Genomic DNA, 71,359 nt, shown 5'->3' on the forward strand with positions numbered 1-71,359 from the left:
TCAACTAATCCACATGGACTTAATTGGACCTACTTGAACAATAAGCTTAAATGGGAACCGTTTCACCTTAGTGCTAAGGGGGTAAGTGAGAGTCAAATAAAGGATGGTAGGAGAAAGGTTGCCAAAAAATAAAAGAATAATATGGGTAATGAGGAAGATAAGATGCAGAAGTTGGGGTCATCATGTGCTTTATTTTTTCAAGTAACTCAAATTCATCATCATACAAACCAATGCCAACAATAGTTAGCAAATAATGAATCCAAGGCAAGCAACTAAGGATTTCTTCTTCAATAATAATGTCCCAATAAAAAAGACACAATAGCAGTTGCGGTAATGAGCCAATGCCCAAATAACACATACCAAATATGCAGTTATATAGTAACGGATAACTGGTGAGTAATGAAAGTTCTTAATAAGGACACATGAAATAAACTACCATGAGTCCATCCTTGAATAAGAAAGTTGTACACCAAGTAATAAGTTGATGATAATCCAAGGTAAGAATCCAAGTAAAAATAAAATGAGTCACGCCGAGTCAAGGGCCCAAGCCAAGATTCTGGGTGAAGCTGAATCAAGAGACCAATCTGGCTCTACCAAAAATTAAGACTCAAAATAATGGGCTCAAACTCCGAATAATGGACTCATGAGTCTGAGTTAACCTGGTCCGAGTCAGGCTGAGTGAAGAGACCCAAGCTTGGAACTTGATTCGGTATTATCAAGCAAATGTTAGGGGCTCTGAAGTGTCACTTGTGCCTTGAACTGCACAATCCTGGCACGCCCCAACCTTGGTTTCAGAAATCAGATGGAAGCCAAATAAACATTTTGAGATTCATGGCTCAGAATAAAACTACCGGTTGGGATTCATGGCTTGGAATAAACTTCCAGCTCAGATTGAAATCACTTTTGAATGAATATACCAGCCAATGAAGCTGCCAATCAGGAAAGTTTTTGAATGAAGACACCAACCAGCAAGATACATCGCCAACTTGATGAAGCATGAATAATAAGGATCAATCCAATTACAGAGACGTCCAAAACTGTAATAGAGATCTTTAGTTCCAACTGGGATGCAAGTAAGAAAAGATATAGAATAAAGATACTTCGGACATCAAACTATCAATCAGAAAAAAAAAACACTCGATTGCAAAACCAGCCACGACTTCCTCCATAAGCTCAACACTTTTCTAAATGAAGAAACACATACCGGGATTTTTTTATCTAAAGGAATGTTCCATCTGCCAGTGTTGGACCAGATAAAAAACCGGCAGAAAATCAAAAGATTAAGTGGGCCTTCTGGTAAAAAAAACAACTTTCCAAACAATGATTAAATCTTCAAGGTGGCTCATGAGATAATGGCAAGGTCAGCGAATGAAACAAGCCAGAAACAATGAAGGTTTCAACCGAAAACTGCAATGCAAAACAAAGAAGGATATGAAAACAACAACTTTCTAGTTTAAAATATCCAAGCCAAGCAACACCGTGACGTAATGTCGTCAATCCAACAATTTGCCAAGATAGCTTAAAGTAGAGCTTTCCAAGATAAGGAACAATGTTGTTCAATCCTTAATTCAGATAAATCACTAACTTTTCAATAATAATGATGCCAACAGAATGCTAGATTGTCTAGAGAACAATCAGCGAAGTCCAACAGGAATGCTAGCTCATCCAGAGATCAATCAGTGAGGTCTAGTAGAATACCAACCAACAGGCTGATTAGCATGCTACGTGATACTAAAATCTGCCAACAACAGAATCACTGATGACCAAACATAGTAAGTAATGACTATCGACGGCCAAAATAGAGCAAGTTACTAAAGCAGTAATCTTTTTTTCTTGGATTATTAGAAAATTAATCAACAACAACCAGAGAGATTATTTAGCAACCAATCGATTATTAGCATACGTGGAACCAAGATTAGTAGATGGATGCTCCAGCTTTGCAATTGAATCTTTCATTCGAGTAGTTTTCCAGAATTTTTCAAGCCACACAAGAATTCAGATAATGATCATTAGTAGTTTTCAACAAAATAATCCAACATCTTACAACAACAAACACACTAGCTTTCCAGGATCTCATACTGCTTCTCTTACAGCAGTAGCAAACTGATCATTCTGAATTTCAGAGCGGATGAAACAACAAAATTTTTGGAATAAAAAAAAACTTTACCAGTAGAGTAAATTAGCGTTCAACCAGTAGCGGATAATCAACCGGAGATCACCACATTTGTCTTCCTGCTTTGGTCTTGTTTTCCAAAAATAAGAAACACCAATCTTACTGAAGCAAATACCAAGAAACAAATACTTCTTGCATGAAATAGGTGCCAAGGACCAGCATGATATATCTATTGTTTCATAGAGAAGTCAATAGAGGGAGCATATCTTCTTCAGATCAGCATGGGCAGTCTTCTTCAAACAGAACGCCCATGAAGTCTTCAACACCGAACAACGCCTTAATACCTCATAATTCGAGCAGTAAAGAAGTCCATAGCAATGAGTTCTGAAAATCAATCACTGCTCTGATACCATCTTGGGTAAAGAAGAGAACACACGTTGAGGAGAAAAAATGAGGAAGAATGGGGTTATGGAGTAACAATATTACAATTATCCTAGTAAAAGTGAAAAAGAGACAAAAAAAATATATTACATCAATGACACTCTAATTATATCATATCTTCCAACAACCTCAAACACCATTGAAAGACATCTCTTGAAGAATCACTATCAAGGAAGAAGACAACGAGAAGACTAGAGTTCAAATATAAAGTCAAATGTCCAAACTTAGTCACAATGTAAGAGAGTATTCCTAATCTCCCTTCTTTAAGTACAATTGTGAAATTTGAGCTTTAGGTCATCAATTGCATGTAGACATGTTTAGGAACATCATAAACATCACAGAGCACTTAGAGAAAAATATTTTGATGCTTAAAAAGTCAACTTAGTTGAACTGACACTGGAATGATTGAACAACCTCTACCAATGATCGATCATCTAGAAGTATGCAGGCCAGAAATATAAAGCATGATTAATCAACCTAAGTCGATTGATCCATCATCCAGAATATGGCCATTCCATGCTATAAAGCATGATCGATCATCCTATTTGGATTGATCAGTCAATTCTGCCTTGGCAAGCAAATGTTACATGGAAGAATCGAACATCCCACCTAATTGATCTATCAAACAGAATCTTGCCAGTCAGGGACATAAAGCATGATCGATCATGAGAAATGCACTGATTGATTGTATTTTTTTTGCACAACCCGAGCGAATTCTAATTGATCGATCATCTCCTAGTCAATGATCGGTAAACTTAACTTTTTTACTCCAACGGTAACATATTGATCACTTAGTCCATCGATCAATAAGTCACTGTCTAACAAAAAAACAGTTGTTATGATCGATTGATCGATCAATCGCTTAACAACGATCGATCAATCAAAGTACCAATTTTTGCATATAGGCAAAACATAACTATTTTGAGTTGTAGAATTTATAAATACCCCCACCAAACCATGTATTGAGAAATTAATGAACATTTAGTGGCAAATATATTAAGCCTTTACTCTCAATCTTGTAAAATCTCTCAAAAGTGTTTTAGAGTGAAAGAGTGAGCCATATTTTTTGAAATTTCACATCTCTTTCCATCCCATCTTCGCATTCATATATAGTCAAGCTCCTTCAATCACTTACATAGTGTTGCCAAGGAAGAGGAAGTTTGTATCTCTCAAGGAGAAGGATCTCTCCTACTAAGGATGTACATTTTTCTTTTTATTTTTTCTTAAATTTGTGAAATGTTCATCTAGAACCTATACAATCTATATAGAAAGGGCTAGCTAAAGCTAGAATCTAGCAGCAATCTCTTGAGGAGATCGGTGTTGTAAAAGCGTGTATTGAACTTCACATGGCTTAAAGAGAGACAAAAATCACTTTATATAATTCTGGCTATTAGAGATTTTGAATGATGGAATATCCCAAGCAAGGGTTCTTGGGCGGTGAATACTGATAGGGGAACATCGATAACAAAAATTCTTTTATCTCCTATGGCGTGTGCATGTTTGATTTACATTGAATTTCTTTTATGCATGAATTTTTATTACATGCAAAACTTAATTTTAATTTGATATTCTCAATTCACCCCCTCTTGAGAAGCCACTTGGGCCAACACTAAGATGCTTTTTAAAGCTAGAGAGAAGGCTTGTGCATTTATAGAATTGAAATTCTATTAAAAAAAAAAGTAGTTGTTACTTGTTTACTGTCTTGTTTCTAGATCTTGCCAAAAACTTAGTAAATAAAATTTTAAAAATATGAAAAAATAATTAAAATAAAATATTTGTGCTAAATGTCATTTTGGTATAACACTTACAAATTTTTTAGGTCTACAACCAAAGATATTGCCTGTTGATATGCTTGAAATTCCATTTCTAGAACATGGGGTCGAGTCCTTTGCTTTGGGATCGAACCCATTAGATCCAATGACCCTTTTCAGGTTTAGTTATCTTATGTTTTCCTATAGGAGGTAGACTCCTTGGAGTGGAGATAAAATCCTATACCTTGGTTCCTCCTATAGCGGTCAACTCCTTAATTAAATCAAAACCTTTTGTAAGTTAGATTTTGATTGATTTTAGCTAATTGTTGAGTGCATGGGTTTGACTCCCTAATTATGCAGTCGGCTCCATATTTCTAAATTTATATTTTTTGGATTTTGAATTTTTTGAGTTTGTGTTTGGTTGTTTGTGCATGTGCTCGACTCTTCTTTTCAACCATTGTTTGTAACGACTTTTGAACTCCTTTCTTAACAATTGCTGATTATATTCAGCTCCAGAGACATGTGCTCGACTCCATCTATCATGTGCTCAAATCCATCAACTTTTAAATCATTGCTTGTAACGAATGTTTAAACTTTTTTGTTGACAGTAGTCAGCTCCATGGATATGTGCTCGACTTCATCATCTTACAATTGAGTTAGGCAATGCAACTTTGAATATTATAACCTTCTACTCATTCATGTTCTTGAGTCCTTTCTTGTGGAGTTGACTCTTTTTGATAAATTCATACTTTGTGCACACTTAAAATAAAAACATCAATAGCCATATTTTTTATCATCAAAACATGGATTTATGGAAAAGGCTTTGAGCTTACTCTTCCTCAAACTTCTAAGTTGATGATTGGTTCAATATAAAATTACAACCTTATTAGGAACCTTTGTTTTCATCTAAGACAATCAAAATCTCTTATCAAGTGTATTAGAACTCGAATAGGTATGATGAAGAACAAACCTAAAGTGGGTGGGTTGGAGGGTTGGTTCAATTTAAAGTACAACACCAATATTCAAGCAAAGTGATCAAGGTACATGTGGAAGCAATACAAACAAAGTACACATGACTTTTAGAGGGTTCATAGTCCTTCTGTAGAATGCTAGTCCACAATCCAAAATGATTTCCACCTTAAGGCTCTGCTGACCTTGGGTTGTCCTATGACATCTATAGCAAATCACCTCTAAGGCTAATTGAAATATTGCCCGCATAGGGACACAACTTAATCGACCTCAACAACTAACTTACATACAACTCTCTCACTTAGATTTGCAACAATTAATTAGGTACATTGGCCTAGACCCACAAAAGGATTCTTCAGTAGCTAACTTAGGCTACACAAGCCTAGATTTAAGGGATTTTCAGCACCACTTACTTACACAAAGTCTTATGCTCACACAACAGAAAATACAACTTCTTACCTTCTACTCAACCATAATAGGTTCTCCCAAACACTTTGGGGTGAACAAGGTCTTGCTACATAAGGCTTGACCCAAATTGCTGTGATTGCTTATAATATAGTTCATTGTGAATTACCTCTCAATAAGTAGATTTTAATAATCAAAACACAAACAAACAGGTACTCTAATCCTATATACCTACTCAATGTAATCAACAATTCAAAATAGTATATGACTTGATTTGACAATATACTTAATAATGATGATTTAAAAATATAAGTTCAATATAAATTTGGGATTGGCTTTCAAATTGGGGAACACACACAAAGCCAATCCCACTGTGTACTATTACTAGTTCACTGTAGTTGACCAATTATCATTGATATATCTCAAAGTACATACATATAAATACTTAGATTTGAAATCTTATCCTCACATTTCAATACTTTGCAAGTCCTTTCAAATGCTCCATAAATAAACATACTAGCTTGTAAGATACGATTTGAGAGTAAAAGAGTCCACTAATATTGATTTCAAGTGGAACTCAATCATACAACTAGTTAAAAATGTAATGGCTTTAACGAGGAAATAAAAGAAATCGTTCAAAAACCAGAATGAATTCAAGTAGGCCCATTTCCCACTTCAGATTAACAATTTTGGGCAAAATTAGCTGGCGTAATGAAGAATGGTAACGTCAGATTGGTGCGATAAGTAGTGAGGACTGGAAGCGGAGTTCCCGAGGGATGAGAAGGACGAGGCCGACCAGAAATTTGGTGGAGGTAACCACCTAATAAGGAAGAATATTACCCTTATATCCTCACCCGTCTGCTCTCCTTCCCATTTTTAAAGGTTTCTGTATATTGCAGGCTACTATGGAGACTTCTCGTGGAGTTTGGGAAGGAAGGAAGTAGGTCCTTTCTATCGGTTTAGGCAGGTAATGTTTTATTTTGTTTAAGCAAGCACTTTCTGCATTTATCAAAATGTTAGAGGATCTCAACGAGTTGTAGAGACAAGCAGAGATGGTAAAGCATCAACTAGAGCAGGTTAAGATTGGCTGGCGGAGTTACATTTTTGAAAGCTTTGACGAGCTTAACAGTTGTGAACCCCTTTTACTTTTTCCAGGTCACAGGTTCTTCCGCTGAGACGCTACAACCTGTATAATCACAGAAGCAGTCGCCCCACTTTCCTCTCCATTTTTGCATGGCTTCCGGCTCCAGTCCAGGTTAGTCTCTCTTCACCAGGTTCTCCAAGTTAGTCTCATTCTCAACCATGCTGTACATTGTTCATGTTCAATAGTCTTCTCCTTCCTTTGGTTATTTATCATCCTATTGTCTGATTAAACCTCTTCTTATCATGCTAATGGTCATGGACATAAAGCTACGCCATGCCCTCATGATGAGACCTTCAACAACTATTAGGTATAAGTACATATATCTAATTATGGGATTTTCAATAGTTACCGATTAGTTTATTCAAGTCTTGATTAATGATTTACAAATGCAAGGGTTGTTTGTCTAAGTTAAAGCACAATTGAGCCTCTTGATAAACAAATATTATAATGAAACTCAAAACAAGATTACACTCAACCATAAGGTGAATCTACCAAAAATTTAGGAGCTCTAATGAATAACTAATAAACTAAAAGACATTAAAAAAACACTGCAAAACTGGTAATGCTAGGAAGTCTACTAATCAATCACTCAATATAAAGATGTTGAGCCTTCTATGATATGAAAATCAAATGAAAAACTTCCATAAATCAAGTAATGAAGTATTTGAATCATATTTTAAAATCCAATCACGAAAATATTTAGCTCTAACTGAAAAACTTTATAAAATGTTAAAAGACACCCATGTGTGTAAGGGTGGCATGGCTAGTAAATAATTATGCAAGTTGGTGTATGTCCTCTTGTGTCCTTTTCCTTTCGAAGCATGTAGCCCTAAGGGCATTTTAGTTATTATAAACACCCCACAACTATAAATATAACCTCAAGGTATAGATTAGAGCAGTCAAGCATTTTCCTCTTGGCTCAAATTCATTCATACACATCTATCTTTTTTCCTCTTCTTTCTCTTCCTTGGTTTCTTCTCTCCTCTTTTTTCTTCTCTCCTTTGTTCTTTGGTTTCTTCTCTCCTTTCTTCTCTCCTCTCTTCCTTGGTTTCTTCTCTCCTCTCTTCTCTCCTTCCCTTGAGATCTCTTGTGTTAGTGTGTTGTCCCTTGAAATCAACATGGTATTAAAGTAGGCAAAGATTTGACATGGAAAAGGAGAAGAAGATGAAGAGTAAAAGTAGGAAGAAGAAGAAAAAGAAAAAGGAAAGGAAAAAAAGAGTAATTTCTCATTTTTTCCTTTAGTGTTCTTTCCCAAAAAAAAATTCATTGGATTTCTCACTCTCTTACGATGATTTTCATATAGAAAATTATATACTTTTGGAAATATCTTTGAGTCTAAATTCCAATTCAAAAAGAATTATTGCAATTAGCTTTTTATAGAAAGAGACATTGGCATCTGAAGTAGAAACGGTCAAGTAGCAGCAAAAAGCATCAACTTTCTTAACGGTTTATACCAACTTGACTGAAAAATTTATGTTGAGAATTATATTTAAAACCGACATAGTGTTGAGACCAAGTTTTCATTGATCTTGCCATGGCAGCCCAATGACATTATTTGTAAAATAGTTTGGGTGGAGGAATTCTCCTCCTTTCTCCAATCCAAGTAGTTCAATTATATCAACACCGGTAAGGGAGATGGTCCTATGGGGTAGGAAAGAGAAAATTGTGTAAAAAGACAGCCACATGTGTAGGGGTGGCATGACTAGTAAATAAGGAGAACTTCCATAAAGATGAGAGAAAATTGTAAATATACAAACTGGTGTATGACCTCTTATGTTTCTTTCCTTTTTAAACATGTAGCTCTAAGGGGCTTATAGTCATTGTAAACACATTCTCACAACTATAAATATAGCCTCAAGGTAGGTAGAGCATTCAAGCCACTTCCTCTTTGCTCAAATTCGCCATACCTCTCTCTCTTTTTGTCTTATGTCTCCCTTAGTTTCTTCTCTCCTCTCTTTCTGGAGCTAGAGTCTCTTCTCTCCTCTCCTTGAAATCTCTCGTGTTAATGTATTGGCACTAGAAATCAACCTGGTATCATCGCGGGCAAAGATGTGAGATGGAAAAGGAGAAGAAGATGGAGAGGGAAGGGAGGAGGAAGAAGAAAAAAAAATGAAAATAAAGGGAATTTCTCGCTTTTCCCTTTAGTCTTCTTTCCCAATTGTACTTTCTGATTGGTGGAATTGTAATTTCTATGGCGTGAGTGTCAGACATAAGCAAGTGGTATTGACAATCCCTTTGGTCTATTCTTGTATAGCCTATTTAGTTGCTGGAAAATCTTTTTGTGGGTCTAGGCTAGTGTGCTTAATTAAAAATTTTAAATCTTAGTGAGAGTGTGGTATGCGAGTTGGTTGGCGAGTCACTGTGGATAACATTATAATTGGTCTTAGAGATTATTTGTTGTAGATGTTGTAGGACTACCCAAGCTTAAAAGTGTTAAATTATGGAGCCTAATCAATGCCCTACATTGAGTCGGTACACAAATCCATGATATATTAACTGTTATTTCATTAAGGAAAGTTTGGGAATTTTACTCTTGTATCGTGGTTGCCCTAATTTTCTCTTTATAATTGAGAGACATTGTTGTTAGGGTTTTATCATCACCAAGAATGAGCTGGAGTTGTAGCTTGAGAGAGGTTAGAGAGAACACTTGTAAGTGTGTGTGATTTCTCTTGTAAACTACTTCATCTTGCTAGTGGATTACTGCAGCAGTGGAAGGTAGGACGTAGTTTCACCTTGAGGCGAACCTATATAAATCTTGTTATTTTTCGTGTTTTCTTTTCCTTTATTCTACATTTATTATTATTGCTCTCATTGGTTTGGAATTATGGTGTCTAATTCCTAACAAGAATAGCTTCAAGGTGTAAAAACATTTATGGGGTCGACAAGCAATCCACATAAGTGGATTATGAACCCTCTAAAAATCCATTGTGTATGTTTTTTTATAATTGCTTCCATGTGTACCTTCATTACTTTGCATGAATGCAAACTATACAATTGGCATTATAATATACCCCCCCCCCCCCCCCCCATGCATATATGTGAAGGTTCTAATACACTTGTAAGAGAGATTTTAGTTGTCATGGATCAAATCAAAGCTCCCTAATAAGGTTGTAATTTGATATTGAACCAGTCATCAACCTAGATCTCTTCACAAGAGTCTTACACATGCCTGCATCATTTGGACACTTCACAATCACCTTCATTATCTATCCTATATGCGACATTTAATGGGATGTCTTTGTAATCTCTCCCCTCAAATACTTATAACATCATTTGGAATTTCATTTCTTTAGTTCTCTTACCAAGGGATACCATTGTCACTTATATCGTGTGAGTAATATGTGTTGGACTTTAGGGATGTTGATATTAGCTTTGAGAGATGAAACATACCCAATCGAATCCAACACATGGTGCATATTAGAAGTAACCATACGGGCATTACCTGTTATGGTGATTCTTGAGGTTGATATGTGCCACATTGCTCTAACTCACCTTGTCAACTTTTAAGTGGTTCCAAATTGTAGAAAATTAAACTAAAAAACCACCTTTCCCATAATAAAGCTATCCTTTAACATTAATTAGAAGTGACAATTATTATCTGTAGGTGTTTTTCCAATTTTATCAAAATTACACCTTTGGTAAAAAAAATTTAGTCTAAAGGCAATAGAAGTGAAAATGATTCATAAAGCTGAATACAAGTATCTTATACAATGTTTCTAGGTTATTTATTTCAATTTTTAATATTTTTAGATATTCTAAATCATAAGAGTTCCCAATGTAGAAATTCTTTATATTCCTTTACATTTCTTTTGGTTTTAAACTTGGGTAAGTTTGAAATCTTAAGAAAGTCACATAGAGATGTTTTCATCTTGAAAATCATCTCTTTTAAATTACAAACGATATAGTAGAAATGTCAGCCCTTGCTTCTCCTGCCATAAGTGTCACCTAATAGTGATTTTATCTCTTCAATGAAACTCATTTAAGGGACAAAAGACAGCCTTCGATTTAATCTCCTCAATCCCATTATATTTCATGTAGTAAACAGAAATTGAACGTGCCTCTATAAAAAATTAGGCATAATTGAATAAGATATACCTTTTTTATATTTTCTTGGTTATTTCTTGCATTTTTTTTTCATTCGATCTTTTAGAGTGGACGGAGTTTGTATGCCTCGATAAAAGAAATCAAGGAGGTTGATCTTAATCTGAATGGAAGCATAAGGCACTCCAAATTGATCGGTTATGATATTCGTTGGATGGAAAATTTTTGAATGTCAGATTGTTTGTTTTCTTGTCATTGATATCTTCTTTGAACTTGACTTGTTGAAAAATGGAGTTTCCTTCAATTTTCAAGGGTCTCGATGTCGGCCTAAGATAACCTTTGAGATAATTTTGATGATCAATGTACACCAACATTACTAATGATATGCATTAAGTATCTTGTGTTGTTAAAAAAAAACCCGAAAAGAAATTTCTGGCAATATATCCATTCGATTTGCCATGGTCCATCTAATGGTCCTTACAAAAAGAAAAGTAAGTAGCTCATTCTAGAAAGTACATCATCTAGACAACTCAACAACAATGTCTAACCAAGCAAGAAAAATGGAGATTTATTTTGCGCAAACAGTGAACCCAAAAGAGACAAGAAGAGTAAAATGGGCAAGAAGAGTCGATCACATAGCAAGACATCAGCTACTTCTGCTAGAAAATTGAAGAAATTGAAGTGCCAAGAGTTGAAAGAGTCAAGCTCATGCATAGAAGTCAAGCACATTAGTAAGAAATATGAAGCCCTCAACTGAAAGAGAAAAAAATGAATTAAGCATTTGGTGAAAATGAGCAAAAAGAGTTTACCCCTGTGGAAGGATCCGACCCATATCATGGCAAACATATAAAGAGAGTCGAGTGCAAAGAAATAGAGAATTTTGAAGGTGAAACAGAGTGGACCCCATCAAAGGAATCAACCCCTCAACAAAGGAGTTGACTCCATCAATTATGAAAAATAGAATGTTTTGAAAGAAAAAAGAGTCGACCTTCATTATCCAAAGTCAGCCCTTTAGCATAGGAGTTGACCCCTATAGAAACAAAATGAAGGAAAAGACAGAAAAGAGTCGGCCACAAGGAGAGACACTCTAAAACAAAATAGATTCCAAACTAGAGATGCTCTACATGGAAAGACTCACTCTCAATTGAGGTCTACATGCTAGTGAGGAGCGATCTTGCTTGTTATTAATAGTCTTTGGTGCATCACCCTCAATAATGCAGTATTGTGTTTGTCATACCAGTAAGGTATTTAAACAAAATTTTGAATAAAGTGATCAATTGTTCATTGTCACTCTAAATGGCAGGGCCACTTAGACTATAGCATTATCTTCACTATCTCAAATACCATTCCCACCAAAGACTCCATGGAGGTGACCTAGAATCAATCTATAGACATTTTAGTTTAAATGCCCAATAAAATTTTGGCTCTATTTGGCAACACAAAGTTGATTCAAAGGCAGATTCATCGCCACAAGCCTCAATTCTAAAAAGTTAGAGCTCATGTAAAGAATAGTAGTTGAACTGAAAATGGAAGGATGAAATTTCAATAAGTCATCTCGAGAAACAAGGAAATAAGGTGATATGTGTTGTTTTAAATCTTTGTCGTTCCTCTATTTCCATATGGATCACATCTTTGTGTGAAGACACAAAAGTTACTTAAACATCTCTCTCCATGCAAAGAAGAACGTCTGAATTCATGAAAAATAATAATCAACCTCCTCTATCTCCCATGAAAGATAAAGTACAAGATATGCCACCTACAAGAGCTCACTCAAGGGACCCATGTTCTCTCTGTTCCATGCAAGACAAATTACAAAACATGCCAGCTACAAGATCTCACTCAAGTGACCCATGTCCAGCTGTATCAAAAATACATGTGGTTCAGAAAAATTCTTTCATGCACGTTCCTCGTATCAAGAAGAAGAGATATTCACCAACTAGGCACTTACCTAAAAATACTCAATCAAGATCACACAATCTAGATCACATAAACAAGGGTCAAGAATAATTAAAATTTAAATTCTTACATAAATTATCTAGACTCTGATGGAAAGAAACTTAGACCTTATCCAAAGATTTTGAAATGCTTCCTTATTTCATTGTAGAACGTAGGAAAGAAATTTGTGTGTATCTTGCATGTTTCTCTCATTAATAAATCATGTTTGATAGTTACAAGTTTAATTTGAGGTGTTTTAAATTTGAAAGGTTTTCACATGGTATCAAAGTCGCCAGTCTGATCCAAGGAAAAGTCATTCAATTCTGAAAAAGAAGGAAGCCTCACATCCCTCTTGCATACATACGTCCTCTCCTTCTTCCTCTCATTCATCATCATTCTCCTTGTTCACTATTTTCTCGTCTCGAACACCATAAACACCTCCATCTTTTCTTCTAATTCATCTGGACCTCCCATTTCTGTAAATCCATTACAACACTCATTTTTTTTAAACTATCTTCCAAAACTTATTATTGTGGAGGAGTCAATGAATTCATGTCTTATGGTCACTACCAGACACTTACCTAAAAACTCTCACTCGAGATCACACAATTTAGATTCTATAAGCAAGTGTCAAGAATAATTCAAATTCAATGTCCTACCTATCTTGCCTAGACTCAAGAGGAAAGACATCTAGACCTTATAAAAAACTTTTTAAAAGCTTCCTTATTTCACTATAGAACATTGGAATGAGAGTTGTATATATCTTGTATGTTTATCTCAATCAATCAAACTTGATAATTACATTTTTAATTTGAGAAGGTGTTTTCATTTTGAAAAAAAATTCATACTTTGCCAAAAGAATGGTGTATCAAAGATGCCACATTCCATTATTAGAAAAGGATTGATAAAACATTCAAAATCTAGTTTTCAAAAAAACATAGTACAAACCTACTATCCCTGACACGTAAAAATCTTGTCGCATGCTAACAAAGAAAAATCCAAGCAATTCAAGAGAGCTCAAATATGCTTTGTGGACTCTATAGCTTAATGTCATCACACACAAGCTTCTGATAACTTTAAGCTACATCCATTTGTGATATGGTACATGAGGCAATTTATCCTTCAAAGTTACCCATAAAAGCTACTAAATCCCAGAGTAACATTTATTTTTTTAAGTCACTCACAAATAGTCCAAGGTGCCTCACAACTCTGTGCATGAGTAAATCATATTTTTTTTATCAAATTAATAAAAAACGGCCTATCAATTCAAATCTACAAATTTGTCTATCAGGGTAGGGATATTTAGTCATCTCCACATTCTAAATTATTTCAACAACACATGAAGGCCAAAACACCCGAATGCGAATTTTATAAACCGTGTAGACAGATCAAGAAGAAAACTAATGTATTAAGTATATGGTGGTTGACACTCATTTGGTGGGTGATAGAAAATAACAATACTAGTTCCATTTTCAATCTTATGAAAGATTCCTAAAAGCAAGTAAATGACAATATTGGTTACTTTTCTATAGATGATGTTGAAAGCATTAGTGGAGCAAACAAGCAAAGTTCATGCCTAGAGGCAGATACATGTTTCTCATAGCAACTGGCAAGAGCTCTTCCAACTGAGTTAGTATGTACTCTCCATTCAAATTTGAAATCAAACAAATTGTGCTACCTCCACACATTTTCCCCAATGATCTAAATGAATGCCTAGCTGATCCTTTTACCAAAAAATCTATTGTGTGGAAAATAAAAATATACTAAGCAACCTAAAATATTCCCCTTTAGATCTAATAAACTTGGTATATGCTAAAGCTAGTTGTGATCACATTCATATCATAAGAACAACTAAGAAGAGGATTTAATGGCTTAAGCTTCATGTTATCATTAAAAGGAAACAGAAAATAGATCATAATGTGATTATCAAAACAATAATTCACTTAAAATTGAAGTTTGTCATGATCATGTAGGCCAATTTCAAGCTAAACCTCTTCTTAGCTTATAATTGGCTATGAACATAAAGTTTCTTTCATGTCTCAATGACAAGATTTATTCCAAATTTTATCGTCAAATTATGATATCAATCATGTTCCACCCATCTTGCCCCAAGTGAGGTATAATGCCAAATTTTGGGCATTGTAATTTTGAACCAATTTAGCATTTTTATTTTTATTTTTGCATAATAAAATTTACAATTGCAATAGCCTGTTAGAGCCTATACTAGATCTTATCTGCCACAAATTGGTTTACTTCCTCTTGCCAATAGACTATGGTGACCTTTTTTATCTCTTAAAAATTTCTTTTATGACAACTTTATCTTCTCTCTCGTCAAAAATTTGAGGCATGTTTATGGGATTGATTTGGTCCCTTTGCCTAGAGGTGGTGCCTATTAAGGGAGACATATCATGTATCATGTCATACATGTCTGGTTTCAAGGGTGTTGCTCCAACCTTGAGAAATGATATATGTTGAATACAATTCAAAACATGGTCATCAAATGTAATGACAGTGGATATTATCGTATATGATACTAGGAGATTGTACATGTCACAGTGATCTTACAAACTGAGTCAACTTTTTGTTTTATTTCTACTTTTAGCATCACAACTGTGCTAAAAGGGCATTTTTTGCATAATGATGATGTTCATATATGGTATTACTTTTACGAAAGGTTTACTCATAAATTAGAAATGGCAAGCTACTTTAGATTATATACAAAATTTTAAATTTGCAAAGGGGATATAAATGAAAACTAGGCAAATAAGTGAAAAAAAATACCAATCTACATTTTTTTATTTTAGAACCTCTAGCCTGAATATGATTCTATTGATGTAAATAGAAAATGAACGTGTTTTTAAAATTCTTCTCTAAGGAAAATGATTATGACTAGCATAATGTTAAGACCAAATAAAAATAGTAGTGTGTAGAAAAAACATAAAAAGGTTAGGAATAAAAATACTATAAAATGTCACTCAATGCAGTTTCAACAAATGAAAATCTTATTCATCATGTTTCTCTATTATTCCATTGATAATTTCAATGTGAACATCATTTTTTATCAACAAATGTGTAAAACCTTATAGATTTATGACACCAATGTGGACTTTGAAGATCGGTTTACTATTGGATTAAGAATAACAAATGTGTGCAAGTTGTACACTAGCTTCATTATAGCTCTATTGAGAACAACAAATGTGTGTATGTTGTACACCAGCTTCATTATAGCTCTATGTTCTCGAGAAAGGAGACAATATATAGCTCCATGTTGAGAACTAGACAATATTTTCATGTTCCCCATATCTCCTACTATCTACAAAACGTAGTGGAATCAATTCTAGTATTTTTCATAAGTATGATAGTGCTAATAGGAAGTAAACAATCACTCTCAATAGTTGTGCCAATAAGAATTTTATTTTCAAGTGAATTTTTTTGTGAATGTTCTATGGCCAATTTTGAGTTACAAGTCTTTGTACCTTGTTTCAATATGAAGATTTTTCAAAATCTATTATTACATTAACACACAAAAGTCACAATTTTCCTCATCTTTTCAAACTTATGCATTAGCTTGCATTATTTTGCATTGATTTGTCTGACTAATGATTTTTAAACCTATCCTTTTCTTTTTTTCACTAAGAGATGGTTTCACTTAAATATATGTTTTACAAAACTTTCCCTTATCTGTTGGCATGAGGAGCTTTTCTTGTAGAACATTTACTAGATTTGAACTATTAAATATGTCAGATTAGATTTCATTTTAAAGGAATCTTCATTTCATATTGACCTCTTTCACATAATAGAATAGTAATTTGTAAGCTTCTCGTTCATTTTAATAATCTAAAATGTGAAAATACTTTTATTAACAATCTTTCTCAAATTGTTTCTAATTCTTATATATGAAATGTTACTAGGAAAAGATCATTGAATACCATTTCTTTATTTTTAAAGGGCCTTAAAGTTTCATTAAAGTGTCATTATTGCATAAATATGTTTATCTTACCTTTTAAAAATAAAATAAAAATACAACTAAAATCTAAATTTTTAATTAATGTCAATCTAAGATTTTACGAACATGTTTCCTTCTCTCTTTATAAATATGAGGAATTCATGCAAACCATATATAAAGGTGATGGCATATGTCACTCTTCTAGCCCACATGGATTTATCTTAGTTCATATCTATTAACTAGACATAAGTTTAAGGAACAATTCAGCTATATTAATAGTTATAACCTCCCTTTTATCAAGTTGAAATCCAAGTATTGTCATAAACACCATAGATAGTTAAGAACATCTATTTCGAATGCTTTGGTTTCTATGCTTTTAGGCATGTAACAAAGATAATGTTAGACTTGCTCACATTGTAAGAGAAGTTATAAAGTTATTTATGGGTTATGTATTACCTTGGTTCCACAAATAAATAATAATTCATCATGATGATTATGCTATTTATAAGACACAAATTTTCTGCCAAAGTTCTCCTTGAATATCTTTTAGCTAAATTTTGTGATACCTCTTTCCTACAACTTTTATAATTTTCAGAAAATGTAATCGTGATCATGATTTCCTCAAATCATGGCATGTTATGATATGAGATATAATTCATACCCCCATCTTTGGCTTATTATTTTTTTGTAACAAAAATTATTATTTTGTTTGCATTCACCTAACTAGTCATATATTTATAAATTTGTCATGTCCTCCTCTTTGACAATTAATGGCTTCATCATATTAGGTGACACTTTCACTCCAAGAACAACACCAATGGGCTTGCAAGATGATGGTTTCCAGGTACAAATGACAGACTAAAAACAATTACCATCATTTCGTCATATACTGAGCCATTTTTTTTATGTGAATGAGTTACCTAAGTTTGTTACTCTATTTTGCAGGCAAGAACATCCAAATGAAGAAGACCTCATGAGCCAACTTACCAAAGCTGCAGTATTTCAACGAGAAAAGATAAAACTTATAGAAAAACACTTTCAAAGAATGAAGGAACTAAAAAGGAAGCAATATGAAGAAAAATTGGGATCCGAGATTCAACATAATGCACATCTAGATGAACTCATGGCCAAGTTCAAGCGAAATGTTCTTCAATCAGTTGCACCTTCTAGTAGTTCTTAAAGGTGAGTCATGCAACTTGCAACTTTTGCTATGGTTGTAATGAAGTGCTTGCACCTTCTAGTAGTTCTAAAAGTTGACTCATGCTTTCAACTTTTGACAAGGTTATAAGAAAGTACCTGCCCTAGGGTCATGTTATGTTTAATATGATTGTTGTTAAGATCATTTAACAATCTAAATAGAGTTTCAAGAATTTAGCATAAGTGAATGGTTTATGATATAAAGAGTTTTTTCTCATTTTGAGTCTTTTTAACCATGAAATTGCTATGAAATAAAAGAAAAACTCTTAGAGAAGGATAAAATGTATGTAAAAATAATTTCCTATGAGTTGTATCGTCTACATATGCAATTTTTATAAAGAATTCACCATACTACCTAATACTTTTACTTAAAAAATATGAAGTATTAACTTAACCTCTATTTCTTCATTATGGATATCCAACATATCATAAGTACTCTCTATATCATACACCTAAAAAGAATCTCAATATTGCTCACACATTTGTTGGTGGTTGATTTTGAAAAAAAGTCTAATTGTTAAGCCTTTGTTTTCTCCCATGTCTTGGCAGGTGAGGTCTTATCTAATGTAGCATGTTAATAATGAGTATACTAATGAATTTTTATTATCTTAAGTATAATTTTCATAATATCAAGGGAGTGGTTTGCTTAATGGCCTAGGCTCCTCAAGGCAAAGGCGTCTCTAGCAACTTAATTTAACATAGGTCGTGATGAAGATGTTCATGGATTAGGTAGAAGAGAATGTTACACCCTTGTTTTCTCTCCCCAACCTTGGACAATTTTACCTCCTTTAGGTGGTGTATTCATAGGCCTACTATAGAATTTGTGTTGCCTCAAGTACATGTTCTCATAAATCTCCTTCATGGACTTGTCATGTATGTGTCATGTTGAATTGCTTTTCACTAGGGGTGGCTTTGAACCGAGCCGGTTTGCGAGCCGGCTCGGTTCGGCTCGGTTTGATTCGTCATTTTTCGAGCTCGAGCCAAGCTCGAGCACAGAAATCAGCTCGTTTACCTTAACGAGCTGAGCTCGACCGAAGCTAGGTTCGGTTCGTCGGTTCGTCGGTTCGTCGGCTCGCGAGCCGGCTCGAAATGAGTCGGATCGGTATGAATCAGTAACAAGATCGCGAGCGAGAGCGAGGGGGGGGAAATGTTTTCCTCCCCCCTCGTCACCGCCGACCCCTCCCATCGGTTGTTGTTGCCACCTCTACCACTGTCGTAGCTGTTCGTCGGCGTCTATACCGCCGTCGCAGCTGCTCGCCGACCGCCTCTGTGGCCGTCCGTTCGATTTCTTCCTCTCCTCACTGTCGCCTCTGTTTCCGTCGCCGCCGATTCCGTCGTGGCCGTCATCCCCGATGATAGGTCCTCCCCGGTGCCATAACCACCTTCCCTCCGCGTCGTCTCGACAGAAAACCAGAACATGGGAGAAATAATCTCCCCCTTCCTCGCGAGTAGATGATCTCGCACATGTGATTTCGCACGTGCGAGATCATAAAATAAAATAAAAAATAAAAAACTTTTTCCTCTGGAAAAAATTAAAAATAAATTTTATAGAAATAATTTTCTATAAACTATTAGTGTCTCATTTTTTTAAATATTTTTCTAATTGAAATTTTTTATTAAAAATCATATAATTTTCTAAGTAAGATTTTTCATACCAAGATGGGGTAGAAAACTGTATAGAAAATTTTTGAATAAGTATTTAACAATTGATGCTGTAATACTTTTAGCATGAAGCAATTTTCATTGCAATTTTGTGTTTGATATTTTATTTAATTAAAAATTTATCGATAAGTATAATAATATATTAGATTGATTATTAATTTTTATTTATTTCCCTATAAGAGACAATAAAAGGTCCATTTAACTTTCCTAAGAAAATTTTAAAATATTTCCTGTAATTTTCTAGTAAGTCACTAATAGTAATAAAATTTTAAATAAGTATTTGATAGTTGATGATATAAATTGAAAAGATATTTTAGTAGAAATACGTTTCTAGAGACTATTAGTGGTTTTTTCAATAAATGTTGAAAAGACATTTTTAATAGAAATATAGGGACCATTAGTGCCTCATATTTTTTCAAAATATTTTTTTAATTATAAATTATTTTTAAAAAATCATATAATTTTCCAAGTAAGATTTTCTTGCCAAGATGGGTTAGAAAACTATATAGAAAAATTTTGAATAAGTATTTGACAGTTGATGATATAATACTTTGAGCATGAGGCAATTTTCATACCAATTTTGTGTTTGACATTTTATGTGATTAAAAATTTATCGATAAGTATAATAATATATTAGATTAATTATTAATTTTTATTTATTTCCTTAGAAAAGGCAATAAGAGGTCCATTTAACTTTCCTAAGAAAAATTTAAAATATTTCTTGTAATTTTCTAGTAAGTCTGTAATAGTAATAGGATTTTATTTAAAGAATTTATAGTTTTTATTTGGGTGATTGTAAATTGATAGTGATATTTTATTTTATTTTGTTGTGTTTGATTATTGTATGGAGTTTATTTATAATGTTATGCAGTGTATGGAGTGTTTATATTATTTTATGGAATGTATAAACAATTTCATGAAGTGTTTATGGAATGTATAGACAATTTTATGGAGTGTTTATGGAGTGTTTATGCAGGTATTATATATATTGATTATGCCCAATTTTAAGTAGAGGTCATGCCGAATTTTATATAAGTATTATATATATAGATTATGCTCAATTTTAAGTAGAGGTTATGCCCAATCTTATACACATATTATATATATAAGTTATGCCCAATTTTATGTAAAATGTATGCATAATTTTATATACATTTTATTCGATATATATTTTTTGAAAAGTTTTAAATTTATGTTGAGGCTCGAGCTCGGCTCGAAGCTCAGCTCGAACTCGTTGGGCTCGAGCTCGATAACAATTTTAGGCTTGAGACGAGGCTCGGCTCGAAATATTTAAATCAAGCTCGACTCGAACATAAGCAAGTTCGGGCTCGGCTCAACTCGATGCCACCCCTACTTTTCACCATTGAGGGAGTTGGCAAGCTTGTGGACTGCACTCCTCAAGTCGTATAGGCAACTAATGGTGGTCTTTGCTATAGGCAACTAATGGTGGTCTTTGCTATCTTTGAGGTTGTATCCTAGAATGAGATTCAATATAGTCTATAGAATATAAATAAAGTTAAAAATCAAGAGAGATGACACTTAAAGGGCTCCTAATATTAATCTATTGGTGTGATATGGAAGTCAAACAATACTTTATCTATATGTGTATCAATTTTGTCAATAGATGCCAGATGAAGAGCCCCACAATTTCAATTGGACAGGAATAGGGACAAAGGAATTATTGTTGTATTTCGACTCTTTTATTTTATTTGAACTATATAATATCAAAATTATTTTCTAGGCTCTCTACATTTCATTAAATCATACATTTACTTATTAGAGGTAAATTATCCATATATATCATCAATCAATAATAATTAATTTATATTTTTACATTAGCGTGAGACAAGGGATGAGCATCGGGTCGAGTTGTAGGTAACCCAACAGGACTAGACCAAAAAACCCATAGGTCGAGGACTGGGTAGAGGACAACAAACCGTTGGGTTTCAGGTCGAGGATGGGGCAAGGATTAGAAAACTATTGAAGTTACCCTATTACTATTCTCAACCCTAAATATTGTTGAAATTAAACCATATTAACATACCTTGTAATCTTCAACCACCTTTTATACTCTACAATGGAGTGACGACAATCTATGCCAAAAGTTATGCGTTCTGACTCATCCTTAGAATTTTTTGGTCTTATCAACTTACAATCTTCTATCAAGTTAGGATTGGTATGTGCAAATCTAGTACTAAACAGTAGATTATAAAGGGTTCTACATTTATATTAATTTTATGCAAGTGGGAAGACTTCCATGGTAAAACATTGACCATACTATTATTGTTGCCATGCATATATAGCTTATAACCAGCATCCCAACCAAATTATTATAGGTTTAATAAGTTAAATGTTCATGTTAGATACATAAAATGAGAAATTTCATCGTATATAACTTAAAATATTCTTATTTCTATAATGAATCTACTATAGCTTTAAAAACAACTTTTATATAGTGTGTGTCCACTATATATATATATATATACATATGTGTGTGTGTGTGTGTGTGTGTGTGTATATATATGTATGTATAAATATATACATACTAATGTATGATATACCCCCACTTATTTTTTAGAATTGATCTTTGTTGTGGTCAGTCCAAAAGCATTTTTTGTAAAATTATCAGACGACTAAGATAGTGTTTCACATGTTTCCTACCAAATGGTTTTTCGTATTGGATATATATATATCAAAAGAAAAGTAAATTTATTGAGAGAGAAAGAAATAGTAAGAAAAATAAAGTTAAAAATTTGCATTATCGGATGGCTAAGATAGTGTTTTCGCATGTTTCATACCAAATGGTTTTTCTTATTGGATATATATATATATATATATATCAAAAGCAAAGGAAATCTATCGAAATAGAAAGAAATAGTAAGAAAAATAAAATAGAAAATCTGCTCAAGATGTAGTCATTGATATGAGAATAAGAACTTCATTCAAAAAGATAACTAATCTGGAGACACTAAAGATTGAAACCAAAGAAGTTGAAGACGACGTAGAGCAAGCTTGAGAAATGGAAGAGGATCTTCAAATAGAGAAGTCTGAAGAGAGGAGAAGAGAGCCTCATAGAAGAGAGAGACCCAATTTGCGCAATGTGAAGTTGTCTACTCCTCTCTTCTGTCTTCTCCACTTGAGCTTAGTAACGTCGTCTTCAGCTTCTTTCAAGCTTCAACCTCTATCCTCTCCAGGTTCGTCTCTCTTCTCGTCTCATCCTTCTTATTCTTCTCTCATCAATTAGTTCATGTTCAGTAGTCTTTGTCCTTCTATTTTTTTTTCACTTCCAAAATCTGTTTCTTTTTGGGCAAAATGAGATGCTTGCATGCAGCTTGGATTCATTTCACATACTATCAGGTGTATTGTAATTTGAGCTTTGATATTGTAATATATGCATATTTAGAGCCTTTGTTATTAATTGAAAAGCAAGTTAATCTTAACCTAATCTAGACTTGGATAAGCTAATAGGTAATTGTTGTTAAAAATCCCTTAAAAAGGTCCGGGTATTTAGAGTCCCTGTGAGTAGATTAATAATATGAAATAATGATTGTGAATCATAATAAAAATCTGTGTTCTTTATGGTTGATTTTCATGTTGCATGCCATGTTTGATCGATCATATAAAATTATAATTGAATTCAAATTAGCCATTAGAATTTGATAAACCTATTCACCCCTCCCGAACGACATCTAAAGGTTTTTAAACATTGGTAATTGAATACAGTCAACCAGCTTCCCAATGGCAAGAAATAGAGAAGTGGCAAAAATCTCGGGATCCAAATGCCCAAACATAGGAACATGGCTAGTACAGGAATATCCACATAGAAAGTCTTGACCAGGTAGTGTTATCCATCTTGAATGCTCCTTGCTTCGCCTACAGTGGTTTTATCAGCCTCTATGTTCCACCTTAGTGTGGAATACCTGAGATAGGAAGTAGTGATTCATCTCTTCATTGGAACAAACATGTCCTATTAAGGGGACAACTTATAAAGTTAATATTAACCCCGCATAAGATTCATTGTTATTCACTGAAACGTGAACGAGAAAATATTATTCATCACTTACTCTCATTTCTTAATAAGATTGAGGAGGTTCACCTTTTTCTTTGATCTCGTGAGGTGGAGTTGAGGAGCTTGAACTTGATTTCAGTGGGGTTAAGTAGCTTGAACTTGGTGATATTCGATGGATGGAGAAATTCAGAATACCGGACAGTTTGTTCTCTCGTCCATCAATATCCTCACTCAACTTAACCTGGTGCATAAAGGAGCCTCATTACGATTTCAAGGGCCTCAAATCTCTAAAACATAATAGTGCAGATTGATCATCTTCGGCTGAAGAGATAGAGATAAGTAAGCCGAACCTGAAGAGTCTCGAGCACAAGGGTCAAGTTTCTGACAAGCCAATTGTCAAAGACATCCCCTCCTTGAATGAAGATACCGAGATGCTCATCCTTCACCTCGACTTCTTCTTCGATCTATGCAGGGATGTAAACCACTTGAACTCAAGTTCATCAAATTGAATGCTCAACCCAGGCAGCTGCTACCTTGAACCATCACGTTTGTCAAATTGAATGCTCAACCCAACCAGTTCTGCATCTAGACCAATTGGGTTGAGCATTTCAATTTGAAAAACTGGATTGTTCAACTTGGAATATCTCAGGTACTGATGGAGCTCAAGTAAAATTCTTGTCAGGACTCCCTTGTGTTTACCTGTGATAAGCAAGCAGACGAACTTAAATGGAGTTCAAATGATTTAAGAAAGCACCATGTAAGAAAAAAAAACAAAGAGGATTCAAATAGCGATAGAGGGAGCATCAGAATTGCACATTTTAAACAGATGAATAAAAGAGAAAAGGCTTACAAATGGATCGATTAGAAAAAAAGAGGCTCACAACTTTGAACAGCTATGCTATTCCTCTTCTTTGCTGCAATTTCTGTACATAAATGTAAAAGAAGAAGATGATGAAAGGATAGACAAAACACTCTTGACTCTCTTTTCCCTACTCTCCTACTTTATATAACTTTTGTTTACGCATTTCTGGCCTTAACAAACAATGCAGTCATTGAATGTGCTTGTAAAATTGGTTGTAACAAACCTGAAAATTGGTTGTAACTTGTAAGACACTAGGAAATTGGTTGTTACAAACCTAACGGATGTTGCTGTGTCAGCAACCGTTTCAGAATGGAAAGAGAAAATGCCATCGGGTCAAGAGCCACTTGGACTGGGTTCAATCGGGTTAAATCAAAATCGAACTCTTGTTTCTAACATAGGGGGACCGGTACACCTGGCCCATTAGTCTGGTCCTATCATAAAGATTAGGTCTGTTTAATGCTTTACACAGTGATGTGAAAAAAATTTCACTGCAAAGTAGAAGGGTGAGTCTAACCACGAGTCTGACCCTCTCCCTTCCAAATCTGAGTCGCAGGTCAACACGGAATCAAAACTACCATGGTTGTGCAATATGCCATTCGCTCAATTGATTTTTCTTGCTAGTCCAGTGACTGAGTAACACACAATCACTAAGAGAAGATTTCCACCGTCTAAACTCCAAACCAAGTGAACCACCATTGAGACCTAAATAGTATTATTTGATGTAAATGCTTCAACAGCTGAAGTCAAGCTCTATCATATTTCAATTTGTGAACATACTACTGTAGAGAGGGATAAAGATTTTATTGGGAAACCAATAAGAGTGTGCATGTGTGTTTAGAACAACCAGTACATCAGGAATAACACTCCGGAGAAGCAAACAGAAAAACAGATAACCAATTGTCAAAAATATAAATACAAACTCAAAACAGTGCCTAGAACACATATTCACAGCCTCTTCAATGTTATGATACAACAACGACGAAATTTCATCAAATCCTTTTTTCTTTTATGGCTACTTCACTCTGCTTCATCTAATGATAACAGCTATATGAGCAAAAGCCACCCAAAAAAGGCAGCAGAAACTCAACGATCCCTCTAGAGATTTAACATCCTATTATTATGAAAAGAATAACTTGCTTTTTGTATCTGCTTGCTCCTGCTTAAAAAACAGTCACGTATGCTTAACTCAAACCACTCTTTTTGGATCCCTGGCTGCAGATAAATGTTCCTGCAAGGAGGGGTGAAATCAGAATGTCAGTGTTGCATGTATGGTAATTAAAAAGGGAGTCTATAAAAAACATCATAGCAATCATACCGAGATAAAGTCAAAGGCTTTTGTATCTTCTTTCTTGATGCTGCTTGCTGTAGGTGTAAGATTTTGTGCTTGATTATTTGTGACACTGAAAATGTCAGGAACAGGCGAAGACTGAATGCCTTCAAGATGCTCGCCGGCAGACAGACCCAGTCCAGGGTGAACTTGACCACCATGATTTCCCAGGTTCTGGAAGTTGGACATGGTGGCAAGCAGCTGCTGCTGAGCCAAAAAACTTCCCAATGCATTATAGTTTACGGTCTGAGATCCAAAAGCTGGACTAAACATGATATTTGAAGGGATGTTGTACTGCTTCGCACCCAAAGAAAATACTGGATTTGACTGTGATGTATCAAGGTTGACACTTTGACCGCCTTGCAACCCTAAGATAGAATGGGAAGATTGATTACTTGGCCTTACGAGATCAGTTTCAGAAAAGACACCACCGAATGTCCCACTCTGTGGCTGCTGCTGTGGAGCTGAAGATGCATTAATAGATAAACCGGCCATCAATGCATTCACATCATTTTTATTGCTCGCTTCTGACTCTCGGCCAAGATGTTCAATGTTTGAACCAAACACATCAAGCAATTCATATTTGTAGTTGGAATTACTAGCAGGCAGATTAGTAGTCATGCCATCAGCCTGCTTGCTGTTATCAACAGTCAATCCAGAAAAGAGGTCTACATCTTGTTCTCTATCTTCAGTTGGGTGGAAAGAAACATCTGCAAAAGGATCATCCTTGCTCTCACTCGCATTAGTGGTAAAATTACCCCCAAACAAATCATCCACCACTGGTGCCACAGATGTTGTCAGATCACTCAGATCAACTTGCTTTTCGGTAGTATTTCTGTCCACCCGATCATCTGGTTCACTGGTGTCTATCAGGTCAGGCATCTCAATCCTGGTAGCTGCCTCAACATTATTAGCTGATGGCATTTCATTAATAGAGGACAGACCACCATCCAGAAGGCTCAGGACCTGATCATCAGACATCGGCAGATAACCATGTTAATTAACTTTGACAGTGAATGTGTTACATTAAGGGTGCGGTGCATACAAGCAAGCATAGAGATGCCTCTCCTGCATGCTGAAGATCCAGGCAAGGATTTGGTACACAAATCACTTCAGCAACAAAACAAGACCACAAGCATTTTCTTCCATTTCCATCATTGGTAGATTATATTAAAGTGTAGTTGTGAGAAAATCAAAGTGTACCACTGGAAATAACCATGTATAACCTCTTTTATTTCCAAGCTTGCCTACTAGTTCCATGAGAAGGATAATAATATGATATCAATGTACAAAGGTTTGAAAGATCTCAAATTGTAAAGAAGTTTATTAGTTTAATAAAATCTAGAGGAAAGGCATGTTTCCTACAGCTAAACTAATCTTTCTAATGGATGCTCCCTATAAGTATCTTAACGCTTTAACATACATGTGCTGTATTTGAGTGCACACATTGTTGATGTGTCCCGAGCCTTTCATCAATGAAAAATGAACAGGGAAACAGGAATCCAATCAAAGCTTTTTTTCCTTGAACAATCAAATCTAAGGTTTTTTTTTTAATAAACAATCAAATTAAACATTTTTTATCCACAGTGTATTTGAGTGCACACATTGTTGATGTGTCCCTAGCCTTTCATCAATGAACAATAAAATGAACAGGGAAACAGGAATCCAATCAAAGCTTTTTTTCCTTGAACAAGCAAATCTAAGGTTTTTTTTTTTAATAAACAATCAAATTAAACATTTTTATCCACACAGTGGATTCATACCAAGGTTGTTTTTAATACAAGGACAATTAATCCCAAAACTTTAAGTGGTCACAGCTGCGTAAAGAGTGCTTCAAGTAATGATGGTACAATTCTTGTCTCTATTCTCACAGAATGACCCAGATTACCAATTTAGGCATTTAACTACAGATAGTTATTTGCAGGTGGCTCTTTGAGAAACAGTTACAGCAGAAAAAAATTATATTTATGTAATCAGCCATAAGTTTAGCCAGTTTCAAGTAAATATTTAAGGACAATAGAGTAAGACACTGTTCATATAGTTGAAAACCTTAACACAGAAATCAAATAAGATGGTACATACCTTGTTTGCTTTTTCCCTCAAAGACACCTGTGGTGTCTCTGAACATTTAACTATATTATCTGGGTTTTCACTAAAAAAAGATGCTATGGTAGAAAAATGTGCATCATCCTTTTTCCTCAGAACTGCCTCAAGCACACAGAGAGCCTTCATTCGCACCTGATAGAAACAATTTTTGTTAGATTATTCAATTAGAGTCAACTGTAATCCTCTTTTTCGCTCAAAACAATCCAAAGGTCTCATACAACAATGACAAGCACAAGACGTCATTGGACACCTAGCCACATGCCCTCAGAACATAAATAAATTGGAGTAAAACTTATCCATCCAGCACAAAGCATAAAGCAACTGTTTATTAAACACTGCTTCAGTGACAAATTCTCCCTGAAGTCAAGAATCACTCCTATTTTTATCTGTCCTCAGATCACGTTTCTTCTGGGATGCAAATATGAGAAGAGACAAGCCACTTTGTCCTTTGGCAGCACTGAATACTGTTAAAATACAGATACAAGGGTATTTTGGTCATTTGACCTTGTCATATAGGTGTCATATAGTTCCAGCAATATAGGTTACTTACCATATGCTTGTTTCAAATTGCATTAGAATCTAATGTTTATAGAGAGAGTTACTGGTCTTCTTGTAACGGCATTTCTGTCATTTTACTCAAAATCACTTAAGTGGCATATTAAAGAGAGATCAGGCCCGATTTCTGAGACTGATCAAAGCAGCTTCTTGAGTGCTGCTTCTTCCCTTCTCTCTTCTCTCTTCACTTTCTTATCTTCTTATCCACTCAGTCTTACTTATATTTACAAATACAACAAACAATTTCTTGCATGAAAATTACCGTTTTCTCCCTTATCTCAGAGCATTTCTAATGTCTTCACGATTATCAAACTAAAACATAAATTGAGGACTAGCATGATACCAAACAAGGAAACAAAAATTTTAATCTTACTGAAACATTTATGGTGGAAATATAGTACAATAACCAGAAATACTGAAGCTTGTTCTCACTAAAGAAAATTGCCACTGTTAGAAAGAGAACCATTCCAAGTGTTTCACCTTCAGAAAATATTCTTTAAGAACATTTTGGGTGTGTAACAAAAAGAGGTTAGCAACTACAACAAAGGAGGGAAGCCCAAAATCAAAATGAAGGGGTACAGTGCAGATGTATTTCAAGAAAGTTGACCTAAGAGTGAAGCAACAAAATGATAGATCAGATGGTGAAAAGGGTTTCATGTAGCCAGCCCAAAATTTGTTAGTTTATTGCAAAATCATTTTGTTACAGATTTAATTTCCTACATGCTCCAGAAACCTTGCAATATTGCCAAGATGCCCTCAGGATTATGAGAAATACCCATGTGCACCTGTACTATTACAAATATTTTTTACATGCCCTGAGCAAATTTTTATTTTTTTTATTTTTTTATTTTTTGAAAAGAATGTATATATTAAGAAAAAGAATTACAAAGAAACAGGGAGTAAATCCCTAACAACAAGAGATTGAAAGGATGCTCCTGACTTGGCAAACACATCTGCCACCGAGTTAGCAGATCTCGGAATGTGAGACCAAATACAAGAAAATTGAGAAGCAATTTCAAGAAATTTCCGAAGAGAATCCCAATGCCACCACAGGCCCTGAGCAAATTTCCATCAACAGAAAAAGTAAATAGTTGCTGAATTTTCACTTGATGGACATTCTAGACGTCATGCTGACATGTTAAGGGTAAAGTAGTCATTATAAAAAAGGATAAGCCTCCAATTAAACATTTCCACCTGTCAAGCAAAAATTTGGCCAATATTTGATTTTCTTTTAATGGAACTTAACATTAGGGTCAAGAACCCATCTTTTTTGTATAACAGGAATAGTTATACAATAGTTCAGGGGTATGTAGGTAATTAGTCCCTTAAATACCATTAAAGGGAGGACGATCCACGGAAAGTGAGTCCGCCCTCTCAAGATTCTAACATCACTCCCATTAGTTTTACTTAATAGTAGCACTCCCATGGGAAAATATTTATAGGAAACATCACTGAAAAGACGGACATGTAAAAGAAAATTAACTAAAAGTCATCGTAGAGAACATCACAAAGACTAATAGATGATATATGCACCTGCCACGAATGGGATTGGAGCTTCATCTCAAGTGCAAGACTTAAAGCTATTGCATCCACTTTCAGTGCCTCTGTGAAGAAAACCTGAAGGGCATCTCGAGTGGGTTGTAGCCTTACACCACCAGATGTAACAATAGTATCTAACAGCTTCTCCTCACGGCTCTTGCCTCCAGAAGGACTAGGCCCTGAATCACCATTAGTCATTTCTTGTGTACTTGGCCTCGAGTCCTGTCCCCAAGACCCACTAGCAACATTCACAGATACCCCAGAAGAGTCCCAGGTTCCTCGAGAATGCTCTTCTCTTTCGTATCTACCAGGCTTATCCATTTCATTTGTCAGAGATCTTCGAAGATTTGGACTCTTGTAACTCCCAGTGTCATTTTTCCTCAGAGAATGAGCTGAAGTAATGGTACTTAATCCCTGCCTTAGAGAAGCACTACCAAGACCGACCACTTCACTGAGAAATGACTTTTTATCTTCCATTGGCATCTCAAAATTTGTGTTCCCAAATCCTTGAATACGCCTATTGATATCTTCGGAAGGTGCAGGCTTATTGTCTTCTGAAGCAAAGATTGCAGCGATTGCCTCATGTGCAGTGTCTCGAACAGCCTTATTAAGAGCATCCCCTTTCAAAGGATCTGGGTGGCCCTTGTAATGAAACAATTGTTTTATTGCTGTTGAATGCCGTTGCATCTCCCTCCTGAACTCAACACCAGATTTCCCCACCAAATATTTGATCAGCCTCAGTACCTGTATAAATATAAATCAGTATAACAAGTACTAGTAGGGAAATAACTCAATTAACTGAATGATACATTAAAAAAGAAAAAACACAAATCATTTACCTCCAAAATAAAGACTTTGATATCCTTTTCAATAAAAATTAACCTTTAAGAGTACTTTGACCACACCACAAATACATAAAAAATGAAATTGTACAATCTACTTCAACTTCAGAAGTAGGCTCTAATAAAAATGAAATGATACCCAAACCATTACTTTAGAAGAATCAGCTGTACCTTTTGTTTGACAATAGGGCTCTTGTGATCAAGTCTTTTCAATATAAATTCAGAAACCTCCTTTACGATACTGGCATGTGAAGTCCTGAGAAGCTCGCAGATCTCCTCCAGTTTGTAAACAGGAGCTACCTTATCTTCATCTGAAGTCACACCATCAATCATCCGAGATCTCCAGTATGATTCAACTGCTCTTCTGCTAGAATCCATGTCTTTCCAAAATCTTTGGTCCCCTGGCTTGAATCCAGCAAACAAGACCTCCAAATAAAAAACTAACTCTCACAATCAGGAATGCATGAAAGTCAACCAGAGGGGCAAGTGTATCTCAATTAAAATAAAGGGTCAGTCCCTCAAACTTGAAATACAATTAAGGGAAATCAGTTATCTAATATGAAATAGAAGTTTAGAGATGAAATGTTTGTGGGTGGTTCTGCATAGCCATTCTTAATTAGTGGATCAATTTGTCCAGATTTAAATTCTTGCCATAAGGAATGCATAGAGCCAATGCAAAATCTGTGGTGCCCCAGCTTGCAACCTACAACATGGAGTCCTCTGAATTAAAAACTAACTCTTGCAATAGGAATGCATGAAAGCCGACCAAAGAGAGGAAAGTTCTTCAATAAAAGAACAGTGATTCCCTCAATCTTTGAATCCAGTTAGGGAATCAGGTACCAAAGCTTTTATAAGAAGTTTTATATGGATACTGAATTGAATGTTTCCAGAGAATGACCCGAAGAGTAATCCCACCAGAGAAGCAGAATGTTTCCAGAGAACAACCTGAAGTGTAACCTCACTTGAAACCACCAGAGGACACGATTGAGCTTTGAGATCAAATTATAAGTTTTCATGGGGGCAGAGTATCAGAAGTGCCCTTCAATCAAGACAGTTGGCTTTAGCCCATGTGCACAAGGATGCATACATAATGAGTTAAAGGATTCCAATTTTTATTTAAAAACCAACTTGTATGTCCAATAATTCAGGTTGTCAATGGCATCCTCTAACCAAAAGCCCCAATCTTGCAATAGCAGATCAATGGTTCTTTGGTTCTTTATGAACAGTGGCAGGAAGCCAAAAAAGGAAAAAGGAAAAAGAAAAAAGAAATAATGGAAATATAATACAGCTAGACCTTCCCTTCTATAGAAAATTATCATTTTCAATATTCCTTTACTTCAATCTATTGGTACAACTGAGAAACTACTTTCTTACTGGGTAATGATTGAAAATAAAGAACTTTAAGTGTGATTTTTTCTCTTTTTTATCTTTGCACTTGCAACTTAGATGTGTTTTCTCGACTTCAATAAAACTTAAGCCCTACTAGCAGCCTTTTAGTCCCTACTTAACAATCTCTCAGAAATTATCAACCCAGAAAAATAATAAATAAAAAGTAATGATGTAAAAAAACTTCTAAATATCAAAGACCAAAAGCAATGACACCCCCATTCTCATAAGAGGGTACGTCCAATCCTAGTTTGTCAAAACATGCAGAGTGATCCGGTGGTATTTGCCTTAACAAAAGCCATTAGGATTTTTTTTCCTGCATGGTCTATTTTACAACCCGGTCGCTCAATGTTTGTAGATAACCGGCATAGGGTTAAGATACGCAAGATTTGAAAGTGCAACAGTGTAACTCTTCAAGTTATAAAACTTCCCCCGTTAGCCTAGTGCATCTTAGACTTCTAATTATACGAAAAAAAAAAGAAAATATTTACACATCTATTGCTCACCAAATATTACTTAGTTCGAATATTTGCAGAACATGCAAACACTAATAACATGGCGGATACTCAAAAAATAAAAGACAGTAAAATCGAAAAGAGTCCATTCCTGTGTTCAGCCAAGGATACCCTTTAAACTCCTTGGACAGAATATTCAAACAGAAATTAAGCAGAAAACCAAAAAGAAAAAATCCAGATTATAATCATAATGTTCGAGAAACCTAAAAATAAAACTCACTTTCTTAGATCAGGCCTCTCCAACGACCTTGAGCGGGTCCAGCCAGAGACAGATTAACTATAGCAGCTCGGTGGCTTCAAATTGGTGGCTGTCGATGCCCGAAATAGGAAATTTTGGCTGGAGAGAGGCGCCCGGTGATGGATATGCAATCGATGAAGAAGTCTAATTGCAGACGCCAGAAAGGGAGATCGGAGGAGAAGGCGAGAAGTTGGACGCAAATACTATCACGAATCCTAGTCGGGAGGGAAACACCGAAAATATTTTCCTTCCCCTAATTATAAATCCCGTCGTTCGGTCCCGTCAATGCATTTTCCATGAACACTATTAAATTTACAGGCTTTGGCAGCTCAACATTTCTACACTTTTACCGGCTAATGTGGTGAATGAGTCATTCAAATTACAAAAATATCCCTTTCTCAATTTTCTCGCTCTATTTTGTTATATTGCCCGTATTAAATTTACTAGTGACTCACATTAAATGAAGTGATTGTGTCCAATTGAACTTGAACCATTGAATTCGATGCCAAATTAGCCAAATAAAGATATTATAATTTTAAATAAAATAAAAAATTGTACATGGTAGAAGGCTTTTTTCTCTTAACTGCCCTAGTGTAAGAGGAAATAGGGGTGGACCCTTAGGATTGGGTTGGCCCCCTCTAATCTTTATTAACTTTATCATTAATATTATTATTTTGCTACTATAGAGAGGGAGGGGATCCCTCCATAGTTTTTTGTAACCAAGGGGATGAAACCACCACCCTTCACCTCCTCAATTTCTTATGCCAATGGGAAGGAACCCCTAGCCTTCCCATAGTTGGCTCCTACTCAACAAGTGTCGAAAAGAGAGAAAAGGAGAGCTCCCCCCTCCCATATATATAGTCAAACAAGGGTAATTTTCCTTAGTTAGTTAACCAAGTGGTATTAGTTGGATTACTAATTGAATTGTATAACCTAACTTGGTCAATTGGGTTTTGATCCCAATCTGCATCTTAGCAAACTATGATCGTGATAGGCGAAGTCCCATACATGTTTTATAACAATACTTTTATATGAATTTTAATTAAAAACAAAAGATTTTTTTTTAAAATTATGATCAACATTGAAAGAGGACAATATTTGAAGTAAGATAACACTCTTCAACAAGTGAATTCACACTAAAATCGCTATTATCAAACTTGCATGGTACAACTAATTGAACTCAATCAAAATTTATCCCTTCACCAAGTCACATTTTGGTGAAACACATTAATGGGTAAAAACCCACTTAGGAGAATTCACTCCACATGACAAAAGAAACAAGGAAGGAAAGATAGTCACCCCTTCCCCCCTTTTCAACATCAGAGAGGGGAGGAAACTCATCGTATTGGCACCAAACAACGTAGTTGTAGTCCCCCTCCCCTCCTTTTTGCAATACATGCAAAAATTTTGTCATCCCCTTGTTGTAGAAGGATGGTGAGGGAATAGGGGTGTCACCAATTGGTCTCAAGATCCTCAGTGAAATAGTTTTGATGATAACAAACACTAGTGTTATTAATGAAGTATATTAAGTATGTCTTGCAACACAAAGTCCATATGCATTCGGTCAGTCAAGAACCATCCAGACCATATGCATATCCATTCGGTCAGTCAAGAACCATCCAGACCATATGCATCTTAATACATGTAAAAAGTGAGAGGGGGGGTCAAGCATATTTCATACAAAAATTCTTTGTTATAGCTAACAAGGGCAATTTAGTAAAGTACATAAAAGGGAGTCAACCACACACTAAGGAGTCATCCACATCCGTATAAAAAAGAAGACTAGAAGTATGAAAATCAAATTGAATTAACTCCTTTAGTAGAAAGAATGAAGAACCAAAGAAACAAAGACACAAAGTAATCGACCCCTCAAACAGTGTTTGAAACTAAAAAAGGAGTTAACGCCCTTCAGTGGAAGAGTTGAAACATTAAGAATAAAAAAATTGCAAAGCAGTCGGCCCCATAGGTAAGAGTAAAGTCTTGTAATTTTAGTGAAACAAATTTGAAGCATAAAAGAAATCAACCCCTTGAAATAGACTTACGAATAAAAAAAGAAGTAGAGCCCTTCATGAAGCAAAGAAGCAATCAAAAAAGAAAGGAGTTGATCTCATCAAAGGGTCCGACTACATGTTCCTACTAATGAAAGCCATTTTTTTTAAAAGAGGTGGATCCCTAGTAAAGGAGTGACTCCTTATTATAAAAATTCAAATCATAAGGATGTTAGGCCCATATTTTAATGTTGTAGGTCTCTAAAATGTTCAACAATAAAAATAAGAATTGATGCATATTTTTTTCATAATTTTTGGACTTCGTTTTCTCCTAACATATTTATTCAACCATAACAATTAGTTTTTTAATGCTAGGGAGCTTTCTATTTAAACAAAACTAATTCTAAACAAAATATCTCTTGTCGCAATGATTTTCAAAGCTGCCAAAGTGCTTTCACAAGTTTTTGTAAGTTTTTTCCTTCAAAACTCAAAAGGAAGTCAAATCCTACAAGTCATTCTATAGAGCAAAGACTCTTAGTGCATATATTTTCAAATATGATATGAATACTTAGATCTATGCTTGTTGAATTTGTGCCAAGTGATTTTTGTATCATATTGAATTCAACATTTGCATCTTGAGTGTTTGGTTACTCGACTTTCTCATATAACTAGTATTGCAACCATTTTGTGTGCCATTTATTTTCAAATCATACATTACTTATGCTATTTGAATTTACTGGTAGATTCACGTTAGGTTGGGTGTGATCTTGATTGTAATATCTACCTATTAAGAGACATTTTTTGAGTTTAAAATGAAAAACAAGTAACCCTTAGTAAATCAGTCAAAACTTGGATAAACTGGTTGGCAGTTGTTAAAAATTATTTTTAGTCCTAAGTGTTTGAACCTAGCAATTGTTGGCCAAAAGTCCTAAGGGTTGGGTAAGTAGTGTGATTGGACTTGCATGGCATTTTGTTGTAGATATCATTTAACTCAATTTAGTAGATACTTTAGCTCCAAGGTGGAAAGTCTTTGGAAGTGTATTTAGGAAATTTAAATATGATTGGGAACTACTTTAAATTATTGTGTGCTTCTTATGTGCTTGTTGTTTAAGTTGTTACTTGTTTCATAATTTTAATTTTAAAACCAATTTTTAACTTAATTATAAAAAATATGAAAAACTAGTAGTAAAATTAACTAACTTATTCACCCCCTTCTTTACGTTTGTTCCTCACTAAACCCTAAACCCTAAACCCTAAGACATCAGGGAAGATGGCTCTCCCCTCCCATGATCTACTTTTTGTATTTTTTTACAAGGAGTGTATGACATCATATTCATATAAAATTAGTTGTTAAACCTAACTGACCTAGGTTCAACTATAGGTACTTATCTTATCAAGTTGATGGCTAGGTCAAGTCTTACAATAGTGCTTCAAACCATGAGTCCAAGGCCTGTATGCCTCATTTTATATCTATTGTGTCCTTTCTTCTTTGCTATTCATTCTCATGCAACTTATGAATTCAAGAAAGTTATGTAACCATGCAATGGTGCTACCATTTTTATAGTTATGGGGTGGTTAGTGCATTTTCAAAGTGAAATAGAAAGTGAAAGCAAAAGTAAAAGTGAAAGACCTAGTGAAAGTAAAAATGAAAGTGAATTATTTTTTATGTAAGTATACATAATAGTAAGTACAGTGTAAAGTATTTTTTTGCATTAGTATGTACAATGGAAAATGCAGTAGAAAGTGGAGGAGTTTATTAATAAAATACTCAGATAAATTTAACCTTATAAGATAATTTTATTTAACTCTTCTATTAATAAAATAAGATAGACAAGTAGAAGAAAAAAAATATCAATTTAATTAAATATAAAAAACACAATACTTAAAGAAAAATATTTACTTTTATAATGTCTAGATTGTAATCAAATTTTTACTTTTACGATATCTAAATTCTCATTCTTAAATTAGTAATTAAATATAATATTAAAATTAATGAATTTAAATAAATAAATAAAGAGGGTATTTTATTATATAAAAATATTTTGATAGATTTAACTTTTATAAGCTCGTTTTATTTAAAATTTAATTAATAAAATAAATATTTTATAATTTTCTAAATTAATAAAATAAGTAAAAATAAAAATAAAATAACTAAAAAAAAAGTTCACTTTTATGATGTCCAGATGCTTAATCAAAGTGTTACTTTTAAACTATCTAAATTCTCACTCTTAAGTTAGTAATTAAATATATTATTAAATGTCATGCAATTATATAAATAAATAAATAGGGTATTTTATTATAAAAAAATACCTTGTAAAAGTACATAATTTATAAATTTTCTTTGTAGAAAATTAAAAGGTGCGAGAAAGGAGAGGGTCAAGAGGCCGGTAATAGTAGAGGGTCAAAGCATGGCGAAACAAGAGTAGGGACAGAAGGAAAAGAAAAGGAGCGAGAGGGCGGGAGAATGGGAGGTTAGGGTATTGAAAGTGAAATCAGAGGGTGAGGCCTGCAATTTCACTTTCACTAGTTTTAAGTGGTGCACACTAACGATACCTATATATACAAATAATTATAAAGAATAACATAAATATTTTAATTAATCAAACTCATTGTTATGGACATTTTAGGTTTTTAGAAACCTGAACCCAAACTTGACCCTAAACCTCAAACACAAAGTAACCAGTGATAAGGTTAGAAATCTAACCACACCTCAATCTCCTTCCCCTCAACCACATTCCCATGACCCATCCTTTGGCTCATGGTTTATTTCACCATTCATTCAACTTTAAAAAAATTTAAATATATAAAAATATCTATGATATGTAAAATATTTGTTATAAAACCTGGTTCAGACCATCATGTTGAACTGGTCCAATTCTATAGACCTTAGAATGAGTCAAAAACCAACTCACTCAGTCGCGATCGTTGGTACAGCTGGTGAACCGGCTTACTCAATCCTGTCAGCAGAGTTACTCATACAGGGGAAACGTAGGACGAAGGTTGAGCGACGCAGAAGGCGAACTGGGAATAAGCTCTGTTGCCCCTGTCGTTGCCTCTTCGCCCCTCCATACATGATGGCAGGGCTTTCAGCTTTCATGGGTTTCTCAATATTTGTTTGTACATGGTTTTTGATCTATTGTTGATCAAGAACCACTCGCTGCTGAGGGTGATCGAGAGGAACAACATGTCATGGAGCCGCTCAGAATAATGATAAGGTAGGAGATGCTTCTGGGGTTACAGTTCCCTGCAGGTCGAAAGGGAGCCCGAGTAGCATCTATTGGCGATTGCAGTCCACTCTGCCTCAAAGCTTCAAGACGTCGGGATTATCTTCTTTCTTTAGGAAGAGCCATCACACTGAACTCAAAGAGATGACAATCAGTAATGGCATACTGAGCCTCCCCATTTTGCATTTACAACAACGTCGGATCTGTCTTCCTCAACCATATCACCTTCAAGCGGCTAGCTTCACCAAGGCAAAAGTTCTGTAATTTGATGCTATTTCCAAACACCAATGGAGGCCAAGAGGGGACTTCGTTGTTAGAAACTGATTGTACTTGTTCGTTGACCAAGTTTAACTAGTATCAATAATTTCATTAGTTCTAAAATTAAAAAACTCAAGAGAAGGGAAAACCCATTAACTTAGTTGGTTTGAACAATTTGACCACTAAACCATCATATGGACTCAAACCCCCCTTATTGTTCTATTTAATGAATGCAAATATGTGTTGCAAAAAAGAAGAGGCTTCAAACACCCTTCATTTCCTATATTTTAAAGATGCAACTTCTAAAAGGGGAAAGGGAATTGTCACTTCCCTCCCTCATCTCTATGTTAAGGGAGTGAGAATCCTCACCCAATGCTATAATTTTTCTTTCTTTATGTTATCAGTTTGGTTTAATCAGTTCAATATAATTGAACCAGTTCAACATAAACATGCTACTCTTCTAATCTAATGACTTTTTTGACAATTTACTACGTTGATTGGACTAAATAACGAGACACTATGGATGGAGAAATAAAGATACACTTTGTTGAAGTTGTTAGAGTAACCTAATCATCCCATGTTGTTTAGGAGGGAGTCACATTTAAACAGATTAAACTACAATCCCTCTTGTTCTCTTCTTTGTTGTGACCTAGAAATCCTACTTTTGCATACAAAGATAACTCTCAAATGGTTGGAGAGAGGTGCCTAGTGGTGGATATGTTATTGATGGAGAAGTTCAATTGCAGTCCGATCGAGGGGGCAAGCAAGTAGTCGAAGGAGATGAAAGGGAACGTGGGTCATTGGAGAGAAGGAAGACAAATTGCTCAAAGTCTTCCTACCTACCCACTTTCTTCTGTTTGAGAAGGACGATTAGGAAATTCAAGTTACAAAAGTATCTCTTATTTGTTCCAATATCTTCTTCGTAGGAGCAAAAAGGGGGAGGAGGGTGGGAGGCTATCACCCCTCCTTTTCACTTCAATAGTAAAGGAGGGTCGCCATACCCTTGTTATAGTCATATAGTTGGGGGAGGGGGTATAGCTCCTGCCATTTTGTCCGTTTTTTTCTATTGGCTGGGGAAGAGCCCCCTCCTCTCCATTGTGTGGTACTTTTGTACAATGGAGAGGAAGCGAAGGCCCCTCCTTTGAGGGTAGAAAAAATAGGAAGGCAAAGCTCTAAGAGATCATTTTTTACTGGTACCCTTGGGGTTTTTATAGTTGTCTTCTGAATGATAGACATTTACCCACTTTAGTAATTATTATCACTATTATTGTTCGAAATCCTTTGAGGTTGGTTTCGACTTATGTTTTATCATCTATTTTTACCTTTTGAGAGTCTGTGTCCAATTTTGTACTTATCCTTGGGACACTGTGATGGAAGAGATTATTATTATATCTATGTTATTTGTTTTAAACTAGGATCATTGTCATTACATCCCAAATGTGTGTGTGTGTTTGTGTAAAAACTAAATAGATAGATAAATAGGTAGATTTTGAGTGAGGAAATTGAGTGTACCTACTCTTGTTTTGGACTGAGTACAAAATTATTTTTTCCATATATAGGGAAAGGAGATTGGACTCAAGTCCAGCCAACCTTCGTCGCACTCATTATTCTTCTTAAGAAAAATTTATCTACAAGAATGCTATTTTTATTATATTTACAACAGTACAATTATATCCAATTTATTATTAAAGTATCTTTTTTTTTTTCAGGTTTCTTGTTTTTTAACAAAATTATCATTCAGTCCTCAGACTTGGGACTATTATATAAGTTTCTAAATTTTTATTAATTCACGGTTGAGCTAACACTCATTACTATAGTAAATAATTTATGATAGTGACTAAGAACATATAAAAATCTAAACCTTCTAAAACAAGAGACTGTAATTGGCCATCTGAGCTAACCTCTATGTGAATGGATCGTTTTAGAGGCCCTACATATAAAATGTGAGTCAATCCCCACAGACCCATGATATGTTAAGTATCAACAGTGATTGATTTAAATTAATTAAGAAAATAAGGATTTTGCTCATGTATATTGAACCATTTTGACAGAGTTGTTCCCAGGTTGGAAGTTTGCTGAAGTAAACAAAAACTCCATGGAAGAACATGTAAAGATAACCAAGCTTGAAAGCACCGACAGATTCATGAATTTACCAAAGGGCCTCCTTGACCATATCCTTTCTTTGCTTCCAATGAAGACCACAGTACAAACCTCAGTTCTATCTGAGGAATGGCAAAACCAGTGGAAAGATGATTGAGAAGTTTCGGCTCTGCTTCTGCCCAAGTATTGATTATATGGATTGAACTTGTCATAGCAAAAGAGGTTCAAGAACTTGATCTTAACTTCAGGGGTGAACCGCTGAGCTATAACCAAAATGCGCTTGTTAGGCCATTTGAACACCAGTATTTGCCAAATTGCTTCTATACTTCCTCCTCAGTAACCTCACTGAAGCTCACATGTTGCTCCTTCATACCTCCTGTAAACTTATATGGTTTTTGCTCCCTCAAAAGGCTTTATCTTCGTGACATGAAGATTTCAGGCGAGTTGATCGGTGCAATGGTCTGCGATTCTCCTCTTCTTGAGGATTTTAAAGCCGAAGCCTGCAGCCATCTTGATGCAATGAAGATTAATAATCTTCGAATGAAACGCTTGACAATTGATTGTTGCTGGAATGCCAATAAAATTGTAGTTTTTGCACCAAACCTTCTCTCAGAAACGCCAGTGTTGGAGAACGTTTCACTTTTGTCAAATGCTACCATCCATGTCTGCACCACGTTCACTACCAGCAAGGTCAATAAAAGAATTTTTTCCAATGACCTTCGCAGGCTTGGATTCATTTCCATCATTATGGAGTCTGGATTCAGTGACTTCATGGTGATTCTTAATTGCAAGCTGAAGAATAGGATGAGATCTGGACGACTCCTCATTAGTGCCAGTAGAACCTGTACTTCTTGCTGCATTTCCCTTTTCAATAATTCCTTAACTATTTGTACATCTGAAACTTCAAACTCCTGCAATCCAACAATGCACCGTTTCCCTCATGCACAGTTTCCTGATGAATGATCATTAAAGAAAAGGAATTAGACACAAAAACAAAAACTCAAGTTCCGCAAATTTTGATTACGGTGTGTATCATAACTATCCAACACAAGTTCTGCGAATTTTGATTATGATGTGTATGTGTGCACGTGCCAAATCAAAATTTACAAAACTCATCAAAGTTACAAATTCAAGTCGCAAGCCAAGAGTTTTTGGGTTGCTCATCCAGTTCTAATTTTCATTTTCCCAACCACATAAAAAATGTATTAAGGATCCTCAATATATACACATCCATCTATTTATAAATAAAATAGCACTAAAATAAAAATTCATGACATAAACAATAAGTCATTTACCTCATCATTTGTAACATGCTCATCAGGAACAGCATCAAAACAAAATTCATGCTTCTCAACGTACGCAATCAAATCCACCTTTTCACATTAATATTTGTAATTAGCACCCAAGTACAGACGATATATAAGAAGAGGAAAACATTAATGTTATTCTTACCTAACCTAGCATCCACAAAACTATTGCCTTACTTAAAAGGCAAGATGTATGGCATTAAATACATGGAAAGAAACAATCGCACCTTAAGCTTGGGTTCGTGAACTGTTAAGGCGTTGTCATGGACAGTTACAATATCATCCTCTTTTCGTGACAATTCCTTCTTGTTCAAGGGCCTCTTATGCACCTGCAATGCATATAAAAAAAAGTTAAACAAACAATACAAAAAAACAAGAAAAATCACAAGATCACTAAGTCAGATCTACCTTACCAAAAAATTGAAATAATGACTTAAATTACCTAAAATAAAAATGTAAAGATAAATTAAAAAAATGATAATTTTGAAAAAGATAAAGAGTAGATTGGAGATCTTTGAGAGGTTCCAATTGACACATTGAAAAGTGATTTCTCACAGCAAATTGGAAGAGAACTGCAGACTTTGGGAGCAAAATGTCATCCATGTGATCTGTTGTTTCTTCACTCAGCAGCAGTCACAAACAAGAAAATGGACCTGACCACAACAATTGTAAAAGTACTTGCTGGTTATGCAGAAAGAAAGACCAGGATGCTGACTTATTTGGTGATATTGTTGAAATACAGAAGCCAAGAAACATCTTCAAGTGAGATATTCCACAATCAGGCCTAAGTTTATCCTCATGTGCATGTAGAGAGAACAATTCCAACCACCCATAATACAATGTGGATGCAACATCATCTAATGAAAGTTATTGATTAAAAAAAAGGACTAGATCAATGCTGTAAATAAATACTGGACTTAATAATTAAAAGACAGCTGGACATGTAGATAAAAATAATTTCACTAGAAAATTGCAAATTTCATTCTATTTTCTCATGTTTTTCAGAAACCTGATATGAAGAAACAAAAAGGAATAACTAGAAAGTCTGCAATTGTAGAAATTTGTGGTCAACAAGTTTTTGGCAACTCAAATTTTCTTTTTACCTTCTTTTGCATGTTTCACTGCATGCCTATTGGCACAGGCAAATGGAGCACCATATACACTGCTCTTAATCCAATTTTGTTTTTAAAAGGGGTAATAAAATATTTTAATAAAAAGACAATTATACATATCATAATAGTAAAACCTTTTCAATTTTGAAATAAACATTTGCATCATACCCAAACACCACCAAATATCACAAGCTTGACCATAGTTCAAGACAATCCCAGTAGTAGCAATGCATAAAATATTGATAAAACAGAACTTAGATAAGTCAAAACACCATTTAACAGTAGGAAGGAATAAAAAAGGGGAAAGGAGGAAAATAAGGCTGCAAATTATAGAACATAGTCTCCAAACACCAGGATGATACCATGTCATAAAGTGTAAATCTGTAAGAGCCGCTCGGAAAATGAAACTCGTACAAGCAAATCGATATTAACTGAAAGAAAACATACCACAACTTTGATCTTAGCCAGATTGCCCTCCTTTGAAGTTGTTTCTTTTTCATGAATTCTCTTTTCTTCTCATTAGTGGATACCCTCATCAAGGCATCTGCTTGACCTCTCTGTTTTTTTTTTTTTTTAAAGGATGTATATATTAACAAAAAAACAAAGAATTACAGAAGGACAAGGAGCAATTCCCTAACAACAAGAGATTGTAAGGAAACTCCTGACTTGGCAAACACATCTGCCACCGAGTTAGCAGATCTCGGAAATGCTTGATCTCTCTGTTGTCTGTTATTGATTGCATCCACATCATTATCGAATCCCCTACCAGTGACTGCAGGCATGAAAGGTGATGCTCAAAGGGCTCGGACATAACATGCTGCCAAGAACCAAACAGAATAACTAAATCAAGTCAACTTAGCTTTTTTTATGAAACAGTACAATGATGCATTATAAAAAACAGGGATGTATAATTAACCCAACATCAAGAGAGAAAAGAGCAAAGATAAAAAAATTTGAAATCATTCTGATCTTCTGCAGACCCTTTCTTACTTAAGTGATTTAAAAAAACAAAAGATATCTAGAAAAGTTCTTCTAAAAAAAATATAACTAGAAAAATGCTCTGCCATCCCAAAAACTAAGAATGTTATGTTCCTTCATTTTCTACTCAAATTCCTGATTCACATTTTTAGGCATGGAAACTGTCACAACCATTAGAGCCCTGCATAGCTGCAGTTCACAGCTAGCCCTAAGAAAATAAATTTTACACTCATACACATTTTCGGTTACTCAGATTAGTCAGCATAGGCCTATTAGTAGCCAATACATCTTGACTCCAAAACTAAAATTTTACTTTCGGCAATTTTACACTTTTTCTTGCAACTTCACATCTAATTTAAATAAATTCACTACTTGGTACCCCCAGAGCTCACAGAACTACTTTCTTATGGTTTAAGTGATTTAAAAAAAAATTGAAATCATTCTGATCTTCAGCACACCCTTTCTTACTTAAGTGATTTAAAAAAACAAAAGATAACTAGAAAAGTTCTTCTAAAAAAAATATAACTAGAAAAATGCTCTGCCATCCTTTCACCATCGTTCAATGAAAGGGTCAATAAACTGAAAATGTAAACATGATCAATTACTCTCAACTATAACCTTTCTTGTGTTTTCCAGAAAGGCGGAAAGAAATGTGCCTTTTTATGCATCATTTATTTCATGAAATACATCCCAAAGCAAGTAGCTGCAGTTGCAGTTTCAAAAGAACTGTTTTTTAAAACACATTAGGAAAGAACATTCATGTTTGTGGGGCAGCCATTCTTTTGCAAAATTGGTATCTAAGATCAGAAGTAGATAAATTTGTCATAAGAGACCTGAATAGACTGCACTTGCAAAGATCATCAATATTGTGGGTATCTCAAATAAAGAAGCTGTACAATGGGAAACTAACCTCAACTGTATCTTTTGCATTTCTTTGGTTTCAGAAGAATAACATACCACAAACTGGCTTATTTGATTGTAGCATACTACACCCAGGGATCTTCCTCAAACCCCTCTCTTTAGCCATCTTCCAAATGTTTTCTACTTCACTCCATTTACCTGCGTCAACATATATACTTGCCACCAAGGCATAAGCACCAGAGTTTAGGGGCTCTAACTGCAGCAATTTCCTACCTATAACCTCTCCCAACTCAGTGTTTCTGTGAACTCTACATGCAGCCACCAATGCACTTAAGGCGCTGATACTTTGTCCAAATGGAGAGCATTTCACCAGATCATGAGCTTCCTCCAGACGACCTGCTCTGCCAAACAAATCAATTATGCATGAATAGTGTTCTTCTCTTGGTGTAATTTGATGCTCAGCCTTCATAGACTGGAAGATGAGCAAACCCAATTCAACTAGTCCTGTATGGCTACAAACGGAGAGCACTGAAGAAAACGTTTGCTCATCGGGCTTGATATTTTGCAATTGCATCTCACGAAAATGTTGAAGGGCTCCTATGCACTCACCATGCATGCCATATGCAGCAATGATGGTGTTCCAGGAAGTGAGACACTTGCTCCCCAAGCTATCAAACAACAATTTTGAAACATCTAATCTTCCACACTTTGAGTAAGTTATCATCATAGAATTAATGATAGAAGTTTCTCCTTCCAGGTGATTGCGCTGGACATAACCATGAACTTCCTTGGTTTGTTTTAAGCATCCAAGATGAGAAAAGGCCTGTAGCAAACCTAAAATTGTGACAGAATCAAGACCAACTCTTGCTTCCTGCATTAGAAAAAATAAGGTTATGGCTTCATCTGCATGCCCATGGTTTACATAACCCATTATCATTGAGGTCCAAGACACCAAGTCTTTCCAATTTATCCTATTGAAAACCTGTCTAGCTAAGTCAAGACGCCCAAATTTTGTGTACATGTGTAGAATTTGATTGGAAACTTCCACATCTAAGTCAAACCCACACCTGATTATGTATGCATGAACTGTTCTGCCGTTTCTTGAATCACCCAAATCACCACATGCACCAAGAATATTCAGAATAGTTGCAGTGTTAGGTTTAATGCCCTCTTCTAGCATTACACAAGACATTTCAAAGGCCTTATCAGGTAAACCTGAGCTGAGAAACCCGGCAACAATAACATTATACAAAATAACATCTCTTCTTGTTATCCTATCAAATAAATATTCTGCCATCTTTCTTCTGTCACATCTCATATACACATCAATTAAAGCAGTAGTAGCAATCACATCCAGAAGATTCTCCTGTCTAATAACATAACTGTGTATACTCGTGCCCCAGTGGAGGCACTTAAGATATGCACAGCCAATAAGTGCATTAGCTATGCTGATAGAGTCTGGTTTAATGCCCTCCCTTGTCAACAGAGCAAACAGTTTTACACCCTCAAAAGCTCGTCCATATTGGACCAAACCACAAATCATGGAATTCCAAGATGCAAGATTTTCCGTTTTACTTTGTCCAAATATGAGCTCTGCGGAGATTAAATCTTCACTTTTAATATACATGCCTATGAGACTGGTCTCAAGAACTTCATCAAGATGACCCATTCCTCGTCTAATGGCATAAGCATGGATTGACCGACCCTGTACAAGTCCTTTCATCTGACCGGCTGCCTGGAGCAAGCTCACAAGAGTAACTCTGTTAGGAATGAATCCTTCTTTTTGCATATATGAAGCAATTCGAAAGGCCTCACAAGCATGACAATAAGGCATCTGTGCATACCCAGTTATGAATGTTGTATAAACAACAATATCCTTCTTTGGAATTTCTTCAAACACCCTTTTCGCATCCTCAATGTGTCTGCTTTTTGAGTAGAATCCAATAAGTGAAGAGCCAACAAATCCGTCATCATTTAGATTTACCTTAAAAGTATCTGCATGAATCTGTCTTCCAAGTTCCTCAAATCCAAGCTCCGTACAACATTTCAGACTGAAATTTAGCGATGAACTGCCTATACCGATTCCTCGCCGCTTTATTATTAAATAAAGATGCAGAACTTCAGTAAAATGGCCAGCTCTGAAGTATCCAACAATAATTGAAGTCCATAAAGAGATATTTCTGTTAATAATATTGTTAAAAACCCATTTTGATTTACTTAGTTCATCAAATCTAGTATAACAGTTCACCAATTTAGAACCAAGAAATATGCTACTTCCAAGGCCAAATGTAAAAATGCGAGCATGAATCCTTCTCAGAAATTCAATATCCGTACATGTTTCCAAAAACGAAGCAAGTTTATGTACACTTGGAAGTTCTTCAGCGACTGATGTTGCTCCCTCAAAATGACAAAGCAATTTTTGGTAGCTTGTACTAATTTTTGAAAGTAGCATGTCGAAGCGCAGTGGACGACAAGAGGATGGGAAACCAGCAGAAGTTCCCTCGACGGAAGCGCTGGAGGTGGAGAAGCTCGCTAGTGGAGACGAGGCCACGCGGGTTCGACTTGGTGGCGTGGCCCACGCTGGTGCGTGGTTTTAGGGTTTAGGGCTCGAGACGAGGGTGCCAAACCGGGCTCGACGCGGGCGCGATGAGTAACTATTGTAAGAAACCGGCTCAGTGTTCTGTTTGTGAAATTTTGAAAGTAATAAAAAGATTCATTTTCTCCACAATTACAAAAGTTCAATCTTTTTCCGTAAGCGAGGTTGGAAGTGGAAGACCGACAGGGTGACGATGGGTGGATCGCGGAGAAGACTGAAGAAGTCCCGTTCCAAGGTCCGCATTGCACTCCCCAGAAAGAAGCCCCATGTCTTCAAGCCTTCTTTCACCATTCCTCCCAAGCTGCGGTCCCTCATAGCCCCGTACTCTCTCTCTCCTTTTACGTGCCTTTTGTTTCCATCTCGTTTGTTTTCAGAGACTTGCGAAAACTGGTTCTATTTCTTCTCTTTTTTCCGTACTTATGCTCGTTTCCTTTCCTAACTATTAGAGAAGGGACACAATGGGACGAGACTGCCAGCGTTTTGGACAACTACCGCTCTTTCGGCGTAGTTTCAAACCCTAATTTGGTGGGCGCCTTATCTCGAACGTCTCAAAAGATCGAAAGCGTTTCTCTGCAAGTTCCTCCTGCCCCTGATTCCATCAATCTCGACGACGTTGATAGTGGCAGTGACCTTGAAGAAGACGGTACGCATTTTGTCTTTTTTTTTTTTTTATGTATTCCTGGATACTCGTTGAGATATCTAAGGTTCTCCTAGCCTAGTCTTGTTGCTTTAGGGTTTCGGACCTCTTATAATCCCCAGCTTGGTCGTAGCTCTGACATTTGGGGTTTTAGGGTTTTAGGGGCTTCTTCTTCACTCTACATTAATATGGGATTTGATATTCTTGCCATTGTAGATTTAAAGTCAGCGCTTGGGAAGAAAAGAAGAGATGGAAAAAAAGCACCTATGCAACCATTGACTGCAATACAACGAGTTTATGTAGCTCGACTGATAGAAAAATATGGTGATGACTACGCGGTTGTAATTCGCTTTCTCTTTTTCTTTTTTTGTTTGAACCAGTCTCGATTGAAAATACTTCAGTTTTCTCCGACATTAACATTGTTTGTGATCCTTGCAGAGGATGTTTCGGGATACAAAGTTGAACTCGATGCAACATTCGGTCGCATTTCTGAAAAATTTGTGCCAAAGGTTTTGTATCAAATCCAACCCCATTCTCCGCCTGAAAACATGATCTTTAGCATTAGAAATTGAGATAAAGAGGTATGTAGCCCAAAGCTCTCTTGAGTTAAGAGTGATGAAACCAGTTATGGTCTTCCTACTTTGGTGGAAAGATGATAAAAAGTAATGTTTGTGCATGACTTGATCAACAAATCTGCAATTTCCAGCAGAAAACAGTCTCTACGTTAGTGTTGAAAGGTGGTGTCTTGCTGTGCTTCCTTATATTTTTCCTTTTTTCTTGTGAACACAGAGAAACTCTAATTCAATTATCTACTTTTTGCTTACAAAGGGTTAGTCCTTATTTTTATTCTATTCTTTGAAATCTTGTTACATTTCATTTTCAAGTTTTTTTTTTTTTAAAAAAAAAAGCAATAGGGAACTTTGGAGTGAGGTCCATTAAACTTCTTTTTTCTTGTTTAAGTTGCAGCTTATTTGTTACACTTATGATGATTTTGTTAGAGAATGCACGGCCTTCTCTTATGGTTAGTGTGCTTATAAGGATAATCTGGATAATAGTGATCCAAGCCAATGGCTTTATGGTCAAGCAAATCAAAGTTGTCTTCTAATCTTGGTTTGAGGATAAGTTTTGCTCCAATTAGGAATCTAAAGCCCCTCTAAATCAAAAGGAAAAAAATCAAGATATTGGCAAGGGAAGAGAAAACCCTAGTGGTGACTGTCTTTGGAAAAAGCAATAAGGTTCTTAAGTTAGGAGAAAACATAGATTCGTACTGGGTCTAGCTTCTTTTAAATTTTAATCATATAAGAAAGGTTAATAACACTAATCAAACTCCTATAAATTGTTCTTTTTTTATACTCAACTCTCAAGTTGGTAACATACTAAAGACTTCCTCGATCCTTTTACAGATATTTACTGTGTCTTGAGCACATTAATGTCAACAAGCTTTTAACACTTAAATCTCCTCAAGATCTTCCATGTCCCCATCTCTTATTTGAAGGTTATTTGAAATTGGTCTTTCTTCCTCTCATTTTTTGTATTCTCTCCATCCTTTCGAGTTTCTAGATTTGTCTTTGAAACCTCCATTGCTTTAGTTTTTTATGCTTTAAACTCAGGAGCCATAATACATGTTGTGAGTTAGTTTACAATCCTACATGCATTTATAGTATAGAATGACATTTCCTAAAACAGAAAAAATGTAGAGCCTCTGAAATAGGAGACTTTGATGGTCTCTTGAATGGATCTCATTCACCTCTATGTCAGTGTTTCAAAGTTTCTACATTTTTTTTGCTTAAGCAAATCCTAACTCTTTTGTACTTTGTAATACTATATTTTGATTCAAAGTGCTTTGAAATTTAATGAAATATTCTTGTCTAGATTCATGACAAAGAGAAATAAAAAGTAAAATTATTTTTTTGCTTTATTAGAATATGTGATCCATCAATGATAAACTACATTTTGGAGTTTAGATCAAACTTGGCAAAAGTCTTACATATAAAACATGAGTTTCAGCCTTGGTTGTTAAACCAATCTCTATAGACCTACGATATGTTAATTAATAATTAAGCATATAAATCTATTATTTTATATTTTTCTAATATCTTGATTTCCAAAGGTTAGAATCAAAAGATTTGTGTTGTCCACCCTCACCATAAGGCTTTAATGCTGAACACATGAAAGTGGGAACCTTGTTCAACTATTGATGCGCATTAAAAAATCTGAGTGGAGAGCTATGTGATCCCTGTTGACAATATTTTTTTCTTTTACTTCATGGAGAACATTTTGAGGAAGTCATCTTCAACTCTTCCTGATAAAGAGAACTTCAATTCTCTGCATATATGAAAGAGATTTGATGCTTTTGTCCAACAAAAGTAAAAAATAATTTCTTGCATGAGATGAAAACAGATCTTTCAAGCACACTGTTTCCAATGCCACACTTCAACTTTAGATGAAATTAGGATCATCCTTTCATGCGAAATGCCCTTGATTTCATCTCTTCGGAAGTTTTATGTGGTTTTTGTAATGGGCTCCAAATATTAGCTCTTTTGTTTGACAATAGGAGGGGTTCAAGGATTTAGAATTAGATATTTCCATTTTTTTGTTTTTGTTTTTGTAGTTTTGTTCGTCGAGTTCTCCCTTCAATTTGGATGTCAAATAAAGCCAAAGGTCACTCAAGTATTTTGGCAAGTAATAGAAAATTAGCACTCCATTACATTCTTTCTTCTATCTTTTTCATTTTACAAGCATTGTTAAAAAGAGCTCAACAATTATTTATTTACATGAATTAAGAAAATAATGATCTTTCTCACGTATGTTAAACCATTTTGACATTGTTATTCTCATGTTAGAAGTTGGGTAATGTGAAACAGGAAAGAAACTCATCCGTGAAAACGACTTACAGATTCGTCAAGTAATGAGATGATCTACTTCATTGTTTCCTTTTTTTGCTTCCAGTAAACTACACAATACGAACCTTTGTTCTATCTAAGCAATGGTGTAACCAGTGGAAAAAAAAACTCTAGAAATATGCTGCTACACTAGGATTTGGTCTTCAATTTACTTTCTGATGAATTTCAGGAGAAGAAAATGGTTCTTTGATTGAAGTAAGTTAAGTACATGTAGTTTCTATTTATAATAGAGAGAATGTATAGAATTAGAGTTGAATTAAACTATTTATGTGCTTGTTACATCCAAAGTACAACTCCTAAATTTAAATTTTAGAATAATTAAATAATTTTAACATAAAAAGAAGACGAATGATACTAAAATTCTTCCATGGTGACGAGGAAGAAGAAGCTTATAGACTTTTCATTACCTAGATTTTGACGATATCAAACATAGACATTTGATGTATTTACTCTTAAGAGTGATATTAGTTACAAGGAGTCAACTCCACAAGGAAAGGAGTTGAGCACATGAAGAAGAAGAAGGCCACAATATTTCAGAATTCAGAGTTCTAACTCATCCGCAAGTTGTTGGAGTCGAGCACATGGTGAATGGAGTTGAGCATAGTTAGAAACGATTGAAAAACAAATTTGAGAAGTTATTAGAAGCAATGGCTAAAAAGAACCAGACTTTAACCCACACATGAAGTCCAGTAAATGATCCTAAAGTTGAACACATTTAAAAATAGGTCAATATTGTTTTCAAAAGTAGGTAGAAGTAACAGTTAAGAAGAACTAATTGACCCATAAACATATGGATGAGCACAATCACAGGGACTCGCACAAAGAAGTGAAGTCAAAGCTTAGAGATTTCAAATATTCAACTCATATCTAAGGAGGAGTTGGCCCCATAGTGAAGGAGTCGAGCGCATACCATCACTTCCATGCAACAAGGAGTCGAACCCAAGTTACATAAGGTTTTGACAATTTTAAGAAGTCAACCCCTGTATGAAGATCAAGTGTGTAGGAATTGAGCACATAAAGGAGTTGAGCCATGTAGGAAACAAAAGAGTAACTGGAGCAAACACCAAAGCAAAGGACTCGACCCCAAACTCCAAAAACGGAATTCCAAGCTATCCTGAAAGCAATATCTTCGGCTATACACCTTCAAATTGTGTAAGTGGCTTACCAAAATGACAAGAAACATGATTAGATTATTTTAAGTATTTTAATATATTTTTCAAAATATTTTCATCAACATTTTGACATAAGCTAAAAACTAGTAACTGCTAGTTTCTCAATTTGAAATCTAAGCCTATAAATACCCAAGTATAATCTAACTTCTTGAACAATCAAAGCCATGATGTTTTTGAGCATTCTTGTCATACTCAGTGGTCCTCTTGTGCCCAATTTTGAAATTTGGAGATTTGAAGTCTTCAACTTGAGATTTTGTAAGCAAACTAAGTATCAGAACCTTATTGTTGATAAGAGTTTTGATCACATCTTCTAAGTCACTTTTATTTGTATTATCAAAATTGTTTAAAAGATTACCTTATATTTCAAACTATTTAATAAAGTGTTAGCTAATTAGTTTGGTAGTTTCACATAGGATACCTATGGAACTTTATCTTGTTGTAATATTTTTATCAGCCTATTAAAAGGCATTGTAAACTTATTTGTAAAGCAAGTAACTCTTACTCCTTGGTCTTTTGAGGCCAACTGTAAGTTTCTTTTCTAAGTGCTACACTTAAAGTTTTGCTAACTGGATGTCCCTAGTTGTTTGGGAAGGTGCTATTTTTCTAGTGACCATAAGTCCCTAGTTGTTTAGGCAAGTGTTGTAATAGAACCTATGTGGTTTTAAGTTGTAGACGTCATTTGGCTAAACATAGTTGATGTTTTAATTTCAAGGCAAGAAATCCTGAGAGTGGAATATCAATCTAATATTGTAGTTCTGAACCACTATAAAAATCGTGGTGTCATGGATGTGTTTGTGCAAAAAAAGCAATTAAAATTCATAATCTATATTAAACCTATTCAACCCCCATCTCTAGGTTTACTTGAACTAATCCATTTCATATGAGACTTCCTTCTATGAGGCTCATATAAAACTCATATTGATTCTTCTATTGTTATACTTCTTTGTGTGAGAGTCATATAAGACTCTTCTATATCTTCTTTTTAACTCTCCCCCTCAAAATGGATTTTATAATTCATCTTGAAAAGAAAAGAAAATTGGTCTTCAAACTTTTTTAGCTGAAAAATTCCTCATCTTGTTCTCCCTCATAGATATTTTAGACATATAAAATTTGCCACAACATGTGACATAAAATATTTTTTTTGTACCTTTTTCCTACTTCCTCCTTCAAGTTGGGGATAAAAAGAACATCAAGACCCAGTTGGACAAAATAAATATGAGAAAATAAAAATCACTCCTACCCGAACAACAAAATTCAATATACTAGTAAAAAAATGTAAAAGTCTGAATAAAAACTCAACTCAATTTCAAAGGCAAAAAAAAAAAAAGCCACAATTTAGGGTAGAGAAAAAGTGAAACTCATAATCTAAGAGTAGCTTAGGAAAAATACCAATTGGATGCATTCATGTTGGATTTTGGCACATTCTTCTTCTTTGCAAGTAGTGGGTTTATAGACATTGGTATGAAGTATGAAAAAATGAAGAAATAATAAATCTTTTACTTAAACTCGAGAATTTAAGTAAAAAAGTAGCAAGATTCATACTTCATATGGAAAGAAGCGCACAATGTTATACTCATACTTCTAAATAAGGAGGCATTCATCAAATCAATAAATTAATAAGAGTGACCAATCTTGACACGGAAATGGATAAAACAACTTAGAAGACTAAGAACACTTGTTGATAAAAACTTGTACTAGATTTTGAAAACAAATATTAAACTTGGGCAAAATAAAAATAGTAACTTAAAAAAAAGGAAAAATTGTCTTGAAATTTGGATTTTCACATGCAATAAGTTGTCGATATGACCTTTGATTCTTACAATGTGGATATCTCTTTTTAAAAATATGGAATTGAGAAAAAAAATTATGGGTTAAAATAGACTCATATAGATTTATTTTGACATATTAATCTCTATATAAATTTTTGTTCTTGATGGTACAATATGTCTCGAAGAACTAAGCTTTTCGCTACCACACCAATCTTTTTTTTTTTTTTTTCCCTGATCTTTCTGCTTCTGATTCCAATTTCTCTTTGTATTTTTTCTTAGATTATATAATTTTTTTTTCAATAGAAACTAGACTTACAAATCTTTCAACAATAAATAATTTGCATTATGAAAAATGTGGTATAGAGGTATGAATTCCAAGGGAAAATGGGTGTTGGAAAAAAAGAAAACTAAAGGGAAAAGAGAACTAAACTAAACTAATAAAAATTACAAATCAGAAAAGGAATACATTGTTTATGTGGGTTACCGATTAAACTCATAGAACTTGTTCTTATATTATGTTGAGTTTTAGGAAAAGAACACAATTTATTGATTGATGTAAACTAAGTATAGTGGGTCTCTATCTATGAAAGAGAGAATATAAAGAATTAGAATTGAATTAAACTGCCCATTTCTTAATTACATTTACAGTACAATTCCTAAAGATAAGTCTTAGAACATTTAAACATTATAACATAAACAAAAGACTAATAATACTAAAATTACTCCTAGGTGAGACTTCCTTCCATGAGATTATTATAAGACTACTACCATATTGATTCTTCCCCTTGTGTGATTTTTATGTTTGAGAGTCATGTAAGAATCTTTCATATACACTCTTCAATATTTTCACTTTAAGTAGAGAAACATGTGTTGGTTTTCTTGAACGATTATACGACTCCACAAAGGAGAGAAGATTGAGAAGTTTCAACTCTTCTTTTGCCTAGGACGTGAATTTAAGGCTACTACTAGGAAATGGATTGAACTTGTGATAACAAAAAGGGTGATCTGGGAACGTGATCTTAACTTCGGGATGACCAGCAAAGTCATATTGAAAATGGTGTTACAAAACCTCTGCGAAGCAGAATATTTGCCAGATTGCTTCTAAATTTCCTCCACGGTAACTTCACTGAGGCTCAGTTGCTGCTCCTACGACCCTCCTCTGAACTTTAATGGCTTTTGCTTCCTCAAAGCACTTTTCCTTGTAGAGTCCATATTTCAGGTGAGTTAATCGCTGGAACAGTCTTCAGTTCTCTTCCTGAGGATGTAGTGGTCAAGGCTGTGGAGCTTTCGATGTAATGAAGATTAGTAGTCTTGGAATGAAGTTCTTGACAATTGATTGATGCTGGCAAGTCCATGAAACTGAGGTTTTTGCACCAAACCTTTAAAACTTTGTTTAGTGTGCCATCTCTCTGCAACGCCTGTGTTGAAGCTTGTCTGATGCGATCGTCTATGTGATGGATGAGTTTGGTTTTCTTTTTGAATTATCCTCTCTCAGGTTCTTCTCTTTGTCTTTCATATTCTGGGAAACTTGGTCTGATCCTCAAGTACTACCTGGTACATCTCTTTCCACCATTAGTACTCCATTGATCATTTCTCTTTTACTTACCTGCTCTTGTTGTTGTGTTACAGGGAAACACACATAATGTTCCTAGTGTTACATCCCACAACCTTTGAGAGCGAGAAACTGCATTGTTTTTTAACCCACGTTCATTCCCATGACATTAGTCTGTTCTTCACATGCTGCTCAGTAAAGTTTCTATTAGTACTTGTCAATCACTACTTTCCTTCTTGTCCTCTTCAGAAACTCATGCAATTAATTAAAATGTTGCAGCATCTCCTCGAAAATATGGTATGGCTGGTTTTGGAAAATAATAATAACTCATAGAACCTTAATAAAACACTTTAATAGAACCCAAATTAATGTCACGTGTTGATGCGTACCAACCTGCTTTAGTAATCAGACATAAATTAAATAATTAATTAAATAATAGTTCAATCATGTCCAATGCATGTATTTCACTATCTTCGAAAAAAAATTATTTTCTACAGTATATAGGATGTTGACAATCTTTTCCCAATATATAACGGACCTTTTTACCCTCTTAGACATGCATAGTGCTAAGCGGGATCACGAACTCTACAAGACCTTTTATGACTGTTAAAACTAGATCGAACGTAGGATATTTTTTTCCTTTTCTTTCAAGAACACTACATTTCTATGGAACACAAAGAACACTTTCTACTTTTCGAATGCTTTTTAGAACTCATAATTTCTTTTTGCAGCTCTATTTATAGAGCTTTCTAATCCTTCTATAAAAACTACCTTTTGATCTCATGGCTGATATGATTGTCTAGATCTATAACTACATTGATCTGATGTTTCAGATCATTGATGCCCAATCTAACCATTAGATCTGTAATCGATTTGATATGAAAGTTCAGATATTTAACGGTTTTTTATATGACCATTAGATCGGCATGATCTGACTGTTTAGATTTGTAATTGCTCGATCCGATAGTTCAAATCTTGTAACTCGAACTAACAGTTCAAATATGTAACGTTTTGATCTAATGGTTCAGATCTATAACCGTTCAAAATATAAAGGCCAGCTCTTTCCAACCAATTGTCCATATTATCCAACAGAAAACATACCTTAAAAGACAAAAATGAAGGGAGGATCCCCTCTCACCTCCTAGATTTTATGGAAGAGGGAGTAGAGGATGGTGGCTCATCTCTTCTATCTAGGGGGTGTCAAATTTACTTGATCATCTAATTTTTCATTATTAATTAAATAAAATTAATATGAAAAAATAAATCTTCTCCACTTAGGCATTCGAGTAATTTTACGTGATAAATTGATTATCATTTATTAAATTAAACGATATATAAATGAATTTGTTCCATATATTAGCATAGAGTATATAATAAAATAATATAAAATATTTTATTCTGTTATGTTTGACAAGAAATGAACATCAAAATCAAAGTCTTCCGTCCATATCCATGTCACTAAAAAAGGTAATCAGACGATCTAAGTGGTCTCTAATTCAAGGGGCCCACAAAATGTTTAAATATCAAGGGGCATGTAAAGGACACGCCTCCCACAGGGTCATCCTACGGATACTTTTGTTCAAGGCAATCGCTATCGTCCAGACTCTGATCTTTTTGCCCATAAATTGGAACGGTAAACCACTAAACTGAAAAGCTGGTGAAAGCAGATCAGAAGAGCAGTAAACCCATCCCCGTTTTCAGCTCCGTAGCGTTGTTTTCCTTCCATTGCCATCATAATCCATCCACCTACTCGAATAAAAGCCGCATCTACTTTCATTCGTTGAAGTTCGCAATCCCACGTGTTTTTTGTCTTTTTTTTTTCTGATGGGTGTTCTCTTAGTTCACTCTTAAGCCCAAACACAGAGACGGAAGATTTTGCTTTCATATATCTCTTTCATATTTTTTCCTTTTCTTCTGTTATTTCTCTTGTTTCTCTGTCTCAGGTAAATGGCTGTTCGGATTGGGTACTTTCTGGGGTTTCTTTTGCTCTTGATTCCGGTGTCCGCGAGATTCATTGTCGAGAAGAATAGCTTAGCTGTAACTTCTCCTGAAACTATTAAAGGAAATTATGATAGTGCAATCGGGAATTTCGGCATCCCGCAGTACGGTGGGTCTATGGCCGGGACTGTGGTCTACCCGAAAAATAATCAGAAGGGGTGTAAAGGTTTTGATGATGTCGGGATTTCATTTAAGTCGAGGACCGGGGCCCTGCCGACGTTCGTTTTGGTCGATCGTGGAGGTAAGTGGGTTATGAACTCGGTAAACCTGATTTTTTTCTGGATTTTTGTTTTGTTTTGTTTGTTTTGCTATTTTCTCTACTCGATGTAAATCCTACTTCAGTGTAATAGTTCGTGGGCGTTGTTTTTCCCCTAAGGCCCGTGACTATTTGTCTGGTTGTTAGATTAGAAATGTTGTAAGAGAGGACGTTTCGGTCATCCCTGAGTCTGAAAATAACGTTTTGTCTTTGTTATTTTATTTAAGTTGTTAGAGTGTCATTCTTTTATTAAGTACATGTTTTACTTGTTTAAGAGTACAGATTTCCATATTATATTAGGTTTGACCTGCAAACAACTTTGTTTACACAAACTGAATGTCCCTTCAGCTTCTTAATTGGATAGAAGTTCTAAATTTATGCAGAAAAGTATGATAGCGGGAGTTTTGTATTTCATTTATGAATTGGTGGGGAATGAAGTCGAACTATAAAATCTAGTACAAAGTAGTTTCATATGTGAAAGTAACCAAACCAAGTGGTTGTAGTGGCATGCTTGGTCGTGAATTGTCTGTCATCAAGGCATATCCCCTTTTTTTGGGCATTGACGAGTACATTTTGTGACCGAATACTAGTGTGGAATCTTATTGTTAATAGTGTCTAGATCTCAACCGCTCTATATTTTGACTTTGTGTATTGTTCAAGAGAAAATTTCTGTTGATTTTTGAAAGCTTAAAAGGCTATGAAAACCCCTAATCAAGCTGCTCTGCATATGTTGTAAGAGAACTTGAGTGAAGGCTTGGTAAATTATCATTTGACTGAATCTGATGGATCATATTGATACCAGTAAGTGGCACTCTGACCCATTGAATTGAATTCCTGATTTTCTTATTGAAGTGGGAAAATAGGAAGATAAATGGAAAAGAGTTTCTAACTTTAAGTTCTCTTACTAGTCCCATTGAGCTTTGGATAACAGTGTAATTGACTGTAATTAAAGTTTTCAAACAACATTCCATACTGGTTTTGGTACATCACTCTCCCTTGGTTGTTCTGGTCTCTCTCTCTCTCTCTCTCTACAATTAGTCCCTGTAGCTTTGGGTTCAAATTTTTTTTTTAGTGTAATAAATACCTGATCAAGCGTTTTGGAATAATTCTTGGGGCTGAAGGCATGGATTTATTTTTTTATTTTTGTCCTCTACAGATTGTTTTTTTGCTTTAAAGGTGTGGAATGCCCAGAATGCTGGAGCCTCAGCGGTCCTTGTTGCGGATGATTCCGAAGAACCACTAATAACCATGGATTCGCCTCAAGAGGATGAAGCATCTGCCAAATATATTCAGAATATAACCATCCCTTCTGCCCTTATTGATAGAAACTTTGGTGAGAAGTTAAAGAAGGCTATTGCCAGTGGGGAAATGGTTAATGTGAACCTTGACTGGAGAGAAGCAGTGCCCCACCCAGACGACCGGGTGGAGTACGAGTTGTGGACCAACAGCAATGATGAGTGTGGGCCTAAGTGTGACATGCTGATGCAATTTGTGAAGGATTTCAAGGGTGCAGCACAGTTACTTGAACAAGGCGGATACAGCCAGTTCACACCTCACTACATAACTTGGTACTGTCCTCAGGCATTCACAATTAGCAAGCAATGCAAATCTCAGTGTATTAATCATGGGAGATATTGTGCACCTGATCCTGAACAAGACTTTAGTCAAGGATATGAAGGAAAAGACGTGGTTATTGAGAACTTGAGACAGTTATGTGTTTTTAAGGTTGCAAATGAGTCCAAAAGGCCTTGGGTATGGTGGGATTATGTGACAGACTTTCAAATAAGGTGCCCTATGAAGGAAAAAAAGTACAACAAGGAATGTGCAGATACAGTTATCAAATCTCTTGGTGGGTGAGCTTTCCTTGTACATTATGTAATCATATGTTGTTTCTCTTTAAGCATATTCATCTTTCTATAAATATGCTTTATCAACAAAATGATATTATGGTTTGGCTTTCTATAAAGAAGCTTTATCAACAAAATGATATTATGGCCTCTGTTCTAGTTGGTACTTGTACCCATTGTTACTAGTTCAAGCACCACGTGAGGCCTTGAAATTGGTGGACCCCACTCTTTTGTACATTGCTCATGTGGTTCTGCTTCAAATTGGCAAAGATTGGAGCTCTGGCAAACTCTTTTTAATGATTTGCTTTTCTATGTCCATACAGGACTTGACAATAAGAAAATTGAGAAGTGCATGGGCGACCCAAATGCTGATGCTGACAATCCTGTGCTGAAAGAAGAGCAAGATGCTCAAGTAGGTGTCTCATTTTTTTAGTGCATTCTACTTTTGTCTGGTTTTTATTTTTTATCATTGTAACAAAAAGTTTTCTTATGTAGGTTGGTAAGGGATCCAGGGGAGATGTTACCATACTGCCTACACTTGTTGTTAATAATCGACAGTATCGAGGTGGATCATTAGTTTGCTTTGTAATATCCCTTCTTGTTTTCTACTTTAACACCTGTGGTCTCACTTGTACTTGAGGGATTGCAATTTCAGGGAAGTTAGAGAAAGGTGCTGTACTGAAGGCTATTTGTGCTGGTTTTGAGGAAACTACTGAACCTGCTGTTTGTTTGAGTGATGGTGAGCTTCAGAAATAATATGACTAGTATTTTGAAGTCTTAATTCATTAGCCTCGTATTTTTGTTTCTGCATGAGCTTGTAATCTTCATTTTCTTTGATTATTTCTTCTCTAAAATGCAGATATTGAGACAAATGAATGCTTGAGCAACAATGGTGGTTGTTGGCAAGATAAAATTGTGAATATAACAGCGTGCAAGGTATTAGATGGAGATAATTACCTTGACATATCTTATTAAGTTAATGGCGACGCCTCCTGTGTATAGTATGTATCATTATTTTCACCCACAAAAAGACTTGTTCTATTGCCTTGGCTTAATTGTTTTTAACGAAAGGGGAAATTGAGAAGGACATGGTGCTAGCATATAAGTAGGATGGGTGAGGTGGATGGTACATGTCAGCTTTAATGATGATGATTGTGAATTATGACTTACAACATAGAATACTTTTTCAGGACACATTCCGTGGAAGAGTCTGTGAATGTCCCTTGGTAGAAGGAGTGCAGTTCAAGGGGGATGGTTATAGCCATTGTGAAGGTAAATCTCTCTATCTCTCTCTCAGAAAGTCTGTGTGTGTGCGTGTTATAGGACATTATTGAAATATGTTTAGAGAAAAAAGGAAAGACGTGCCCATCAACAAGAAGGGGGACAAATAGGTGAGGTGACACCAAAAGGGCAAAAAAGAGAGAGAGGGGGACTTTATTGAAATAGTTCAGATAAAACTAGAAAGATGTTTCTTTGGCATCAATCTCTGCATCCCAAGGACATTGAAAATTCATTGTTCAATGTGCATTTTGGGCCCTCATTAATGTAAGATACTGTAGAGCAACATCTTTGCCACCATCCCTTGGTTTATCTGGAAAGAGAGAAACGACTGTCTTTAACAACTTTTTACCACAGCTGAGGCGGTCATCGAGAGGATTGCACATCAAACTCTTGCTTGGGTTAGCACAGGGAAAGACTTTACTTGTTTTGATAGTTCGCCACAATCGGATTCTAGTCTCGCTTCTCAGCCCCCATTACCCTTAGATATCAGCTTGGGAACCCCCTCCGGCTGGGCACATCAAGTTAAATTTGATGGCTGCTCACTTGGGAACCTGGGAAGGTGTGGATTGGGAGGCCTTCTTTGAGATGAGCATGGGAGGACCCTCACCTCATTTGCTAGACTATTAGGTATTGCCAATTCCATTGATGCTGAAGCCAACGTGCTACTGCATGTCCTCCGCATCGCTGCAAGAGTTAGCTCCCTTCACCTCATTGCTGAAGGAGATTCTACCTCTGTTATTGGCTGGTGGAAAAAGTCTTCTCCTCCCTCCTGGCACCTTCTCCCAATCTTTGAAGTGATTGATGATCTATGTACAATGGAAGCATTTCCCACGCTCGGCAAACATGTCAGCCAACGCTTTGGAAAAGGAGGGAGTCCACCTCACCGAAATTCACATTTCGGATCACCCAATTTATCTTTTGACATGTACTTAGTTTTCTGTTTCTTTTTGGATCTGCTCTTTGTTTGTGTGGTTTCCATCAAGGTGCCTATAACCTCCTTTCTCTTCTCTCAATAAAATTTCTTTTTCAGTTAAAAAAAGAAAAAAATGGCAAGACATGCCCATCCACAAGAAGGGCTGTAAATAGATGAGATGATGCCACAAGGGCCTTTCAGTCTGTGGCATTCATGATAAGTTTGCTCAGAATTAGTTTCTCTATGAACAAAGCCCTGTGAACAGAAAGTCTGTCCTATAAAAGATTGGTTCCTCCATATGCATGTTGTTAAAATGCAGACTTTTTTCTCTAGGGGGTGGTGGTGATGGATTTTGGAAGGCGGGTAGCGCGGGGAATCAGTCTATCCCAAAATGATTAGGTCCTGTCTAGGTGTGCCCAGACCTCCATTTGAGTGGCATAGTTCCTTCTTGTTGAATTGTTCTTTGGTTCAAACAGAGAGGATAAGAACATACTGGATTCAGATGTTCCCTTAGTTTGGTAAGCTTGATCTGCTTTTTTAAGTTAACTTGCTGTCTTACTTCTATCTTGGTACCAGACATATTGATTGCCTTGGATGGTTGTAAACCACAATAAATTCCCAAAGCCTTTAGTCCAAATCACATTTCTTGAAGCTTCTTTATGCATGGCTGTGAGTGGAGGTTTTCAGAGTAGAGACTAATAGCACTTTATTTTTTCAGTTTGTTCTGTGGTTGCTTGATATTCAACGTGGCCTCTTCTTTTCACGTTTTTAAAGGTGAAATTTTATTAAGAAAACGAACAAAGACAAAGCGTCACTGAGGGGGAGAGATCAAAGTACAAAAGACATCACCTGACTAGCAGAATAATTGACTACAATTTCATCTTGGTCATGACCCAATCTAGCAAAATGATCAGCAGAGGAGTTGGCATCTCTAGGGACATGCTGCCTCTCAATTTGTAGATCAGCAGCCATAGCGGAAATGTGATAGAATTCTTGGTCAAATCGCCTAGTGAAGGGCTTGTCCCCTTTGGACCAAGAAATAACTACTTTTGAGTCACCTTTAAGATAGGGGGGCCGCAAAATTTGCTCTTGATGATTGGGAGACCATTAAGGAGGGTGTACACCTCAGCTTTCTTTGAGTTTGTTATACCAAGGAGGCCGTAGTAAGAGGATGGTAAGACCTATGTGATCCCAAACTGCTCCGCCATATCTGGTAGGACAGGGGTTGCCAAAGGAGCTCTCTTCATAGTTTACTTTGGGTGTTTTAGGAGTGTGAGGCTCCCATCCAGAGAGAGAGGGCATGTGCCGAGGCATCATATAGAGATGAATTCCTTCTACCAAAGGATGACCGCTACAGGGAATTCCTGAAACTCCAGAGTGATTTTTGACCATTGCAGGATAAAGTGGACAGTCTTCTCGCTCATACCACCAATGGAGCAGGTTTTGGTTGCGAACATTTTTGTATTTTGCTTGAGCCAAATTCCCCACACAATTGCTACAAAGGGATATTTGCAAAAGGATGATTCCCATCTTTAGCAGATGGAGGGAGAAGCTATTGCTGATGCAGTCCAGGAGCCTCTCGGAGTACGTATTTGAATACCAAAGCGCTTAAGGAAAGAGCACCTGATTTTTCGAGGAAAAGAGCAATGATGAAAGGAGTGGTCAATAGATTCAGCTATGGTATTGCAGAACTTCCACAAAGGGTTAGGGATGTGCATACCTCATTTAATGAGCTGGTCACGAGGATCTTACCTCTAAGGAGACTCGAGGTGAAGAATTTGATCTGAGGCAGCACAGGAAGTCTCCAAGTCAAGGAGGGTAGGGAGGGAAAGTGCAAGTGTCTCAGGTAGAGGATGTTATAGACAGAGGAGGTGGAGCACATATCTGAGCTTTCAAGAGTCCAAATGAGTCTATTGCACCCAGTCCTCTCAATCTAGAGGTCCTGCAAGTTGTTTAGAAGGCTGGTAAGTTGGTCAGTTCATTATCAAACACGCGTCTTCGGAGGTCCAAGGGTAGGGAGGGAGAGTGAAGTGTCTCGGCAGAGGATGTTATAGCCAAAGGAGGTGGAGTACATACCTAAGCTCTCAACAGTCCAAATGAGTTTGTCACACGCAGTCCTCTCAAAGTAGAGGGTTTAGAAGGCTAGCAAGTTGGTTAGTCTCATAATTAAATAGGGGTCTTTTGAGGACCAAGTTCCAACAGCCACCATCATTCGGAATGAAGATTTGGTTGATGGTCTTGGAGTTGTCATTGATTAGCTTGTAGATGAGAGGGTAGGTTGCAGCCAAATGTTGTTTTCCCAACCAACTGTTTTCCCGAAAGTTGATGCGCTTTCTAGATCGGAGCCCCAAGTGGGTATGGGACCAGAATTTGTCCACCTGAGCATTGATTGGGTGGCAAAGGGCGGAGAGGGAGTTCCTTCCAGCTAATATAGGGTGAAAGGAGATATGCAGGATGTTATATTTGACATAGATGATTTGCAAGAGAGAGTCATTTGAGAACCTCCAAATCCTCTTCATGAGCAACACTTGATTAAGGTCTTTAATCTGTGGATACCCAGACCCCCATCTTTATACGACATGTGAACCTCAAGCTAGTTGACAAGGTTGAATCTGAATTTGTCTTCAACACCCCTCTAGAGGAAATTCCTTGCCATTGGTGACACTAAAGTGACCTTAAGAGGGTGAGCCTAACAGCTATGAGGAGCATGTCACCTTTCAAGATGGAAGACGTTTGTGTAGCCTCTCCTCCAAGATGGGATCCCAAAGGGAGGGGATGATCCGAGTAGCAAAAAGGGTTATGCCAAGATGAGGAAGGAAAGGTACTGACAACCTAGAATGCTTGCAAGTTGATGAGTTTGCTCTTTAGGGGAATTGATTCCAATAATAGAGGATTTGGTCCAATTTACCTATTGCTCGAAAAGGATTTCATAAAAAATAAGCAAGGCTTGATCTTGAGAATCTTGTTGGTTGAGGCATCACATAAGCATAAGAGTATTGCCCAAAAGTTGGAGGAGCGGGGTCTAGAGGGGGGAGATCAGGTCTCCCTATCAGATACCATGGGAGGCACCAAAAAAACCTATGGTTGTGCCATTTAGGAGGATTGAGAATTTAGCTTATACCATGGTATTGTTGACCCAAAGCCTCCATTTGTTGCCAAAACCCATACTCTTCATGATATCATCCAAGAAGGCCCCATTGACCTTAGCAAAAGCTTTTTCAAGATCAAGTTTGAGAATGATCTTTGAGGAGCCACTTGACTTGAAGTAATGGATAAGATTGTGGATAGAGGACTGAATCAAGAATTTGCCTGTTAGAGATGAAGGCCGATTGGTGAGAGCTGTTTAGAGCGTTCATGACTTTCTTTACACGATTAGCCAGAACTCGAGAGATAAGCTTTGAAGCATTGGAGAGAAGATTAATAAGGCACTCTACTTCTTTGGAATGAATGCAAGGAAGGTAGCTCCATTTGAAGTGCTAGTGATACCAAAATGATGGAATTCTTCAAACTTGACCAGAACATCACTCTTTATTAGGTTCCAATTATATTTTCAGAATTCGGCAGAATAGCCAAGGCCTTATCATTTGGGAGGGATTGAACAACAAATTCAATTTCGTGCTTAGAAAAGTTTCTTTCCAGGAGCTCGGCCTCCCTTTGTTGAGTCTTGTTGAAAGTAAGGTTGGGGGCAGAGTGGTGTCTTTATAGGAGGAGGAAAAATGTTAGATCAAGGCATCTGTAATTTGCTTGGGTTTGAGGAAATCTGGCTATCCACCAGCAGGGAGCCAATATGTTTTTTCTGTCTTCAGGCAGAAGCTACAGCAGGGAAGAAAGCCATGTTGGTGTTGCCCTCTTTCAACCAATGGAAACAAGATTTTTGCTTCCAATTGAAACATTCATGAGCAGCAAGGTCTTTATAGGATGTTTTGAGAGATTTTCTTTGAGCGATAAGGTCATCATCCTGTCCAGAGGTTTGCTTGATGGTGTCAATATCACTGATCTCCCGTAGAATGTTAGCCTCCCATTCTCTCAATTGGCTGAATTTGTCTTTGGCCCAGGATTTGATCTTCCTTTTAGAAGCTTGAGCTTGAGGAGGAAAGCAAAGCACCCGGGGGGGGGGGGGGGGTTCAACATAATAAGGGTGTGAGTGATAGAAAGAATTAGCAGAACATTTGAAGCCAAAAGCAGTTCAATTGGTGGTGTCATAGAAAAGGTAATTCACAACACACTATTATGGGTGCACATTCTACATGGCTTGCCCCCTTTCCCTAGCTCCATTCAGAAATTTTGGGGAAAAGTTATCCACATTGGTTACCCTAAACCTCAGGCGACAGTTGGTTGGAAGCGCCCTCCAGCTTTGTGGTTTAAATCAGACTGTGATGGATCCTCAAAAGGAAATCTGGGTCCTGCAGGAGTGGGGGGAGTTTTCAGAAACAGTCAAGGTCAGGTTTTGTTGGCCTTCTCAGGGCCAGCCAGTTGCTGCTCATCTAATGAAGCAGAGTTCTTAGCTCTTTTGGAAGGTGTCAAGCTTTTGAAGTAACACCTTTGTGGCCCTTTAATCCTAACTCTGCACTTGTCATCGGCTGGGGAAGCCTCCCTGAGCTTTTAGGAATAATCTTTGATGAGATATCAGACCTATCTGCTGAGTCACGCATTGCATCGAGCAAAATCTCCAAATTTGCCAACTCAATTGCAGATAACCTTGCCAAATCTAAAGTCACCAAAGCTACTATTTGTTCCGGGACTTCTCTTGACCTGTAGAGGAGGATTTAAGTACTTGTATCCTATTTTGTATCCTTCATTGTATCCTATGCTGTACTAGTATTGCTTTTTAGCTCTCATCAATAAAAGCTTTGCACCATTTCAAAAAAACAAAAAGGACTTCCACATGGTGGTGGAGGTCAGCACCGATGGGTTTTTCATGGACACATCTAGTGGCATCGAAGTTGCCTCCCTATGCCTAGGAACACTCCAGTTGTCAATCAATGATTTGAGCTCGTCTTAGAGATTATTCCTCCGATCACAGGTGGAAGAGCTCTGCAGAAAGTCCAGGCTTGATAAATTGTTGCCTATTACATTCAAGTTTAAAAATAAATCATAAAAAAAAATATTCTAATCCGCAACATGATTCACTCTAATTTGCACCTGATCTAATCCTCATGGAAACAGATTGCATATGGATTTCGAAGTCAGCCAATTTAACCCGCAAGATCCGTGGATCTACAAAAGGAATTGATTAAGATGGACCAATTCGATTCATACTAGTATGTAGGTCAATTTTAAAATCTGGTCCACAATGGGTTGCATGTAGATCATGTGGTCCCCCAATCCAGCATATGTCAGCCCTAATTACAATTGCAATAGGTGCTTTGTATTGATTTAATTTTTCTCTACTGTGTATTTGAGTGTAGATGCGTCTATAAATTTCCTAGAAGTACATAGTTTGCACTCTCTCTCTCTTCAATTGTTATATGTTTCACTTTCTTAGTCTCCCTTCGTTCCTTTTTCTTCTTCTATGAAGTCCATTTGCTTAAATACTCGAACATAGAAATTCCTTATAATCCAAGCTCCTGGTTTTACCCCTTCTTAAACTTGTCTAATGTCTGCTTCCTTGATTCACAATCCGAGAAACTTAAAAAGCATGTATATGAATCAGCATGGAGAATGGTTGTCTAGCATGTCTATGTATGTCTTAGTGAGTCAGTAAATTACTTGAGAAAGACCAAACTCATTATGGAGTTGGCAAATCATAGATCTGACTGAGGGTAAAAGATTCAGGTACTGGGCCTTCCATAGTAGGCTTTCTTATGATGTTGAGATCTTTTGAAGACCTTTTTAAAGAATGACATTGACAATGATCATTGGAAGAGAAAAAAGGAATAATGATGACCCTGTACTTTTCAGGTGTCTTTTGCCTCAAAATGAAAATTTAGGGACTGCCGCATCATCTTCTTCAGGAAAATTTGATGATTTACTCATATTTTATGTAGAGTACTTTGGCAGTGCTCTTGCAGGAACTAGAAACACCTTTCTCCCTCCGAGTGCTGTTCATAATCCCTGTGCAATGCCATCACACCCTTGCATTCATTTTTATTAAATGAAGCTGAAGTGCATATTCTGGCTGTTTTGTTTCCTCATCCAGATTGTTACCTCCCTCCATGTCATTGTTCATTAGTCCTGTCTTCTGTTTATGCTGTGAAAATCTTACCAATGAATCTTTTGCTGTAAGTTTTACATCAACACCCAATTCTACATCTTCCATTAGTGGACTCTGATGCCTAGGATCAATCTGTGAAAACTCCTTAGCCCGACTTAGATGGATTATGTCATTGCTGGCTATAATTTTGTAATTGTACTATTCTTAATCACCATCCACCAGGTTGTACATCCTTAGCATCTCTTAAATTCTATCATGCAGCAAGTGGGCCTGGACGATGCAAGCTAAACAATGGAGGCTGTTGGCATGCTACTCAAGATGGACATTCCTTCTCAGCTTGTCAGGTTGGTTATCTTTTAGTTGATTATGTTTTAAACAGTCAACAATGTGGGAATTTTCGTATCTGCTTGGTGTATACAGGAGGCTGAGGGCAGTAAATGCCAGTGTCCAGCTGGATTCAGGGGTGATGGGATAAACCATTGTGATGGTGAGTTTGCTGCAATAAGCTTATACAAGAAATTACTGGTTTGGCCTATTTGGTGAATGTTGGTAATGTTTGACGGGTATTCCTCCTAGTTGACTTGCATGTAGTTAGCATGTATCCTCAAGTGCTAATTTTTTACTTCTATTTTTAAAAATTCTGTTGTTATTTGGTCCTGTACAGATATTAATGAATGCAAAGAAAAGAGAGCATGTCAATGCCCAGAATGTAACTGTCGTAATACATGGGGTAGCTATGAATGCACCTGCAGTGGGGGCCTTTTGTACATCAAGGACCATGACACCTGCATAAGTGAGTTTTTTAAGTCCTTAAGAAGTGTTTATATTGATAACGTTCAGATTTTTGTGTTTTATGTTTCATGTGTCTTTGGTCAATGATTGGAGCAGGCAAAGCAGCTAGTGAAGCAAAGACTGCATGGGCTGCTTTCTGGGTGATTTTGATTGGGTTGGCTGTTGCTGCTGGTGGAGCATATATCATCTACAAATATAGATTAAGAGTATGTTATTTCCTTTTCATGAAGTTTATAAAATAGATAGATAGGTAGATAGAGTATGATAAACAAAGAAGGAAAACAAACTCATCTATAATATATAAATAATAATTATCCCCTTAATTTCACATTTACTTGGAAGTTTTATTTATTTTTATAGATTTTTCTCCGATTCTTAGGGATTATACTTTACCGTAAACTCTCTAGTTTCTTCTAAGATGCCTTGTGGCCTGATAAGACCCTCTTAAGGATAAGTTACCTAATTTTTTTTTTATTATTATTTTGCAGTTTTTAAATACTTCACTTCAATACAGATTCTTAATTGCTTTCCTAAAGTTCGTGTAAATTTATTGCACCCACTTGAGAATAAATATTCAAAATAAAATATTTTAAATTATTAGTCTTGTCTCCATCCCAACCTTATGTTTCTAATCCTTATAAACTATATCAATTTTATAAGTTTTAAAAATAATTTATTTACATGGATAGATCCCATCCATTGCACTGTGCATTGTTGCTTGTTGTAGAGTCTGCACTTGTATCAAATTTGTTAGTGAATTGACTGTATTGTTAAAAAAAATTCTTAGCTTAGCTCCATGAACAATTATCAATAGATATCAGTGGGATCAAGTAAAGCACACCCTATTACCATTTCTCCTCTTCTCTAAATCTCTTTCTCTGGTATTTCTAACGTTCCACCCAAGTTTTCTTGACAAGTCTGCCATCCATATGAGACTCTAGGATGTTAAAATGGCATTAGAGTGGATACCTATATGTCAGACCCTGCCTAAAAATTATCAAACCAAAAAGAAGGGCTACATGAGGGTGAGTGTTAAAATAACCTAGATTGATCTACGATTAGAGAGATCCCATGCTTATTACTTGGGAAGAGATTTCCTGACTTTAACTAACCATTTTTTGGATGGACCCAAACCCAATTTTGATACCAAGTAGTTAGCAATAATTATGATTCTGAACTTGGATAGAAATATGAAGAAAATCTTCAGAAATTAAGTTAACTTCAACCATGAATTCATGGAATAGGAAATTGATGTAGAATAAAAAAATGATTTTTTTAGTCATAGTTAAATTAAAAATTGGGTGCACCTAAGCCTAGATGGACTTAGGTCCAAATTCTTTTCCAAAATTCATGACCATTACTAATAGTTAAAGTTCTGTCTTTAACAGATATCTCTTACATCAACCTGTTAAGAGTGTGAGATTTGTACTAGTTAATAACACAAAATATGGACTTTGATAGAGCAGAGCTACCATGACTGTAGTTCATGATTCAGTGTCCTGCCTGTGTTCACTTCTTTTACTGTTTTTTTTTTTTTTTTTTTTTGTGCAGTCATACATGGATTCAGAAATTAGAGCTATTATGGCACAGTACATGCCATTGGACAGCCAAGGCGATGTCCCAAATCATTCCCATGAAGATCATGCATGAGACAAGCTGTGCGCACTCCAGATTCCTTGCACTGCTGGGAGCATTTGTTGTTCTTGCTATTTGCCCTCTATTCACCCTATAAAAGAATTTACAACTGGGGGTAAGAGGACTACTGTACAAATATGTTATCGTAATAATGATCAGGTGAGATTTTATAGATGCAACCAGAGATCTATTGTTGGATGAGGCTTTGAAGAATTAGGTTTTCAGGGATTGATTTCGGTTTTTTGCAGTTCTCGGGCAGAACTGTATCATGTTTTCACAGAAAAAATGGTTAGGATGTTAGATTAGTGTTGCACCATAGATTATTTGTATAAGCTGTTATTGCCATCATCTTTGTAATGCCTGATGAACAATTTTGAACATAGGAAGCAAATGTAGGGCGAGATTGAAATATCGCAACAGCCAAATGAATTGTGGCAGTTGTGCCAGACGCTTGTGAAGAAATTGCAGTATTGAAGCATAAAACATTTGAGAACAAAAATAAAAAATCCCCGTTCTTCCAGTCTAATATCATTAAATCTAATCTGTATATGTGGGTTGCTAAATGTGACTGTTTGAGGTTGTTGTTGTGGGTGCCTGCCCATTAATTTGTTCTCCCTTCAAAAGTTTTGCTTTCTTTGTTTTATTAGTATCAATTTCTAGTGAGATTTCTAGAGATTGGATGCCTATCTTTCATTTGAATTTTTGGTTTCATGCAAGTTACTTTGTTGAATATTCTCATCCTTCAGCTTTATAAACGTTCAACTTGTGCGTTCTTCTGCGTTAGTAAATGCACAGAAAAATGCATTTGTTTTCTCACATCAATTTGTAGTTTCTTAATGATTTCTTTATGGTTCATAGTGGTTAAGATCGGGAGATGGTGAGATTTGGCTGTTTCATTTTGTTATCCAGTCATCCATCATCCTCTTGGTGACAGTCAAAAAACAATTTGGCAGAATATCTTGCTTGAGTAGCACTAAATGAGTTCTGATTGTAACACCTAGAAATGGACATTGGCTGAACTTCAGGAAAAATCCGGAACTTAC

The 71,359-nt window shown here is 35.8% G+C and overlaps 5 protein-coding genes and 1 long non-coding RNA gene across 10 annotated transcripts; 2 read left to right on the top strand and 4 right to left on the bottom strand.

Moving 5' to 3' along the window:
• Positions 1-23,257: 23,257 nt before the first annotated feature.
• LOC137954026 (uncharacterized) lies at positions 23,258-24,561 on the bottom strand. Of its 2 annotated transcripts, none has more exons than XR_011112470.1 (4): positions 24,464-24,561; positions 23,964-24,312; positions 23,701-23,854; positions 23,258-23,524 (listed from the first exon to the last, which is right to left on the bottom strand). It is a non-coding gene; the product is annotated as an uncharacterized lncRNA (long non-coding RNA). The 2 variants fall into 2 exon arrangements; XR_011112471.1 differs by having other exon boundaries at positions 23,258-23,571.
• A 696-nt stretch (positions 24,562-25,257) lies between these two features.
• LOC137953056 (protein MODIFIED TRANSPORT TO THE VACUOLE 1-like) lies at positions 25,258-33,232 on the bottom strand. Of its 3 annotated transcripts, none has more exons than XM_068800249.1 (6): positions 32,966-33,232; positions 31,016-31,245; positions 29,997-30,746; positions 27,885-28,040; positions 25,791-26,768; positions 25,258-25,703 (listed from the first exon to the last, which is right to left on the bottom strand). In XM_068800249.1, the coding sequence occupies exons 2-6, from the start codon at positions 31,220-31,222 to the stop codon at positions 25,662-25,664; spliced, it is 2,133 nt and encodes a 710-aa protein (XP_068656350.1). In that variant the 5' UTR covers positions 31,223-31,245; positions 32,966-33,232; the 3' UTR covers positions 25,258-25,661. The 3 variants fall into 3 exon arrangements, with proteins under 3 accessions (XP_068656350.1, XP_068656348.1, XP_068656351.1); XM_068800247.1 differs by having other exon boundaries at positions 31,016-31,249; XM_068800250.1 differs by having other exon boundaries at positions 31,016-31,270.
• A 7,254-nt stretch (positions 33,233-40,486) lies between these two features.
• LOC137953893 (uncharacterized) lies at positions 40,487-43,691 on the bottom strand. Its single transcript, XM_068801440.1, has 4 exons — positions 43,420-43,691; positions 42,088-42,189; positions 41,849-41,926; positions 40,487-41,505 (listed from the first exon to the last, which is right to left on the bottom strand). Exon 4 carries the CDS (start codon positions 41,411-41,413, stop codon positions 40,967-40,969), a length of 447 nt encoding a protein of 148 aa, XP_068657541.1. The 5' UTR covers positions 41,414-41,505; positions 41,849-41,926; positions 42,088-42,189; positions 43,420-43,691; the 3' UTR covers positions 40,487-40,966.
• Positions 43,692-43,693: 2 nt separating this feature from the next.
• Positions 43,694-47,263, bottom strand: LOC137953613 (pentatricopeptide repeat-containing protein At5g39350-like). Its single transcript, XM_068801054.1, has 2 exons — positions 44,861-47,263; positions 43,694-43,789 (listed from the first exon to the last, which is right to left on the bottom strand). Exon 1 carries the CDS (start codon positions 47,261-47,263, stop codon positions 44,891-44,893), a length of 2,373 nt encoding a protein of 790 aa, XP_068657155.1. The 3' UTR covers positions 43,694-43,789; positions 44,861-44,890.
• Positions 47,264-47,553: 290 nt separating this feature from the next.
• On the top strand, positions 47,554-48,905 carry LOC137953785 (nucleolar protein 16-like). 2 transcript variants are annotated; one of them, XM_068801293.1, is made up of 4 exons: positions 47,554-47,728; positions 47,854-48,050; positions 48,261-48,382; positions 48,483-48,905. In XM_068801293.1, exons 1-4 carry the CDS (start codon positions 47,601-47,603, stop codon positions 48,594-48,596), a joined length of 561 nt encoding a protein of 186 aa, XP_068657394.1. In that variant the 5' UTR covers positions 47,554-47,600; the 3' UTR covers positions 48,597-48,905. The 2 variants fall into 2 exon arrangements, with proteins under 2 accessions (XP_068657394.1, XP_068657393.1); XM_068801292.1 differs by having other exon boundaries at positions 48,261-48,368.
• Positions 48,906-57,087: 8,182 nt separating this feature from the next.
• LOC137952993 (vacuolar-sorting receptor 3-like) lies at positions 57,088-70,836 on the top strand. Its single transcript, XM_068800157.1, has 12 exons — positions 57,088-57,679; positions 58,851-59,543; positions 59,865-59,953; positions 60,037-60,106; positions 60,197-60,280; positions 60,401-60,477; positions 60,732-60,813; positions 68,151-68,233; positions 68,310-68,376; positions 68,554-68,682; positions 68,778-68,887; positions 70,233-70,836. The coding sequence occupies exons 1-12, from the start codon at positions 57,388-57,390 to the stop codon at positions 70,329-70,331; spliced, it is 1,875 nt and encodes a 624-aa protein (XP_068656258.1). The 5' UTR covers positions 57,088-57,387; the 3' UTR covers positions 70,332-70,836.
• The last annotated feature ends 523 nt before the right edge of the window (positions 70,837-71,359 follow it).

This window comes from Aristolochia californica, unplaced genomic scaffold (genome assembly GCF_029961685.1).
Source record: "Aristolochia californica isolate CCGP_79_NKW_82.1479 unplaced genomic scaffold, dmAriCali1.0.hap1 SCAF_16, whole genome shotgun sequence".
Lineage (NCBI taxonomy): Eukaryota > Viridiplantae > Streptophyta > Magnoliopsida > Piperales > Aristolochiaceae > Aristolochia > Aristolochia californica.

Bases quoted from the DNA above. Each gene is read 5' to 3' on its own strand.
- LOC137952993 (XM_068800157.1), top strand. From the start codon at position 57,388: ATGGCTGTTCGGATTGGGTACTTTCTGGGGTTTCTTTTGCTCTTGATT. The intron at 60,814-68,150 runs GTAAATCTCTCT...TCTATCATGCAG, and splicing joins TGGTTATAGCCATTGTGAAG to CAAGTGGGCCTGGACGATGC. The intron at 68,377-68,553 runs GTGAGTTTGCTG...GGTCCTGTACAG, and splicing joins TGGGATAAACCATTGTGATG to ATATTAATGAATGCAAAGAA.
- LOC137953056 (XM_068800249.1), bottom strand. From the start codon at position 31,222: ATGGATTCTAGCAGAAGAGCAGTTGAATCATACTGGAGATCTCGGATG. The intron at 26,769-27,884 runs GTATGTACCATC...TCTGATGATCAG, and splicing joins TGAGGGAAAAAGCAAACAAG to GTCCTGAGCCTTCTGGATGG. The intron at 25,704-25,790 runs GTATGATTGCTA...CCCTCCTTGCAG, and splicing joins AAGCCTTTGACTTTATCTCG to GAACATTTATCTGCAGCCAG.
- LOC137953613 (XM_068801054.1), bottom strand. From the start codon at position 47,263: ATGCTACTTTCAAAAATTAGTACAAGCTACCAAAAATTGCTTTGTCAT.
- LOC137953785 (XM_068801292.1), top strand. From the start codon at position 47,601: ATGGGTGGATCGCGGAGAAGACTGAAGAAGTCCCGTTCCAAGGTCCGC. The intron at 48,051-48,260 runs GTACGCATTTTG...TTGCCATTGTAG, and splicing joins CAGTGACCTTGAAGAAGACG to ATTTAAAGTCAGCGCTTGGG. The intron at 48,369-48,482 runs GTGATGACTACG...TGATCCTTGCAG, and splicing joins TCGACTGATAGAAAAATATG to AGGATGTTTCGGGATACAAA.
- LOC137953893 (XM_068801440.1), bottom strand. From the start codon at position 41,413: ATGCAGCAAGAAGTACAGGTTCTACTGGCACTAATGAGGAGTCGTCCA.